Genomic DNA, 72,089 nt, shown 5'->3' with positions numbered 1-72,089 from the left:
ATATTTTTATAAAAATATAATCTTTCATTTCATATTAAAATAAAATAAAAATTATTTTTTCGTTAATTTAGATAAAATGTTTAATAATAGGACTTTTCTGTTTAAAAAAAATAAAAATTTACCAAAAGATTTCCTAAAATAATGAGATTTTTCTACATAAAACCCTATTAAGTATCGTCCATTTATTAAAACTCGTATAATATAATTACTATTTTGAAAATTAATAAGTGTCAGTCAATATTTTGCAAAAATCTGATTTTCGAAATCCAACTTCTAACGGAAATAAAACTATTTAGTAATGGATTGTTTGATATTTTTTTTATTTGGACGGTAAGAGAATAAGGTCTTGATTTGAATAATTTTTTCCCTATTAACATGAGAAATGGTACATACAATAACTTTTGGATGGACATGGCTTGGGTCTCTTCCTTTCATGCAAATACACCACTATTTTTTTTTTTATTATTATTTTATTTATTTGCTTTGGACATAAATAAAGATTGAATGATTTCAAACCGGTTGTATTAAGCTTATCGACCTCTAGTTTTGCATAGACAACCGAGAGGAGGTGTAGAGGGCACATTATGGGTTGAACCGGAGTGATTTGCGAAGTTTTGTGTTTACAAAGTCCAAAGTTCGCTTGTTTTGGTATATTGATTCTAATGTGTTTTCTCGATAACTTCACTTTGAGTTTATCTTGATAGTGGCACCTTGATTACCAGTGAAGTGTCAACTAGATGGAACAATTTTGTTCTCATCAAGTTGACCATTTGACTTTGGAGGTTGGCTCTAAACGAATCCCTACCTGCATTAAAATTTCGAAAAAATGTACAATTTAGACTCTATCTACTATTTGTCCTATTTGTGGTTCGGCTAAAGAGACCATGAACGACTTCTTTCTTTCTTGCTCGAACCTTATAGATATATGGATAGGGATGTCAACGGGGGCAAATGGGACGGGAATTGCATCCCCCGCCCCCGCCCCCGAAATCTCCATCCTTTCCACCCCTGCTCCTGCCTCAGAAATCTCCATCCTTTCAAATGGGGGTTAACCTTGCCCCCGCCCCCGTCCTCATCCCCGATTTTTTTCAACAAATGCCCCTATACGGGATGAGCCTCCCACAGGATCGGGGTCCTACGGGATTTTTTGACATCCCTATATATGGAGGCTTATCAAAAGATGGTGGGGTGTTGCATACCCCTCCATCTTGACCAAGTATAGTTGAATCTCTTGAGCGGATAACTTCAAGCTTAACGGTGGTTAAATGGAGTGTTTTGAGTGGTCATAATCACCACTATTTGAGTCCTTTGGAAATTTCACAATAATCTGGTGTTGGGGTGGGCGGTTAAGCCTAACTAGGGATGAACAAAAATCGAACCGAAAAACTAAAAAAAAACCGTTATAGTCGAAACCGAAAAACCGAAACCAAAGCAATAACCGACGGTTTATGTTTGAATTTTACGAAAACCAAAAAATAACGGTTTGGTTCGGTTTTGATATATAAAACCACCCACAAAAACCAAACCGACCCACATTTATCGCAACGTACTTTTACTGGGTTGGAACCCAAAAAATAGAAAAAAACAGGAGCTCATAAACCCAAGGTTTAAAACCGAAGACCCATAAACCCAACCCCGAAAACCAAAAAATCGAATCATGCAGAAACCGAACCTATATGGGTTTAAAAACCGAAAACCCAACTTTTTACAGTTTATTTTTGTTTTAACCAAAAACCAACGCAACCCATGCTCATCCCTAAACCTAACAAATCAACTATCTTTGATTACATTATCTCCTGTTCCTTTTTATTAGTAACAAAAGTAAAGAAAAAAAAAAGTAATTCCCTATATTGCATGACTTGTACTTTGCTTCTATGAGTTTATAACTTACAGCTACCTATCTACCTACTTGTTAGTTTATAATCCATTGTTTTTCTACATAAAAGCTTCTAGAAATGCTTGTTAGTTTATAATCCATTGTTTTTTTACATAAAAGCTTCTAGAGAAATCATTTCTAGGGAAATCAATAATTAGACAAATATTTCCTATTTAAAAATTTTGTTCTTATCATTTTCCATATTAGTGTCCTCGTATATTGGTATTTATTGTTTATTTATTATATAGGTTCACTACTAGAAAAAAATGTTTTTCTTGACAAACATTGTATGTTATAAATACATGACAGACAGATAAATGTATGTCAAGGAAAGTCATGTTATAAATGAAAATGATAGACATTTGGTCTATCATAAAATTTATGACGGACTTTGTATGCCGTAATTTGTAACATGTCTGTAATGCTCGACATACGTTTTACGACTTACCATTACGATATATTTTGTACACCATGAGTTTTGACATAATTTTACGATATATATATATATATATATATATATATATATATATATATATATATATATATATATATATATATATATATATATATATATATATCAAACGGAAATACACACTTAATGTCTCATAATACAAAATAAAATATCATACATATAGAAAAAAACAATCCATTACATAAATCATAGTGTTAAATGCATATATATATATATATATATATATATATATATATATATATATATATATATATATATATATTAATCAAACGAACATGTTTTTAATTTTTTCTTATTATAGCATTTTACTTTAACATTCCAAATTTATCATCGTACTTTTATATTCTAACTTTAAATTGTAATTGAACATGCTAGAAAAGACATGAATGTCCTTCATTGAGAAAGACCTACAAAGCTTATTTAGTCATGTCTGATTTTAGTTTATTATGATGGAATCAAGGTTAGAATGAAAAGGTTCATACATTTGATTTAAACAACGTTGTTTGGTTTGCTGGAATGGAATCAACTATTCTTAAAGGAATGTGATTCCTTTCATTTTGTTTAATTTCATTCCATAGTTTTGGGTTATTTCATTTCATTAACATGAAATGGATAGAAATGAAACATTGCAAAATGACTCATTATTCAACTTTTAATGGAATGAACCATTGCAAAAGAGTAAATTATGTTTTTCCCAAGTCAAATCTATAAAGTATGTTGCTATTTCATGCATTCTATAACCAAAAAAGGCCTAAATGCAAGAAATAACAACTTACTTATACTTATTTATGGAAAAGGAACCTTGAAAGCAAGAAATAGAAAAGCACATTGCTATTTCTTGCACTTGTGACAAAAATGGTTTGTGTAATAAAAAGAGTTATGCTTTTTTTTTCCTTAGTCAAATCAATTGACCTGAAAATCGAGATAATTTTAAAAAAATGAGAAAATCATTGAATTTTTACCTGTCGGGTTAAAATCAAGAGAAGATTCTGGTAGGTGGAACCACACTTGAAATGATGTTATAACCTATGCACTTAAGTATCAATTTGTAGAAAAAATCTTTTAAATGCTTAGTATTGTTTATGGCAACTTAAATATTAATTTTTTTAATGATTTTCTTATGCTGTTCCTTTTTAAATTATATTACTTGCATCTTATATTTTCATACTCCTTATCCCTAATGCAAATCTGATATCCACAACCACCATTTTCTATAAATTTAGGTTTTTTTGGTTGAATGGAGATAAAAAGGTGAATGAATGGAATGGAATGAGTCATTACATTCCATGATCACGTTTGTTTAGCACATATGAATGGAATGAATTCTTCATATTATATATAAAAATAATGTTTAACTCTATTTTATACAATGGAATGACTTATTCCATTCAATTCCTTGTTTAATTCCATCATACCAAACTGTACGTTTATTATCAATCAACATTAAGTGGGCCACCTGTAATTAACTCTAGCATTCGGAAATAAGAGGAGCAACTTTGGGTATAAATCTCCTTTTGAGGATTGAACACGGAGTGTTGGAGGCACCAACACTGCATGTCCAGATAAGAAGAGGCGCGAGTTTCATTTTGGGTAACACGGCGTGTTACCTCTTAGAACATGGCGTGTTGATGGCTGGAAATGAAACCATAATCTTCTTGGTTTTGCTCCCTATTTAAAAGAATATGAAGGCTCGAGTTTTCTCACCCTCAACCCCCATCAACCCATCAAGCCTTGAATGAAACCCTAATCATCTTTCCCTCCCATTTTTGAAGCTAATTTGGTGTTTTTGAAGCTAAAGAAGGAAGAAGGTGGAAGAAGGAAGCAAAGATCCAGCAAGGAAGCCCCATTCTTCAGTTTGACATTCTTTTGGACCTTTGTAATTGTCTAAGACTCGATTTTTATCATTCAAAGTTATTAGATCTTAGGTTTAGTCCCTTTTGCTTATTATTCTTGAATGTTGGAATGGTTAGATCTCATAAAGTTTGCAACTTTATGAAACTCCAGGTCAAGGTGATGTAGTTGTGTCGTGGATCTGGTCTTTAATCTAGTTTTGATGCCATGCATAGAGATTAGGTCATAAATCCTCATTTTGACATAATATGGGTTTAAGACATGCATTGGACATGTATGTCTAAAAAGCACCAACCTTTAGGGTGGTTTTGGTGTTAGAATTACTTCTGGAAAGAATGGATTTCAGACTTTAAGGATTAAGTGCTTATTGGTTAAGCCTTTGCATTTTTAAGCTTTATGGATTGGATGTTGGACCTTTTTGGGTAGTCCCAATAGATAAAGTGTAAGGCACCGATTCTCAGGTATTGATTTAAATAAGAATTCTTTTGTTTCCAAGGTCTACTTGAAGAGTTGGTTGCCCTACTCGTCGAGTAGAACCAACTCTTCGAGTAGCAGCGGGTTGGTTCGCGAATTTAGTAGCCTACTCGTCGAGTCCAAGAAGGGACTCAACGAGTATGAGCTGGCAGATGAAACCCTAAATCCCGGGGTTTTGCACCCTATTTAAAGAATCATATGCCCTATTTGGCCTCTTTACAGCACCTTGAGAGTACAGAGAACCCTAATCCGTGTGGTGATTCATTCTAGTGTGTTTTAAGCTTGGAAAGAGAATCCTTGGAAAGAAGAGATTGGAGGGCAAGAGGCTAGAAGCAAGGAAAGTGTGGGGGATCAGAAATCTACCTCTGTTAGCATCATTTAAATGTATCAAGTCGCCACCTTTACCTCATTTCTTTCTAGACCTCTTTTAGGTGAGACTTAGGGTTATTTTGACTTGGTTATGATGATATTGTGGCGTATGAGCTAGATCTGAAGTTGTAACTTCAAATCTGGACCATTCTTGGGTTTAAATTGTTGGGTTTTGAGCAATCTAACACTTCCTAAGTGTGCATGCAACCCTAATAAACCTTGGATCTATGTTTGTCTAAATACATGCAAAATAATAAATTTTTCAAGGTTTATAACCTATCTAACATGGCATGGGGAACATTTCAACATAAAAGAGTTAGAAGAGATTACATACCTTTTGGTGAGTTTGGTTCTAAGGAGTTTGAGGGCCAAGCACCAATAGTGTGAATGCCTCAAATGGAATCACAAAACACCACAAACTCTTGGAAAACTTTGAGAGAGTATACACACCCTTGTATTTTCGGCCACACACATGCACACACACACTAGTTCACTAGTTTTTCCTTAGGCTCCATTTCATGCTCCATAAGCATGCTTATATAGTGTGCATGGTTAGGGTGAAACCCTAATAACCCATGTCTTTTCCTTTCCAAGGATCCATGGGTTAAAAGCTCCATGGATCATCCATGGACTTCCACATAAGCCTAGCCCATTAACAAATGAGTATTAGCCCACACTATATAAAACAAATAGCCCATAATCTAATTAGTCTTCCTTTTAATCTCTAAATTAATTCATAATTAATTTAAGACTAAAACTAATTAAATAACGTAACTTCATATTAATATATTATAACTTATAATATATTAATAAACATATGTGTATAACTCTCATAAAATTATCCATAATAGTTTGGATGAGATGCAACCCAAATAGACCATGCCGGTCGGGTCAAGTATATACCAAATAAGTTATGGACTTAGACACCTTATCCAACAGACTCCCACTTGGATAAGTCTAATAATTGTATTTGCCTATAACATCAGGAACCAACCAACAATCGTAGCTCTCGAAAACTCCGTCGAACTATGAAGCGCCATTTTAAGACAAGTGATCACATAATCCTCTGTTCTCATGATATCAGCCGGACAAACACATGGAACTATGTCTTGCTTATTGTCTAGCAGTTGTTTCTCGATTTTCCGATTTGTTTGACGAAGAACTTCACTGAACACATCGGTTTAGTTCTGATCGGGCCCGGTACATGGGTCAACACAAAATCATCGATGGGCCCAGATATCGCTTCTATTTCTAGAAGGAACAGATAAACTTCGACTGATATGCTTGTTCTACTACTTATTGAATTGTGCACAAAGGCACGTTTTATAACATCAAGTTACTGATGCGTTTACGTGCAATCAATGCACAACCAACTCATAGGAAACAACTCATATCTCTAGGTTTGAAGATTTATATGATGTTATCGTCTCACGATCACTCGAGATAAATTCCATGAAGTGATACAAGTGAGCGTGGGTTTATACCAATACTCATAACTTATGAGTACTCATGAATGTTGCAGCAACCATTGCCATGTCTAAACACCTTTTAGCCATCTACAAACCCAATTCATGACAATCTTGATTCATACCTACTTCCGACGTATGATCGATTGTGGAGGTTTGAATAAATTAATTATTCTGGAAGTCAAAACATGCAAAACTGAAACTATAGTAAATAATTGACAATGATAGTAACACTTTACTCATAAATAAATCACAAATTTTATTCATCATCAAACGTCGATTACATTTTACAAGTTTCAGGAAAACTATCTAATCTGTAAAACTAATATCGTTCCTCAGCCCGATGCGTCTCGCATGCTGAAAATGCTTAACCCTCGTCAGTCCCTTCGTAAGGGGATCTGCAGGATTCTCATCCGACGATATCCTCCTTGCCACAAGGAGTCCTTCTTCAATCTTGTGTCTTATGAAGTGATATTTTCTGTCAATGTGTCGGGATCTGCCATGATCTCTTGGTTCTTGGCTAAGGCAACCGCACTATTGTTGTCACAGAAAATCTCCATAGGTTCCTTAATAGCTGGTACAACTCCAAGGTCTCCGATGAAGTTCTTTAGCCATATCGCCTCCTTCGCTGCTTCACTCGCTGCTATATACTCTGATTCACAAGTCGAATCAGCCACCGTCTCCTGCTTGGAACTCTTCCAAGAGATTGCCCCTCCATTTAAGGTAAAGATCCAGCCTGACTGAGAGCGTAAATTATCCCTATCAGTCTGAAAACTAGCATCACTATACCCTAATACTCTCAAGTCATCACTCCCACCAAGGGTAAGGACCCAATCCTTAGTCCTCCGCAGGTACTTGAGAATGTTCTTTACTGTAGTCCAATGAGCCTTGCCAGGGTTCCCTTGATACCTGCTGACCATGCTCAAAGCAAATGCCACATCAGGACGGGTACAAGTTATAGCATACATGATCGAGCCAACCGCGGAAGCATACGGTAATTGGCTCATCTCAGCTATCTCTGCCTCTGTACTCGGACTCTGAGTCTTACTCAGTTTGGTATTGCTTTGGATCGGTAAATCTTCTTTCTTGGAATTCTCCATGTTGAACCTTTTCAACACCTTATCCAAGTAGGTACTCTGACTAAGTCCAATTAGTCTTCTACTCCTTTCTCTTAATATCCTTATCCCTAGGATATAGGCAGCCTCCCCTAGGTCCTTCATAGCAAAGCACTTCCCAAGTCAGGACTTAACCTCCTGCAAGGTTGGGATGTCATTTCCTATAAGTAGTATGTCATCCACATACAGTACCAAGAAGCTAACTATACTCCCACTAGCTCTGACATACACGCAAGACTCATCTTCGCTTCTCGAGAAGCCAAACTCTTTTACCTTCTCATCAAAACAAAGATTCCAGCTGCGAGATGCTTGTTTTAATCCATAAATGGATTTCTCAAGCTTGCATACTCTATTGGGGTACTCTGCACTGACAAAACCCTCTGGCTGATTCATGTACACATCCTCAGCCAACTTTTCGTTAAGGAAAGCGGTTTTAACATCCATTTGCCATATTTCATAATCATGAAATGTTGCGATGGCTAGCATAACCTTAATAGACTTAATCTTTGCTACCGGCGAGAAGGTTTCATCATAATCAATACCTTGAGTTTGAGTAAAACCCTTCGCCACCAGTCGAGCCTTATAAGTATGAACTTGTCCTTCCATGTCTGTCTTCTTCTTGAAGATCCATTTGCACCCGACTGTTTTACGGCCTGGTACATGGTCAACCAAGTTCCAAACTTGATTGTCATACATGGACTGTATCTCGCTGTCCATAGCCTCCTTCCACTTAGCAGACTCTGGGCCTGCCATGGCTTCCTTAACACTGCTAGGTTCATCCAAATTTACCAATGTACTATCACTGATAAACGTATCACCTTCCGTAGTAATATGAAAGCCATAATAAAACGAATGTGTGTTCCTAACCCGTGTGGAACGCCTCGGAGGTACAGACTCGTCAGCTGGATCAACAGGAGTTTCCTCCTCAGGTTGATTACTAGTGTTTGAGGTTCCTTCACCAATTGATTCTTGAATTTCTTCAAGATCAATTTGCCTCCCACTGTCTCCTTGGCTTATAAACTCTTTCTCACGAAAGATCCCTCTTCGTGCTACAAAGACCACATTCTCACTAGGTCTGTAGAAGAGGTAACCGAAGGATTTCTGTGGGTAGCCGATGAAAATACACCTCTCACTTCGGGGTTCAAGCTTATCATGAGTTTCACGTCTCACGAAAGCCTCGCAACCCCAAATTTTGATGTGGTCCAAATTGGGAACCTTCCCAGTCCACATCTCATGAGGTGTTTTGGTAACCTTCTTTGTAGGGACTAGATTAAGGATATGGGCGGCAGTCTCTAAGGCATACCCCCAAAAAGAGATTGGTAACGAAACTCGACTCATCATAGAGCGAACCATGTCCAACAAAGTTCAATTACGCCTCTCAGCTACACCATTCAGTTGTGGTGTCCTGGGAGGAGTCAATTGTGAGACAATCCCACACTCCTTAAGATAGTCAAGGAACTTGATGCTAAGATACTCACCACCTCGATCGGATCGAAGCATCTTAATGTTCCTGCCCAATTGATTTTCTACTTTCTGTTTGAATTCCTTAAACCTTTCAAAGGTTTCTGACTTATGTTTGATTAAGTAGACATACCCATATCTACTAAAATCATCAATAAAAGTCACATAATACCGATTAGCATCCCTTGTGGCGGTTTTGAATGGCCCACATACATCAGTATGTATTAGGTCCAACAAACCCTCACCCCTCTCACAAGTTCCAGTGAAGGGTGATTTTGTCATTTTTCCAAGTAGACAAGATTCACAACTATCATCCGATTTAAGGTCAAATGATTCCAAGACTCCACTCTTTTGGAGTTGGCCTCTGCATTTCTTGTTTACATGTCCAAGACGACAATGCCACAATGATGCTTTATCTAGGCTAGTAGAAGAATCAATATACAACACATTATTTCCTAAGTTGTCTACAATCGACACAGTTTCATACACACCATCACAAGGTAATTCTTTAAAATAAAACACATTATTAAAGAAAGCATTAATACCACCACATTCATTATCAAACGAAAAGGTAAAACCTTGTTTGTACAAAGCATGAAAAGAAATAATATTCCTCGCCATTTCAGACGAGTACACACATTTATTCAAATCTAATTTTAACCCATTATTAAGCAACAAAGTATAAACTCCAATCTTGGAAACAGGTGAAGCCTTCCTATTCCCCATGATCAAGTTTATCTTCCCGTGCTCCACATTCTCACTTTTTCTTAGGCCCTGCAAATCAGAACATATGTGAATACCACATCTTGTATCAAGCACCCAAGAGTTAGAATATGTTGAGTAATTAGACAATATAGTGTAAATACATGCATGGGTGGGTTTCACTTTCCCATCCTTTAGATCCTGCAAGTACTTAGGGCAGTTTCACTTCTAGTGTGCCTTCTCATGGCAATAAAAGCATTCAACATCCTTGGGAATGGCAGAAGGAGCGACAGAACCGTTCTTGGTCTTCGATGAGGAGCCTTCAAGAGACTTTCCCTTGGTACCCTTCGAAGGGTGCTTCCTCTTCTTCCCTTTGCCTTGCCCAATAGCTAAAACAGGGGTAGATGTTGGAGTAGGAGTAGTAGAGGTAACAACCGCTTTACCCTTAAGACCGGATTCCGCGGTCTTCAAGAGTCCTTGAAGCTTGCTGAGGGTAACTTCCTCCTTGTTCATATGATATGTCATTCGAAAATGATCATAACAAGAAGGCAAGGAGTGCAAAATGATGTCAATTGCCAACTCCTCAGGGATGTTAACATTCAGCTTCAGCAAACGGTCCACATACCTTTGCATCTTTTGCATGTGGCCCGTGATGGATTCACCGTCCTTCATGCGGGTAGTTATTATGGAGGAGATTATTTCATACCGCTCCTGACGAGCACTCTGATGGTACCTTTCCATCAGGTCTTGGTGCATCCCAAAAGGGTAGAAATCTTCATATGACTTTTGGAGCTCGGCTGTCATCGTGGTCATCATGATACATGCCACCTTAGTAGCATCTCTCTCATGAGTCCTGAATTCAGCGATCTCCTCAGGAGTGGCAGTAGACTCATCAAGTTCTTTTAACTCCTTATCGAGGACATATTCTTTGTCCTCATAACGAGTAACCATCCTGATGTTCCTAATCCAATCCATGAAATTGGAACCATCAAAGATGACCCTCCCACAAAGATTCATGAGAGAGAAAGAACCAGTTGGGTTAGAGCCTGAAGCATTAGTGTTGGAAGACATCTGAAAGAAGAGAGTAGGTTTAGATTAGATATATAGGACCTTAATAAGACACCCAAATGTAATATTAAGGCTAGGATCCAATCACAATATATTACACTTAGAAGAGGGATGCCGTAATCTAAGTAATAATATATTTGAAAGGTAGGTGAATGATGATTCACCAATTTCCACCACGAAAATGAAATGATTTATTAGGTTTAATTGGATTTGAAATTCGTAGATTCTTTTGAGATTCATTGAACTTTTTCAATGGCATGTTTCAATCTCGATTGTGCCCTTCAAGTTTTGTGACTGGGATGCCGAGGATCACAAAACAAGGTGTGAATAACGATGCTAATTCACTTGGTACCCTTAATATTATCACCTAATCAATGTGCCGGTTAACCACACACGCTCCATTGATTTATGACAAACATTAAGTCACCCTTCGTGATCCTTACTAGTCCTAGTTAGTGTGCCGGTTAACCACACACGCTCCACCAACGACTTGGTAAGGTACAAAGTGTGAATTCCATGGACTAGCACCATGTTCACATTTTTCCAAAAATAACTAAGATTGGGAATTAAAAGAGTTTAGTTACTTTATAATATTCATTATACTTTTAATGAGGATTTAAAGTCATTGTTCTACCCGTTCGGCTAACGACCCTCCACCGATCAAGCAAGCGGTGGGTGAGAATAGACACCCATTAAGTCGCCATTTTATAGGCAACAACCTTATACCCACCTTATAGACCGGCTTCGTGAATGAGGCCTACTAATGGTAAAACGACTTATTCTTGTACATATATATATAATAATTAACCATTAATGTTATAAATAGTATAAGGGTTGAATTTTAACTATTAAAACTCTAAGGGTTGGAATTAAAGTTTATTAAAGTGTGTGAAACTTTACAAATTCCAAAACTCGAGGGAAAGTTTTGTAACTTTGCAAAACTCTTCATTTCATAACTTATGAATTAAAGGTTCATAAAAATGAAGACTCTTCATTTTCATGTAACTTATGTGTTTTAAGTGTGTGTTAAATAAAGGTGACCTTTGGAAATCCATAACTTGAGGACAAATTATGGACTCCATTAAAACACATAAATGATCAAGAATTAATCCTAAACAATTCAGCAAATAATTGCTATCATTTTCTAAATTCATAAGAACATGAACATGATCATCAAAAATTCAAGAATTATATGAACACATAAAATCATGGAATTTTGATATATGCTATTGTAAATGGATTAGAACAACCATTACACCAACTAAAATAAGTTTTATAACACCAAAACAGTTTAGGGTAATGTTTCTAGTCCATTTCCAGCAGCAAAAGTCGAAAAACTGCACTCTTTCGATCCTACTCGTCGAGTGCATGAACTTACTCGACGAGTAGGTTGAAGTTTGCCTTGGACTCGTCGAGTCCCCCCCATGGACTCGGCGAGTCCACCATGCAGACAGCAACGATTTCGACTTTTTTTTCACTATTTTGCATCAAGTATCAAACAAGCAAGCCTAGGCTCTGATACCACTGTTGGGTTTTGAGCAATCTAACACTTCCTAAGTGTGCATGCAACCCTAATAAACCTTGGATCTATGTTTGTCTAAATACATGCAAAATAATAAATTTTCCAAGGTTTATAACCTATCTAACATGGCATGGGGAACATTTCAACATAAAAGAGTTAGAAGAGATTACATACGTTTTGGTGAGTTTGGTTCTAAGGAGTTTGAGGGCCAAGCACTAATAGTGTGAATGCCTCAAATGGAATCACAAAACACCACAAACTCTTGGAAAACTTTGAGAGAGTATACACACCTTTGTATTTTCGGCCACACACATGCACACACACACTAGTTCACTAGTTTTTCCTTAGGCTCCATTTCATGCTCCATAAGCATGCTTATATAGTGTGCATGGTTAGGGTGAAACCATAATAACCCATGTCTTTTCCTTTCCAAGGATCCATGGGTTAAAAGCTCCATGGATCATCCATGGACTTCCACATAAGCCTAGCCCATTAACAAATGAGTATTAGCCCACACTATATAAAACAAATAACCCATAATCTAATTAGTCTTCCTTTTAATCTCTAAATTAATTCATAATTAATTTAAGACTAAAACTAATTAAATAACGTAACTTCATATTAATATATTATAACTTATAATATATTAATAAACATATGTGTATAACTCTCATAAAATTATCCATAATAGTTTGGATGAGATGCAACCCAAATGGACCATGCCGGTCGGGTCAAGTATATACCAAATAAGTTATGGACTTAGACACCTTATCCAACATTAAAGTCATAAAGTTCGAGCTTTGGTCATGAATGAAGCCTACCTTGAGTGTAACGTCCCTTTGTAAGCTTGGATGTGTCATTTAGAGCCTTTTTAGCCATGCATGCATGTAATGTTTGCAACTTTACGTGATAAGAAAGCCTAGGGAAGTTAGATCTGCGATTTGGGGCCTTGGCATGGTTCAAAAGGTGTCTGCATGGTTAAAGGACTGAAGGGACTCGACGAGTCGCATAGTCGACTCGGCGAGTCACATGAAGATAGACATAGAACTCGACGAGTTGGATGAACAACTCGGCGAGCCCAATGAAGATTTCCATAGACTCGACGAGTGGATGAAAAACTCGATGATTCGGTTAATGTTTCCCCAAATTGATAAATGCGTGTGAACCTGTCGACTTGCAAGAAAGAGAACCCGACGAGTGGCCTTAGTGCTTCGATCGCGAACCACAGAAACTCGACGAGTCACTCTGGGGACTCGACAAGTGGATGGGTATCTCGAGGAACTCGACGAGTAGCCAAGGGTACTTAACGAGTAAGGGTCGACGTTGACTGCTAACCTTGACTGTTGACTTTGACTTTGACCAGGGGGTTAACTAGGTGACTTATAGGGTACCTTGAAAGGTTGAGAACTTACGAGTATGGTTCTATTATGATAATAGGTGGTGGAGTTGCGGTCGTGATCTGAGAGTTGGATTTTAGTTACCGAGCCGACATTTTGTAAGGTGAGTTATCCTCACTATACTAAGGGGTCTAAGGCACCAAGGCCGGCCCATTGGAGTTGATATTCTAGCAGTTATTGATATGCTGAGTTGAGTTAGTGATGTATGCTGGTTTTGATGCTGGTCGGGTAGATCTGTAGGACTACTTGTGATACTATATGATTATATGTATGTGCATTAGTTATGATACATGTTGATATGTTATGTGGGATGGGTTGAGGCGAGATTGCTTCGTGCGGTAATCCAACAAACCCGGGAACATTCCAGTTATGGGCTAAGGGAGACTCATACTGTGGGCTCGATGGAAAGCCAGATGTGAGCTGTGGGCCGGAAGCATTCCAAACTCACACTGTGGGCCCAGAGGGTAATCCAGTCTGTAAATCTGTGGACCCATTTTATGTTGTTTCAGTTTGTTACGTTATGATGTTGCTGACATGATTATGTGGACTGTATGTGTATCGGTATTTTGGGGGAACTCACTAAGCTTTCGGGCTTACAGTTTCAGTTTATTGTTTCATGTACTTTAGGAGATCGGGGCAAGGCTAAGGCGTGATCGTACAACTCCTCACTTTTTATGATTTTGCTTTTGGGATACTCTGATACAATACATTTTGAAAACAAGTTGTAATGTTTAATGGATTCGAAACATTTTAAAAGTTTAATTTGGCTTGAATTTTTACGAGCGTTACAAGTTGGTATCAGAGCCTTGGTTAGAGTGAATTGGAGGAACATTCGTGTGAATCCTGTCTCAAATCAGGGAAAGGTTTTCAAAAGATTTTTAAAACAGTTTTCAAACTAAGTGAAGGAGGATGCAAGGTGTACGATCAGCCGGAGCCAGTAAGTAGATCCCAAAATACCATGCAACTATTTGATTATGTGATATGTTAGAGCAACATGCTAGTACTAGGCTAGGGATCTACAGGAGTTGCATGATAGAATTGCTAGATTACATGATGCCTGCTAGTTTAGGGTTTTCCATATATGAGATTGGCATCATTACGGTAGTTACTTGTGTATGCATCACGGCTGTATGTAATCAAGATCTTATAGCCTGAGAATGTTTAATTCGACCTTAGGGTTGGATCAGATATTCTAAAGTCGATAGGGTCCAACGTTATGTATGGCTAGCCTACATTAGTACTGCAGGGTTGATGGAAGTTTCATGGATGGGTGGGTCGTGAAAAGCCATGAGGGCAGTCTTGAGAAGGTTTAGCATTCCTCGAAGAATGAGGGTTGGGCACTAGCTATGTTATGTATATTTTTAGGGTGTTGTGGTGATACTTGAGACAAATATGGGTACGTGTGGAAGGTAGTATGGGCATGTACTACTGAAAGCACATGACTCATACGCGTAACAAGGAAGTCACAACCCTTATGGTTTAGTTAGGAGTTGGTCCCCTATTGTTATGTGATTATCTGATATCTGTTGGTGTGTTTTCTGTATGGTGATGATGAGACGTTTTGTGACTGCATCCGGATCGGGATCAGGATCGGGGGACGGAGGCCAGGAGGTGCCGATAGCACCTGAGCGTGTGGTACATCTGGGGACGGATGAGCTAGATGCCAGGATTCGAGAGGTCCTGCGTGATGAGGTTGCTGCCTTGTTCCGGGCGCAAATACCGGAGATGTTTGGGTCTATTAAGACCGCTATGATTGAGTACTTTGACAAGCGTTACGTAGCCCTTGCAGAGACGGCTGCCACCGCAACTGCATTAGCTGTAATAGCGGCAGGAGGAAGTGGAGCTGGATGGGGTTCCCAGTATCGAGACTTCGATAACATGAAGCCCCCAAAGTTTGATGGTACACAGGATGGGAATAGAGCTATGAGGTGGTTATCTAACGTGGAGGGTTGTTTCTTCACGTGTTCGTGCCCTACTGACTAGAAGGTCAGATGTGACCTAAACCTGCTAAGGCTAGGGGCCAAGGATTAGTGGAGACCGACGAATGGATTGTAGACTGATGATCAGAGAGTTGCTGTTACTTGGGAGCAGTTCAGGGAGATGTTCCGCACCCGCTATGTTCCACGGGTGGAGCGGGAGAGGTTGGCTCAGGAGTTTTTGAGTTTGAGATAGGATGGAGAGTCGGTGATGAAGATCACCCGTATGTTCACCGAGAGGGTGATGTTCTGCCCAGTGATTGCTTCCGAGCAGGCTCAGATGACTCATTATCTGAGCATGCTCAAGATTGACATCCGTCAGTTTGTGTCCACCCAACGATGTGATACTCTGTTGGAGTTATAGGAGGCCGCTAGGCGGCGTGAGTTGGTGATCGAACTGCAGTTGAGGGAGCAGCGTCCGGCCCCGACACAGTCCCATCCGGTACCGAAGCGGTCTAAGACCACTGATTCAAGGGTTGGGGGTTAGCAGAGCCGCACATGTGGGAAGTGCGGTAGGAGTCACTCTGGAGTGTGTAGAGCGGGTAGCGGGTGCCACAGGTGTGGCAAGGAGGGGCATTATGTGAAGGACTTCCGCCAAGTCTCCTCGGTTTTAGGTATGAGGTTATGCTACCACTATGATCAGGTTGGCCATGTGAAGGCTAACTGCCCATTGTTAGCCGCCAAGCTGATGCATGTTCCAGCGCCAGCTACTTTGAGGATCGCTGATGGGAGGCATGTTAAGGCCAAGCCGCCAAAGGCTCAGGGGTATGCTTTCCAGCTTACGGTAGAGGAGGCCAGAGCAGCACCAGATGTGGTTGTTGGTATGTCTCTTTCCTTTACCTCGTTTATTATATATGTGTTATGCTTATATGTGGTACCTGTGCTTAGGTACGTTTTTAGTAAACTCATTGCCTGCTTTGGTTTTATTTGACTCGGGGGCGAGTCGGTCTTTCGTTTCTTAGGCATTTAGTAGGGGTTTTGGTGTACCAGTTGATGAGCTAGAGTGTCCATTGTGAGTTTCCATCGCCAACGAACATGGAGTTTCTGCTTCTTCGGTCTACCGAGGATGTCAGTTGGAGATCTTCAGAGTGGTCTTTCCGATAGATTTCATTCCGATTCTCATGGGGGAAGTATGCGTGATTGTAGGTATGGATTGGCTTAGTCGTTTCGGTGCCATGATAGATTGCGAGGGCCAGAGAGTGGTAGTTCGAACCCCAAGTGGGGGAGAACTTATTGTATATGGCAAAGGCACCAGAGTGGGGTCAGGGTTCTGTTTAGCCGCCATAGCTCGGTAGTATATTTAGCACGGATCTGCGGGTTACTTAGCGTACGTGGTGGATACCTGAGTTGGAGACCAAAATTCAGTTTCAAAGGTTCCAGTGGTCAGGGATTTTGCAAACGTGTTTCCGGAGGAGTTGCCAGGGATACCACTGGAGAGGTAGGTAGGGTTTCGGATCGACCTGGTGCCGGGTGCGGCTCCTATTGCCAAAGCGCCGTACCGTTTGGCACCACCGGAGATGTAGGAGCTGTCTTCACAGCTACAGGAACTTTTGGGCCCTAGTAGTTCTCCATGGGGAGCACCGATCCTCTTCATCAGGAAGAAGGATGGATCACACCGGATGTGCATTAACTATAGGGAGTTGAAAAGGTTGATGGTGAAGAACCGTTATCCACTCCCGAGGATAAACGATCTATTCGACCAGTTACATGGTGCATATTGGTTTTCCAAGATTAACTTGAGATCGGGGTATCATCAGGTCCGGGTTAGAGAGGAGGACGTGGAGAAGACCGCGTTTCGGACGCGTTATGGGCACTACTAGATCATGGTGATGCCGTTTAGGCTCACTAATACACTGGTAATATTCATAGACTTGATGAATCGGGTCTACAGACCGATGCTTGATCGCTCGGTCATCGTGTTCATAGATGATATTTTGGTGTATTCCAAGACCCGAGAGCAGCACGAGGAGCACCTCAGGGAGCTGTTGGAGGTTCTGAGATGGGAACGACTGTATGCCAAGTTCTCAAAGTGCGGGTTTTGGTTACGAGAGGTCCAGTTCCTTGGGAACCTTGTTAACCAAGATGGGATTTTGGTCGATCCGGCCAAGATCGAGGCAGTTATGTAGTGGGAGGTGTCGAGGTCTCCTTCAGACATCAGGAGTTTTCTAGGACTGGCAGGGTATTACCGAAGATTTATTCGAGACTTCTCCAAGATTGCAGTACCCCTCACTCGCCTAACGAGGAAGGGGGTGGATTTCTGGTGGGGCCCGAAGCAGCAGAGGGTGTTTGAGACCCTCCGTCAGCGGTTGTGTGAGGTTCCAGTTTTGAGACTCCTGGAGGGAGTTGAGGATTTCGTGGTGTTTTAATATGCCTCCATCATAGGTGTAGGGGCAGTCCTCATGCATAGGGGACGGGTGATAGCTTACGCATCGCGGCAGTTGAAGCCGCATGAGATGAGATATCCTACACATGATCTGGAGCTGGGAGCGGTGGTTTTCGCTCTCAAGATTTAGAGACATTACCTATATGAGGTCCGTTGTACCATATACATAGATCACAAGAGTTTGAGACACATCATGGATCAGCCGAACCTGAATATGAGATAGCGTAGATGGTTAGATGTAGTTAAGGACTATGATTGTGAGATCCTTTACCACCCTGGTAAAGTGAATGTGGTTGAAGATGCGTTGAGCCGCAAGTCAGCTGGGTCTTCCACCGCAACAAACTGTATGAGGATAGTGGTGGATTCCCTGCTGGTGAGTTTGATCAGAGATGCCCAAGTCGAGGGCATACTGTAACAGCCCGAAATTCAGGTACAACCAATTAGCCCTTCATCTTTTAAATAATTACCATTTTGGCCTTTGTGTTGGGCCAGTACGCTGGGCGTACTCGCGTGCCTTATTGAACACGTTATCACCCGGGTACACTGGGCGTACCTAAGGTTACGCCGAGCGTAACCGGTCCAGACCCAAAACCCTAATTTGGCTTGATGGCTATAAAAGGAATGAGATGACTTTGTCCCTCAGCCACCATCCTTCAGAAAGAAACCCTAAGAGAGTTGTTCCTTCGTTTATAGCTTGGGTGTGAGTGTTCTAAGCTTCAAGGTGTTATTTCAAGGTAGCAAAAGAGAAGAGGAGTCCATTGTGGAGGCTAGAAGTTGGTGGACAAGTGTAGATCCGTGGATAACAAAGGTTGGAGCTTCTTCCTGAGGTAAAAAGTTCAGATCTTGCCTTGTAGTTCTTATGGTATGCTTCTTGGACCAATTTCTAGGGTTTTTGGTCCCAAAGATGGAGACTTTATGAGCAAGTAGTCTCCATTGGCTTAGATCTATCATATTCCAGGTCTATTTGAGTTGTATGCTCATAAAAATGTAATCTTGGATGTAAATATTTAGCCATGCATGAGATCAAGATCTTTGGAGGTGAAAAGAAAGGTATTAGAGGGTGTAGGAGCCTTTACAGCCATGCCAAGGCTTAAAGGTTCCGACTTTATGGGTTAGGAGACTTAAAGAGAGTCAGATCTAGAAGTTGAAGGAGTGACTTAACCATTTAAGACCAAAAAATATGGTACGGTTGAATCTGGGACTTACGCTGGGTGTAACTCTCAGTACGCGCAGCGTAAGGGGTTGAGACCCCCGATTGTGGTTCTTCGATGTACGCCCCGCGTACAGAAACTGGTACGCCCCGCGTACTGTTGTCTGTTGACTTTTTTTGACTTTTAGGGTTTTGGTCAACATGTGGAGTTTGAGTCAAGGAGGGGTGAAATGGTCTTTTACCCTCTGTGGGTTAATGAAAAGGGTGTAGCCTAGTCTTGGAAGCCTATATTAATTAGAATGATATTTCGTTGTGATTAGGCGGGGTTGGGTTTTCGTTTCGAGATTCGGAGATAGCGAGCACGTGAGATTCTAGACTTTCTACGAGGTGAGTCTTCTCACTATACTGTACCGGGAAGGGTATCTATGTGTGACCGGAAGGTCGGATATGTTATGAGCTGTATGCATTATATGTAATTAAGTTAACCGTTTGTATGTGTTATGTATGCTATGCTTGATATGGGCCAGAAGGCATTTATGTTATGGGCTGGAAGACATTGTGATGTGGACTGGAAGGTCGACGCGGGTAGGACCGGAAGGTTTACCGGGTCGGGACGGAAGTCCCCTGAGACACATGGACTGGAAGGTCATGGCCTGGAAAGGCGTATGTGTGCAAGTAGTATTTTGGGGAACTCACTAAGCATTTATGCTTATAGTTGTTGTGTTATGTGTTTCAGGTACTAGCGAGGACCGTGGGAAGGGGCCGACGTGATCTGTACACACTGACGAAGGATTTATTTTATGATCTTGGGATTTATATGTTTTGTATTATGATATGATACATTGGATTTTTATGACTTGATTTGGATAAAAACATGTTTTAAGAAATGAAAGTTTTGTTTTGAAAATTCACGTTGTTACAAGTTGGTATCAGAGCCTTGGTTTGAGGGATTCGGGTGCACCTTCGGGCGTAACTGAACTCCAATCGAGGATTTGAGAAAAAATTTCAATAATAAAAGCATAAAATTTTTATAAGAGATTTTGTGATAACAAAAGAAGAAGCAGTGTGTATGGTCAGCCAGCGCCCGAACGGTAGAATCCCCAAAATACCCTTACAATATGTGTTATGAGATCTGCTATGATATGTTATGCATGCTAGAGTAGACTAGGTATTCATATTAGGACTAGAGTGGCCTGATTTGTGATGCCTTCGTCTCGGGAAATCCTGCTGCTATGAGATGCCTTGAGAGCGAGTAGGTAGCCAATGCATAGCAAGAATAGAGTACTCGTGTTCCGGGGTCCAAGGAGGAGGACTTGGGGTGAATGCTGGTGCGGTGTAGTCAGTAGTATAGGGCCCATACTACTGAAAACACCAAATCAGTGGGCAACCCAAGTAAGAATCCTTTGGGTATCGGAGGCCGAGTAGGGTTGCGTTATCGAGTGCGAGTATGCTCGATTGAGTCTCTGACATTTTTATGTTGCATTTCAGAGGCATTATGGTTGGGACACGCCACAGACCTGGGACGAGCGGTGTAAGTGACGAGGAGCTTCGTCTGATGATCCACGATGAGGTGGCTACGGCAATCCTGGCCGAGATTCCGGAGATGTTTGGGTCTATCAAGACCATGCTGTTGGAGACTTATGATGAGCGGTACGTTGCGGTGAGTGAGGCTGCAGCTACAGCAGCTGTGGCTGCTGCCATATCTCAGGGAGGTGACTCGTTGTTGTTCCGAGAGTTCAGCAACACGAAGCCACCCGAGTTTGATGGGACGCAGGACCCGATCGCTGCGATGATATGGATTGCTAACATTGAGGGATGATTCTATACGTGTTCATGTCCAGAGCATGTAAGGGTACGGTTCGCTTTGAACCAGCTCTGCCTAGGAGCGAAGGATTGGTGGAAGTTCATGACGGCGAACTTCACTCTTGTAGAGATTTCAGCAGTGACTTGGGAGAGATTCACCACCATGTTTAGAGACGAGTATGTTCCCCCGGTGGAGAGGGAACGGTTGATTCAGGAGTTCTTGACCCTCAAGCAGGGTAATGATTCAGTTGTTGTGGTCCCCCCGAAAGTTTCATGAAAGGGAGATGTTTTGCCCTGAGTAGGTGTCTACTGAGCAGGCACGAATGAGCCGATATTCGGGTATTCTGAGGAGGGACATTCGGGAGTTCGTATCGAACTCGACATACCGGACATTTGCTAAGCTCCAGGCAAATGCCTGGAAGAGGGAGATCGAGTTGGAGACTCGGGCCAGGGAGGAGGTCGAGTCTCATAGGATGGATCGGCGGCCGACTCAGTCTCAGCCGGTAGCCAAGCGGACCAAGTCCGCCGATTCGAGGATGGGAGGCCAGAAGGGCCACACTTGCGGAAAGTGCGGCAAGGGTCATGAGGGGGCCTGTCGATCAGGTGCTTGCTACAAATGTGGCAAGGAGGGGCACATCGCCAGGGATTGCCCCAAGGGTTTTATGGTTTGCTTCCATTGCAACCAGACCGGCCATCGGAAGGCCGAGTGTCCTCAGCTTCACCAGGGATCAGCACAGGGATCTGCGCCTGCTGCTAGGGTTACTGAGACTCGAACGGCGAAGGCCGAGGCTCCGAAGGCTCATGGGAGAGCTTTTCAGTTGACTGCGGAGGAGGTCCGCGTGGTGCCCGATGTCGTGGATGGTATGTATTATTTCATGTATTTACTTTTATGCTGAGATATTGTGCTTATATTATGATATGCATAGGTACTTTTCTTGTGAATTCTGTACCTGCCTTGGTATTATTTGACTCGGGTGCGAGTCGGTCTTTTGTATCTTTGGCTTTTAGTCAGTGCATCGGTATTGATCGGGAGGTGATGAGTCGACCCCTGAGGGTTTCCATAGCTGATGAGAAAGCGGTATTTTCCACCGACGTGATTCGAGGATGTGTGCTCGAGATTTTTGGTGTCAAGTTCCCTATAGATCTAGTTCCGATCACGATGGGAGATGTATGTGTCATCGTAGGCATGGACTGGTTAAGTAAGTTTGGAGCCGTCATTGACTGCGAGAGACAGCTGGTTACCATACGAGACCGTAGTGGGGGAGTGCTTACTGTGTATGGCGAGGGGACCCGGTGTGGGTCAGCATTTTGTTCGGCTGCTAGGGCGAGACAGAGTTTGCAGTAGGGCTGCAGTGGATTCATAGCCTATGTGATGGACACACGAGTGACCGCGGGGAGGCCAAGTTCGGCTGACGAGGTTCCGGTAGTGTGTGAGTTTCCGGATGTTTTTCCCGAGGAACTACCGGGCGTGCCTCCGGAAAGACAAGTGGAGTTCCGTATTGATTTGGTTCCGGGAGAAGCACCTATCGCTAAGGCGCCTTATCGCCTCGCGCCGCCAGAGATGCAGGAATTATCCTCGCAGCTTCAGGAGCTATTGGGGAAGGGGTTTATTCGACCAAGTAGCTCACCTTGGGGAGCGCCGATCCTTTTTGTCAAGAAGAAGGATGGTTCACACTGGATGTGTATTGATTACCGGGAGTTGAAGAAGTTGACGGTTAATAACCGGTATTCGTTACCTAGGATCGATGATCTGTTCGATCAGTTGCCGGGGGCATCTTGGTTCTCCAAGATAGACTTGAGGTCGAGTTATCATCAGATGAGGGTTCGGGATGAAGATATCCAGAAGACTGCATTCAGAACTCGTTATGGACATTACGAGTTTGTGGTGATGCCTTTTGGGCTCACCAATGCCCCAACTGCGTTCATGGATCTCATGAACAGGGTGTGCAGGCTGATGCTGGATTGGTTGGTGATTGTATTCATTGATAATATTTTGGTATATTCGAGGTCTAGAGAGCAACATGAGGAGAATTTGAGGGAGATCCTTGGAGTTCTGAGATCGGAGAGACTGTATGCCAAATTCTCCAAGTGTGATTTCTGGTTACGAGGGGTCCAGTTCCTAGGGCATCTTGTTAACCAGAAAGGGATATTGGTCGATCCGGCCAAGATCGAGGCGGTGATGAGATGGGAGGTGCCGAGATCACCCAATGAGATCAGGAGCTTTCTGGGATTGGATGGCTATTATCGGAGGTTTATTAGGGATTTCTCCAAGATTGTCGTGCCACTTACCAAGATGACCCGGAAGGGTGTTGCATTTTCATGGGGTCCGGAGCAGCAGTCCTCATTTGAGACACTTCACAACTAGTTGTGCGAACCCCCGGTGCTCGCACTCCCGGAGGGGATGGATGATTTTGTGGTATATTGTGATGCATCAATATCGGGGTTAGGGGCAGTGCTTATGTAGAGGGGGCACGTTATAGCGTATGCATCGAGGCAGCTGAAGCCTCATGAGTCGAGATACCCCACCCACGATATGGAGTTGGGGGCTATGGTGTTTGCCCTCAAGATCTGGCGGCACTATCTATATGGGGTTCGGTGTACCATATACACGGACCACAAGTGTCTGAAGTACTTGATGGATCAACCAAACCTGAATATGCGCCAGAGGAGATGGTTGGATGTGGTGAAGGATTATGGTTGTGAGATCCTGTACCACCCGGGCAAGGTTAATGTCGTAGCTGATGCTTTGAGCCGTAGGACGGAGAGCGCCCCGATCCGAGATGTTTGTATGAGATTGACGGTGATGACTCTGGTATTGGACACCATCCGAGGGGCCTAGGCTGAGGCTGCGAGACCAGAAAACCGAAGGAGGGAGCGGGTTGTCGGACAGGTATCGAAGTTCGTTACCGATAGTCAGGGACTTATGACATTTCAATTTCGGATTTGGGCATCGTTTGTGGGCGGGACGCGTACCATTTTGATGGAAGAGGCACATCGATCGAAGTTCTCGATCCATCCCGGGGCTACTAAGATGTATTTGGACCTAAAGAAGGAGTATTGGTGGCCCTGTATGAAGAGGGATGTTGCATGGTTCGTCGAGAGATGCCTAACTTGTTGCCAGGTTAAGGCCGAGCACCAGCGTCTGCATGGTAAGTTGCAGCCACTGGAGATTCCTAAGTGGAAGTGGGAACAGATTACCATGGATTTTATCACCAAATTGCCAAGGACTGCAAGAGGAGTCGATGCAATTTGGGTGATTGTGGATAGGTTGACGAAGAGCGATCTTTTTCTTGCTATCAGTGAGAGCTCTTCTGCTGAGAGGTTGGCAGAGTTCTATGCGAGGGAGGTGGTATTGCGGCATGGGGTCCCGATGTCAATTGTTTCAGATTTTTAAAGAAGTTTCATGAGGAGTTGGGAACGAGACTGCATTTCAGTACCGCATATCACCCCCAGATGGACGGGCAGAGTGAACGGACGATTCAGACGCTCGAGGATATGCTCCGAGCATGTGTATTGGATTTTGGAGGGAGTTGGGACACCTATTTACCCTTGGCAGAGTTTTCGTACAACAACAACCATCATTCGAGCATTAGTATGCCACCCTTTGAGCTGTTGTGTGGGAGGAGGTGTCGGACCCCCATCTGTTGGGGAGAGGTGGGGCAATGGGTAATGGGTAGTACAGAGATTGTGCTTCAGACGACAGACCAGATACAGCAGGTCAGGCAGAGATTTTTGACCACTCAGAGTCGCCACATGAGTTATGCGGACAGACGTCGGTCCGAGCTCGAGTTTCAGGTTGGTGACCTTTTACTCTTAAAGGTCTCTCCTTGGAAAGGAGTGATTCGATTCAGGAAGAGGGGCAAGTTGGGACCTCGATATATTGGACCTTTCAGGGTAATCGCGAGGGTAGGCAGGGTAGCCTACCATTTGGATCTACCTGCGGAGCTGGGTCAGATTCACGACACCTTTCACGTGTCACAGTTGAGGAAGTATATTTCCGACGAGTCGGCAGTAGTACCATTAGAGGATATTCAGGTGGATGCAGGCTTAAACTATGTTGAGAGACCGGTGGCAATTAGGGATCGAAAGGTTAAGGTTATGAGGAACAAGGAAGTGCCCTTGGTGCAAGTGCAGTGGCAACATCGGAAGGGGTCCGAGCTGACGTGGGAGTCCGAGTCGGAGATGCAGGAGCAGCATCCGGAATTGTTTTCAGTATAAGACTTCGGGGACGAAGTCTGGTTCTAGTGGGGGAGAATTGTAACAGACCGAGATTCAGATACAACCAATTAGCCCTTCATCTTTTAAATAATTGCCATTTTGGCCTTTGTGTTGGGCGAGTACGCTGTGCGTACAAAGGGTACGTTGCACGTACTCACACGCCTTATTGAACGCGTTATCACCCGGGTATGCTGGGCGTACCCAAGGTTACGACGGGCGTAACTGGTCCAGACCCAAAACCCTAATTTGGCTTGATGGCTATAAAAGGAATGAGATGGCTTTGTCCCTCAGCCACCATCCTTCAGAAAGAAACCCTAAGAGAGTTGTTCCTTCGTTTATAGCTTGGGTGTGAGTGTTCTAAGCTTCAAGGTGTTATTTCAAGGTAGAAAAAGAGAAGAGGAATCCATTGCGGAGGCTAGAAGTTGGTGGACAAGTGTAGATCCGTGGATAACAAAGGTTGGAGCTTCTTCCTGAGGTAAAAAGTTCAGATCTTGCCTTGTAGTTCTTATGGTATGCTTCTTGGACCAATTTCTAGGGTTTTTGGTCCCAAAGATGGAGACTTTATGAGCAAGTAGTCTCCATTGGCTTAGATTTGTCATATTCCAGGTCTATTTGAGTTGTATGTTCATAAAAATGTAATCTTGGACGTAAATATTTAGCCATGCATGAGATCTAGATCTTTGGAGGTGAAAAGAAAGGTATTAGAGGGTGTAGGAGCCTTTACAGCCATGCCAAGGCTTAAAGGTTCCGACTTTATGGGTTAGGAGACTTAAAGAGAGTCAGATCTAGAAGTTGATGGAGTGTCTTAACCATTTAAGACCAAAAAATATGGTATGAATGAATCTGGGACTTACGCTGGGCGTAACTCTCAGTACGCGCAACGTAAGGGGTTGAGACCCCCGATTGTGGTTCTTCGATGTACGCCCCACGTACAGAAACTCGTACGCCCCACGTATTGTTGTCTGTTGACTTTTATTGACTTTTAGTGTTTTGTTCAACATGTGGACTTTGAGTCAAGGAGGGGTGAAATGGTCTTTTACCCCTCTGTGGGTTAATGAAAAGGGTGTAGCCTAGTCTTGGAAGCCTATATTAATTAGAATGATATTTCGTTGTGATTAGGTGGGGTTGGGTTTTCGTTTCGAGATTCAGAGATAGCGAGCACGTGAGATTCTAGACTTTCTACGAGGTGGGTCTTCTCACTATACTGTACCTGGAAGGGTAACTATGTGTGACCGGAAGGTCGGATATGTTATGAGCTGTATGCATTATATGTAACTAAGTTAACCGTTTGTATGTGCTATGTATGCTATGCTTGATATGGGCCGGAAGGCATTGTGTTATGGGTCGGGAGGCATTTATGTTATGGGCTGGAAGGCATTGTGATGTGGACCGGAAGGTCGACGCAGGTAGGACCGGAAGGTTTACCGGGTCGGGACGGAAGTCCCCTGAGACACATGGACTGGAAGGTCATGGCCTGGAAAGGCGTATGTGCGTAAGTAGTATTTTGGGGAACTCACTAAGCATTTATGCTTACAGTTGTTGTGTTATGTGTTTCAGGTATTAGTGAGGACCGTGGGAAGGCGCCGGCGTGATCTGTACACACTGACGGAGGATTTATTTTATGATCTTGGGATTTATATGTTTTGTATTATGATATGATATATTGGATTTATATGACTTGATTTGGATGAAAACATGTTTTAAGAAATGAAAATTTTGTTTTGAAAATTCACGTTGTTACACATACGACCAGAGAACTGGAAAGTGGAAAGGATCAAGGGCGAAAGCGCTCGGTTTGTTCAGGATAACCGGGGGTTATTGACCCATTGTGGTTGATTTTAGGTTCCGATGACTGGTGGGGTCAGACAGATAGTGATGGAGGAGGCTCATAAGTCTCATTTTTCCATACACCTGGGGGCCACCAAGATGTACCGAGATCTGAGTTTGAGTTACCGGTGGCCATGTATGAAGCGATAAATCACTTGGTATGTAGAGAGGTGCTTAACCTGTAGGTTGGTCAAGGCCGAGCATCAGAGGCCGCATGGTAAGCTGCATGTAACGCCCGTAGATTAGGGCTAGTCAATTTAAGGACAATAAGCGTCAAAAATGACTTTTTTTATGGAGGATTATTTTTAAGTAATAATCTTAACTAAGTTTTAGTATATGTTACAAGGATTACGTACATATAAAGAACGCTGAAATCCGAGTTATAACGAAGAAGTTATGACCTGTCGAAGTTTCGCGACATAAATAGTGAATTTACAATAGAGTGAGATTTGGCCTTAGTGATCTAAACGAAAGTCATAGAATACGTTAAACCAAGAACGTGCATAAAAAGAAAGTCCAAATCTGACTTCGTATGAGGAAGTTATGATTTTTCTAAGTTTCAGCTTAACAGTATGCAACCCGAAACTTGAATTTGAGATCGAGTGATTTTTGGTCGAAGCAATTTAAACAAGAATCGAAGATCTTGTTATTAGTAGTGCAATGATAAAAAGACAGACGAAAACGGACGTCGGATGAAGAAGTTATGAATTTATAACAGAGATTTCCTGTCCCGGCCTACTAAAAATAAATAATAAAAATAAATTCAAAATTAGCCGACAGAGTCTAAACGAAAGTTGTAGAGCGTAGTCTCACCTACGCGGGGATATAAAGAACGTCGAAAACGGAGCTCGTATGAGAAAGATACAAAATTTTGAAGTTTATTAAATAAGTAAAATATTTAATTTAATATAAAATCTGATATTATCCGAAGGAGGGGGGGAGGGGGGGGGGGGGGGAGGGCGGAGTCATCGGACTTATCTGAGTTACCCCCAGTGTAACTGGAGAATTACGCCCAACATAATCCCAGTTTCAGCCCCTATAAATACCTTGCGAGGGCAGCCGAGTTTCTATGCTAATTTCTCTTCCCTCTCACCCATTTTGCCTCGATTTTCATGCAAGAAATACCCAGAAGCCCCGGTATCATTCCCGAGCCCCGAAGCAAGTAACGAAGCCCCGAAGATCCCGAGAAGTGACATTTATGAGCCGAAGCTCTACCCACGAGAAGCCCGATTTTTGTGAAGATCTCCCGATTTCACTGAAGAATACTACTTCTACAAGCTATAGCGCTGTCCGATCATCTTCTGATCAAGTGAGTGTGTGGTTATTTTCTTCTAACACATAAATATGAAGTATTTGCTTTGAAATACATGTTATGTGCATATATATTGTTGTTTATTTGAAGTGAGTGTATAGTCCCCTTCATAAACACAATTTTAATACAAGTATTGTCTGAATGTATTAAGTATATGTTTTGGGTGAGTGTGTAGTCACTCTCTTCTAGCACATAAATATGAAGTATTTGCTATGAAGTACATGCTATGTGCTTATATATATTGTTGTTTATTTAAGATGAGTGTGGAATGGATGTTTTATATAGTTTTTAAATGAGTTAAATTGTATATGTATTTTATATCTACAAATATGTTGGGTAGAACATGGGTAGATGAGATAGTTGGTATGTGATAAAAAGGTGAGGTAAATGATGAGGTATGAAAGATGATTAAGAATAATATTGGTAGATGCACCAAATAGAGAATGTCATAATACTAGCAGACACGCTTAAGAATAATATTGGTAGATGCACCAAATAGAGAATGCCATAATACTAGCAGATGCGCTTATAGGATAATGTCGACATATGTGCCAAAAAGAGAATGTCATTAACCTAGCAGTCGCGTCTCATAGTGTATCCTGGCAGAGGCGCTTAAAGGATGATGTTGGTAGATGCGCCTTATGTAGCAATGGATTTTGTGCCAATTCCTTAGGTCAATCCTTAGGAATGAATGAATAAACGATAGTTGAATTCTTAGGGTAAAACCTTGAGAAATAAAGAAGATAATGGGGATGGGTAATTGGGTTGATTATTTGATGGTTAAATATAATAATTATGTTATTGTGGGTCGAAAACCCTATATGCTCACCAGGATCCCAAGCCTGACCCACCCAGTTTTCTTTGTATCACATGTATCAATACGAAGACATATTTCACTGAGAGATTAAAGGAGATGTAAATCATTAGTGTAAATAAATGTAAGTTCTGTTTATGCTTATGTATCTGTATCGAAACATGACATCCCGAGATTTTGTTATATAATGAAAATACATTCTTTTTGAGAAACGTTTTGATAAATTCTTATCATATTTTGTTTTGGGAACAAATTCCGCAACAATTTTCTTTAAACGATTACTCTGATTATAAAAACAAAGCATAAACAAATTGGTCTTTTCTGGCCGAGAAATTGGGGATGTCACACTGCAGCCTCTGGAGATCCCCATGTGGAAGTGGGAACAGATCACGATGGATTTCATCACGAAACTGCCAAGGATGGCGAAAGGGTTCGACGCTATATGGGTCATCGTGAATCGATTGACCAAGAGTGCTCATTCTTGGCGATACGGGAGAGTTCTTCGGCTGAGAGGTTGGCCGACATTTATGTGCGCGAGATCGTTGCTCGCCACGGGATTCTGATCTCCATTGTCTTAGACCAAGATTTCAGATTTACCTCCCGTTTCCGGCAGAAGCTCCACGAGGAACTAGGCACACGCTTGCACTTTAACACAAAGTTTCATCCGTAGACATACGGTCAGAGTGAGCGGACCATTTAGACCATCTAGGACATGTTAAGTGCGTGTTCCATTGATTTCAGTGGGAGTTGGGATTCCCACCTACCTCTTGCAGAGTTTGCATACACCAATAGCTGCCATTCCAGTATTGGTGCCCTATCGTTTGAGTTACCATATGGGCGCAGATGTCGTACCCTGGTTTGTTGGGTGAGGTTGGGCACCAAGTGATGGGGCGGACGGAGGTAGTCCTGCAAACTACCGAGAAGATTCAAAAGATTAGGTAGCAACTGCAGATCGCCTAGAGTCGGCAGCAGAGTTACGCTGATAGGCGCCGATCCGAGTTAGAGTTTCAGGTGGATGATATGGTGCTCATGAAGGTCTCGCCCTGGAAGAGTGTGATTCACTTCAGGAAGCGGGGGAAATTGGGTCCCCGATACATTGGGCCATTCAGGGTCACTACCAGGGTTGGCAAAGTGGCATAAAAGTTAGAGCTTAGTCGGATCCACAACACTTTCCATGTTTCATAGTTGTGTAATTGCATTGTAGATCAGGAGGCAGTGGTGCCATTTGATGTTATTTAGGTTGATAAGCATCAAAATTATCTGGAGAGGCCTGTGGCAATACTTGAGAGGAAGGCGAAAGTTTTGTGAAATAAGGAGATACCTTTGATGAAGGTACAGTAGGAGCATCGGATGGGATCCGAGTGGACATGGCAGTCGGAGGTAGATATGCAGGAGCATTACCCGACATTGTTCATCGTACCGGACTTCGGGGGCGAAGTCTAATTCAAGTGGGGGAGAGTTGTAGCGCCCTGATTCTCAGGTATTGATTTAAATAAGAATTCTTTTGTTTCCAAGGTCTACTTGATGAGTTGGTTGCCCTACTCGTCGAGTAGCAGCGGGTTGGTTCGCGAATTTAGTAGCCTACTCGCCGAGTCCAAGAAGGGACTCGACGAGTAGGAGCTGGTAGATGAAACCCTAAATCTTAGGGTTTTGCACCCTATTTAAAGAATCATACGCCCCCTTTGGCCTCTTTACATCCCATTGAGAGTACAGAGAACCCTAATCAATGTAGTGATTCATTCTAGTGTGTTTTAAGCTTGGAAAGAGAATCCTTGGAAAGAAGAGCTTGGAGGGCAAGAGGCTAGAAGGAAGGAAAGTGCGGGGGATCAGAAATCTACCTATGTTAGTATCATTTAAAGGTATCAAGTTGCCACCTTTACCTAATTTCTTTCTAGACCTCTTTTAGGTGAGATTTAGGGTTATTTTGGCTTGATTATGACAATATTGTGGTGTATGAGCTAGATCTGAAGTTCATTCTTGGGTTTTTGATTCATAAATTTCAGGATTTGGGCATGAATGAAGCCTCCCTTTAGTGTAAAGTCCCTTTGTAAGCTTGGATGTTTCATTTAGAGCCTTTTTAGCCATGCATGCACGTAAAGTTTGCAACTTTACTTGATAAGAAAGCCTAGGGAAGTTAGATCTGTGATTTGGGGCCTTGGCATTGTTCAAAATGTGTCTGCATGGTTAAAGGACTGAAGGGACTCGACGAGTCTCATAGTCGACTCGGCGAGTCACATGAAGATAGACATAGAACTCAACGAGTTGGATGAACAACTCGGCGAGCCCAATGAAGATTGCCATAGACTCGACGAGTGGATAAAAAATCAGTGATTCGGTTAATGTTTCCCCAAATTGATGAATGCGTGTGAACCTGTCGACTTGCAAGAAGGAGAACCCGACGAGTGGCCTTAGTGCTTCAATCGCGAACCATAGAAACTCAACGAGTCACTCCGGGGACTCGACAAGTGGACGAGTATCTCGAGGTTGAGTCACCCCGGGGACTCGACAAGTGGACGAGTATCTCGAGGAACTCGACAAGTAGCCGAGGGTACTCAACGAGTAAGGGTCGACCTTGACTGCTGACCTTGACTGTTGACTTTGATTTTGACCAGGGGGTTAACTAGGTGACTTATAGGGTACCTTGAAAGGTTGAGAACTTATGAGTATGGTTCTATTATGATAATAGGTGGTGGAGTTGCGGTCGTGATCTAAGAGTTGGACTTTAGTTACCGAGTCGACATTTTTCAAGGTGAGTTATCCTCACTATACTAAGGGGTCTAAGGCACCAAGGCCGGCCCATTGGAGTTGATATTCTAGCAGTTATTGATATGCTGAGTTGAGTTAGTGATGTATTCCGGTTTTTTTGTTGGTCAGGTAGATCTATAGGACTACCTGCGATACTGTATGATTATCTGTATGTGCATTAGTTATGATACATGTTGATATGTTATGTGCGATGGGTTGAGGCGAGATTGCTTCGTGCGGTAATCCAACAAACCCGGGAGCATTCCAGTTACAGGCTAAGGGAGGCTCGTACTGTGGGCTCGATGGCAAGCTAGATGTGAGTTGTGGGTCGGAAGCATTCCAGACTCACACTGTGGGCCCAGAGGATAATCCAGTCTGTAAAGCTGTGGACCCATTTTATGTTGTTTCAGTTTGTTACGTTATGATGTTGCTGACATGATTATGTGGATTGTATGTGTATCAGTGTTTGGGGGGAACTCACTAAGCTTTCGGGCTTACATTTTCAGTTTATTGTTTCAGGTACTTTAGGAGATCGGGGAAAGGCTAAGGTGTGATCGTACAGCTCCTTACTTTTTATGATTTTGTTTCTGGGATACTCTGATACAATACATTTTGAAAACAAGTTGTAATGTTTAATGGATTCGAAACATTTTAAAAGTTTAATTTGGCTTGAATTTTTATGAGTGTTACATAAAGTTGGAAACTTTATCCTTATGGATCACATTTCGGACTAGATCTGAGCTTTGGAGCTCTTGGAATCAAGCAAAACGGCTGAACGTATTCAGTTGTTGCATCTTCGGCAAACACGGCGTGTTGGTCGAGGATTTCCCGATTATTTGGGTGCATAAGAAACACGACGTGTTTCTAAGTCAACATGGCGTGTTAGGTCAACATGGACTGTTGACCTTGATCTTTGAATTTGACCAAGATGGACCTTGATGGAATTGGTCTCTTGGTGAAAACAAGTATCGATTAGAGAGCTGAGATTCAGAGTCGGTCCTCATGAGTTGTGTTCAGTGTGCGAGGTAAGTTTTCCTCACTGTACTTACGGGTTGACGGCACCAACTCCGGCCCTTTGGTTTGATAACTTGATATTTTCTGATATGCTGAGTACGGGATAAATATGCATTATTATTCTAGTTTTTGATATGCTAGTCTGGTAGATCGGTAGGACTACCTATGATTCTGTCTGGATGATTATGTGTATATGTTGTTATTTGTAGACATGTTGTGTTGGGTTGAGGTTGTACTGCTTCGTGTTGTAGCTAAAAACACCTGAAGCATTTCAGATATGAGTTAAGGGCTAGGTGGAGCATGCCAGATTCATACTGAGGGCTCAGATGCGTTCCAGATACGAGTTAAGAACCGAGTGGTATGCCATACTCTTATTGAGGGCTTACAAGTATTGGAGCTTTCCAGATATGAGCTAAGGGCTGGGTGGGGCATGCCAGACTCATACTGAGGGATCAGTAGCATTCTTTATACGAGCTGAGGACCGGTTGGTATGCCAGACTCGTACTGAGGGTCGAACATTTGTATTCTAATCTAATTACTGATTGGACTAGGGAGCAAGCCATACATAAGTTGTGGGCCTCAAGGGCAAGCCATACTTATGTTGTGGGCTCAGGAGCAAGCCAGATAGGCAAGCTAGACTCATACTGTGGGCTCAGGGGTAATCCAGTCTTTTAGCTACAGACCCAATTCATGTTTTTATTTGAATATGTTAATTGTTCGTGTGTTGGTATTTTGGGGGAACTCACTAAACTTTGTGCTTACAATTTTGGTTTATGGATTCAGGTACTTCAGTGAAGTGTGGCAAGGAGAATGTGTGACCATACATATCCTTGGTTTTACAACTAATTGGATATTGGGACTTGGGAGACTTTGATTTTAAATAATGTTTTGAAACAATGGTTTTGTACTACTTCTATTAGACAAAAAGCGTTGTTTTGAAAAGTTTTAAGTTTAAATGTTACGTTTACACAATGAGGATTCACAAATGAGATTATGGTTATCAAACAAAAGAACATAAAACAAGGGCATTTCCATAATTAGCCATTACACAACACACTTTCTACGGAATGGCATCGTACAACTTATGCTTCTCAATAAAGTCAAACAGATCTGGGCTTCATAAGCTAAAAAGTAGAAGTTGATAAATTAAGAAATCAACTCTATTAGTTGTCTTATAAAGCAATCAATTTATAAAAAAATCAAATTCATAAACATAAAAAAGTCTCATAAAGATCTCTTTAAAAACTTACCCTTCATCCAATTCTGACACAAACTCTTGGATTCTTGATTTTCTATTCACAAGTTTAAAAAATTGGGAACACTTAGGATATAATCAACATTAAGAATCCATATGCATCTTGAATGTCCATTTAGAGCAGCTAAGTGGAGTGCAGTTCCTCCATTTAGATAATCGGCTTTGTGGATATGAATTTAATGATAATTTGCTAGCTTAAAAATTGAAATACTTTTTTCAGGAAATATTACACATATAATGTGTTACCCTAATGCATACATTTGCTTTGTAAAGAATCAGAGTTAACACAACCTCCCAAATGACTATATTGACAAGCTTGCATCAAAGTAGTCTGTTAAACAAGAAACATATGATCTGATATAATGATATAATCTGCATAGTATTATATATATATATATATATATATATATATATATATATATAATTATTAATATGATCTTTGTAAAGATGATTAATAGATTAATCCTAATCTGTCCACGATAATTCTAAGATTGATATCAACCCTAGATTTAACCAAGAGAGAAACAATCTAAAACCAAAGAAACGGAAAATTAATCCATGTACATAATTGAATATGTTTTTTTATAAGATTGAAGAAGATAGAAAGAAATTGATACCTCATGGTGGCATTGGGCTGTAGAGTAATGAAAGGGGGGGGGGGGATTCCATGAATTTAATTATAAAATTAATTTAAAGATAATTATAAATCCATGATAGGTTTAAATTGATTAATTAACTATATGATTAATTTGGATAATTAATATTTAAACCTTGTATTTTAAATTTTTTAAAATACACCCTATACATATATAAAATGTTTATTACTATATGTATAACTAAAGTCAGTTGAATAAATAGTAGGCCTCATTCACGAAGTCATGCTATAAGAGGGGTATAAGGAAACAACGTATAAAATGACTGTTGAATGTCTTTCCTTTTCATCCATCGCTCCATTGTATGGTGGAGGGTCGTTAGCCGAACTGGTTTGATAAGACATAAAAGATTAAAAGTATAATATATAAAGTACTAGAATATTTTTTTAAAATCTCACTCTAGTTACTTTAGGAAAAATATGAAATGTATTCTTATCCATGAAAACGCACATGTGTCATTAATGGAGTGTGTGTGGTTAACTGACACACTAATGTGTGAACATAAAGATGAAATGATGAAACAAATCATGTTTATAATTGTTGATGGAGTGTGTGTGGTTAAACAACACATCAATGTGAGATTATAAATGGATCGGGGGCGTTTGAGCGGGTTTGCATGGTTATTTACATCTTAGTTGTGATCCTCGCATCCCAATCACAATTGGTAAGAACATAATCCGAGATTAAATATGTCATTGATGTCTTAATGAAAATTTCTAAAGATCTAGGAGTTTTATATGATTGAAATTGGTAAAATGTTTATACCTACCTAAAATAGTTTCGTGATATGACTACACCATCCATCTTCATATTACGAAATGAAAATATGGATCCTAGACTTAATTTAAATTTGGGTTAATAATTAAGGACTAAAATCAACTAACTTAAATTGCATTTTCTCCCACTTTTAGATGTATTATGAAGATAAAAATGGTCTTCCTCGTTCTTATGGAAATGGTTTTCCTCACTCTTCTGGAGATGGTTTTCTACATTCAAGTCAAGGTGAATTTGTCTTCCCATCATTAGAAAATGGTGGAATTGGACATCGTCCTTCTTCATCTCTTCCATCTCCTCCTCTTGTAACTCTCCCAATGTCACGTTTTTTTTTTTTTTTTTTTTTTTTTAAATTTGAAAGATATGAAACTACTCAAGCCCTATTGGCATGTAAACATCATGATGAAAATTATGTGTGTGCACATGTTATGAAAATGAAATTGTACACTGAAAAATTAGAAAGAATGGGTGTCGTATTCCTAAAGGAGCAAGCCAATGATTTGGTTCTTCTTTTTCTTCCTAAGTCATATGGTCGGTTCGTTGAGAACTTTCATATGAAGAACCTTGATGTGAACCTATTGATCGGAACCATATGTTGATAGGTGTTGAAGCAGAAATACTTAAGAACACAACTGAAGCGGAAATGCTTATAGGGTCTGATCCTAAGGTTTCCATGACCATTGACAATGGTAAAATTTATGATCAATAAAAGGTTTGTCTTCCCAATCAAAAGGGATTGGCCAAGGTCAAAGCGTTTGATCATATGGTAAAGATAAAGGTTAATTCTAAGATCATTACCAATGTTGACCCCAATGAGTCCATTTGTTTCTACTGCCATTTGAATGGACATTAGAAGCAAAAGCTGCCCTAAATAGCTAAAGGATCTTGAAGATGATTTGTGTGAATCTACTTCAGGTAAATCCATTATCTAACTCCATTATAAGTTCCTATTCATAGACTCTTAATACATGATGTGATGATCACATTTTGATGGTATTGCAGGATCTAAAGAAAGAAGGAAGCTTGAGTAAATTGAGATAAATTTGATCGTGGAAAATAGACTTTGGTCACATAGTTCGATGGTCAGAATTTAGAGTAACTATGTAACATCCCAAAAATACAGTCTGAAAATTTCATTTTAAACCATTAGTAAAACCATAAATATCCTCATCATATAAAAATCGTAAGTCATGTATCAAAGTCACATTTCAAAATATATCAGAGTATAAACATCCAAGACTAAACAAATGATGTGTGCACTACAATCTTCCTGAGCTCCTTTTTTGAAAACTGAGTACCTGGAACCAAATATGAAAACTGTAAGCACGAAGCTTAGTGAGTCCCCGAACTACCACATACAATACACATAATCACATAACTTGGTCCCGGCCCACTGCATCGGGCCCTACCCGACATCGGACCGTAATCCGGTACATATATAAACATATCCATAATGTATATAACATAAACACATAACATAAATATAACTCTGAGACTAATCCCAACTACATCAGGACGAATCCCGGAATCAGACTCCTTCCCGACATCGGGCTCACCCCGGCATCCGACCGCATCCGGCATCGAGCTCACCCCGGGATCGGGCTTACCCCGACACATACACAACATAGCATATATCACATAACATAATCACATTATCTGCATCAGGCTTGCCCCGACATCAGACTGAAGCTCGGAACATATAACATATAACATATAACATATAAACTAGCATACATTGGGCTTGGCCCGGAACACATAACACATGGCATTATAACTAACATACATTGGGATTTCCCCGACATCGGGCTTACCCCAGAACACATAACACACAACATGTAAATTAACATACATTGGGCTTGCCCCGACATCGGACCGAAGTTCGGAACACATAACATATATCATATAACCTGCATGAATCACAAAGACATCACACATACTTAACTACTTCTCGGGACCGCCCCAGCATCGGACCGAAGTTTGGAAACATATAAATTGCATCGGGCTTACCCCGGAATACTACAACTACTTATTGTGGCCTTAGACCCGTTCCTACTGGAAGAGGACTCACCTCACATTTCTGAAGTCTTGCTGACAAAACCATAGCTGTTGGATGACAGATTCTCGATCTGTCAATATCAAAATAACACCCAATTAATAATTGGGATCCAAATCATATCCATAAGTCCATACTTTGGGTAAAAGACTACTTTACCCCTATCTTAGTTTGACTCAAGCCCAAGGCCCAATCCAAAGGCCCAAAAGTCTAATAATGGACCAAGGCCCAACTATGGCCCAATTTTCCAAATTGGGCCCAATCTCTACATGGTCTTGCCTTAAGGCCCAATCATTCATTCTTCGTTCAACATCTGACATTCTCATGATCCAACATCTCATAGTCATCAAGGCCCAAACTACGGCCTTTCTATGTCCCAATTTTCCAAATTGAGCCCAAACCCTCACCTGGGCCTTACCCTAAAGCCCATTAAATTACTATAGTCCATTTGATTGTTCTTGGATGACCTAATTCCAAACACCACAACCCAATAGAAAGGCCCAACACAAAGCCCAAGTGAAATTAGGGTTTCATCTAAAATAATAATTAGAGGTAAGTTTTTCTCACTTAACCCATCAAGGACTTAATCCATTAAGTCCTTCACTCTCCTAGATAAGTGATATGGAATAATTAGGCTTAATACACAATCCAATCCCAATGGCTCAAAAGTGGGTCCAAATATGTCCAAGGCCCAAATACTCACAATTAGGGTTTTCCACCCAAACATGGCTCAATAGGCCCAAAACTAATCTCTAATCCCATTAGGATTCGCTACTGGGGCACCACCCACTACCACCTTGGGTAGTGGTGGTTAATGACGGCACACGGCGGCCACCACCTTATGGTGGTGGTTTGATTTTCTTTTCATTATTCTTTTGGCAATTACAATTACAATGCTTAATCCAAAGATAAACACACACACACACACACACACTAACTAACTAACATACACATCCACTCTAGTGGTGGTCGGTGGTGGTAGAGGGTGGCAGAAAAGCTATAACCAGCAACAACCACCATGGTGGTGCACCAGCTTTCCAGTGACACGAACATTCCCAAGCACACACACGTCGCACACCAACAATGGAAATATGAGTACATACACATGCTCCTGTTCCAAAAGAACCCAACCACCCTCTTGGTGGCGTATGGCGGGTCGGCAGCGATATCAGTGCGTGAAATCGCAGATGGAGCTCGATGGCGTCACAGAAGTGGTTAATGGCGGCAGTGGCGCACACTACATCGTTTCCCGACTCACACATGGCTTTCTTCTCCAATCCGACGACTCTCCGATTTCACACAATGTCTCCAGCAACACGTTGCGGTGGCGGAACTTCGATGGCAAGGTGGCCACTAGGAGGCTTGGTCTGATCGGAACAACGACATGGATGGCAGTGGCAGGAAAGGCTTCTAAGGTAGCGGCTGAAACAGGAGAGGAAGAGCAATGACGGATGTCACAAACCTTGTTGCCAGCTTGGTTGCCTTTGGCAAGGGAGATGTAGCTATTGCAGCGGCGGCTAGGGAGGGAACGGCGGTGGAGAGGCAAGGGTGGAGAGGTGGCGCTGGGGAGGGAGGAATAAGGGTGGGGGAAGTGGCGGCTGTGCTCTCATGCTAGGGTTAGGGTTTACCGAGAGCTATATACCCAGCACCCACTCAAACTTCACCCCATAATGTCATGAATGGTCCCTCCCCATAGGATTCTTTTCACAAAAAGTCCACAATTTACACTTCCCACCCCTACTCACATATTTTCTTTCAATCTAAGTCCATAGTTTACCTTTTTAACCCCATCTTCTGCAATCTTTACAAATGAAATATGGAATTTACCAATTAGCCCCTTAACCTCTAAAATCTTTTCAAGAGAAGTCCCATAAATTAACATTTAGTCCACGCCTTCATAAATATTTACAAAACTAATCTGGAACTTACACTTTTAACCCCGAACTTCTAAAATTCTTCACAATTTAATCCGGGACTTACATTTATTAATTTATTTAAATAAACGGGGAGTTACATCTCACCCCCACTTAAATTAGATGTTGTACTCGAAATCGTTTCTTACCATTCCTTACACACCAAACCACTCAAATTACATGGTCAAAATCATGTGCACACCCTAGTCTTCCCCAGGGTAACCGTGACCATCCTTTGCAAGGCCCTAAATTCTGCAGATGAACTAATTCCTGGCAACAAGATCACATCTATCCCGTCTGAAATCTATTGTCTCGAGATGGTCTGAATCCTCGACAAACCACTCATACAAACTCATTATAGATGAACCCTGCGGTAGTGACTTAGCATCACTCAAGCTATCTGTGACTCTAACCAAACATGAAATTTCGTAGATACCATTACTGCTGGAGACCCAAAATTGTATGAAACACTGATCTGCCTGAAAATACTGAACTACCTGAAACACTGACTGCCTGAAACACTGATCTGCCTGAAAACACTAAACTGCCTGAAACACTGAACTGCCTGAACACTGAAGTGCCTGAAACAATAAACTGCCTGAAACACTGAACTGCCTGAACACTGAAGTGCCTGAAACAATAAACTGCCTGAAGTTGTGTGCTGCCACATGGTTGCTTTCCAACATCTACCGAGATCTAACTGGTCTCAATTTTTTTCACCAATCATCTGAAATACCAGGTTCCGTCCTGGCTGTGGAGTTAAAGGACTCCCACTTAGTCGCCTCACACGACTTCTGAACGAAATCCTTCTCTGGAACTAGTTGCAACTAGCTAGCATGCCACTGTGACTCTAACAACTTTCTGATCTAACCGATTGGGTCCATGTGTCGAATCCTTTCGTCATCAAATCCAAGACTAAAAGCGATTTCTACATGACCAAAGGTAGCCTTAAATTACAAACGACCTCACATGGTCCATTGCTTTTCTAATCCCATAACTATAGTGGCACTCCTACAGTCTTATCACTAGCTTAAATAGGTCTAATCCGTCTGGGAAATTCCGAAATCCAATCCGTGGATTTCCATATCCCCACTGCTACACCCAAACGGGTGGGTACTATTGTTCCTTCTGCATCCTAACAACGTACTCATACTATCTACCAGCTAAGTCTTACAACACTCTAGCACTACCGGACTGCTAGTGAATGCTACAGCTACACCCACAGACTTAGAACACTCTAACACTATCCGACAACTAGTGAATGCTATGACTACACCCGCAGACTTACAACACTTTCTCACACTATCTGGCTGCTAGTGGATGCTACGGCTACACTTGCAGACTTACAACACTCTAACACTATCTGACTGCTAGTGAATGCTACAGCTACACCCGCAGACTTACAACACTCTAACACTATATCATTTGCTGGTTACTAATCCGAACACATCCGAGGTCGAGCATACACACGACCTAACATCGAAAACTGAACCCATGTTCTGACTAGAATCCCCCACCTGATTCCCTAAGGCTTGCTAGCAAACATTCTGAGAACACAATCTCATCATTAGCAAGTTTCTTTTTTTTTCGAACTTCTATTTCACATTATCCTCAAACTATACAGCCACTTGGGCTGTCTTCCTTCCTGACAAGGATGCGAAGCTTATCCCAGTTTCAAAACTGCTCCCACTTCTGAATCCCTATACGATTCTCCCCCACCTTGATTCAGCTAATGCCTTAAAACACATAGAACTGGAAGAATTCTTAATCCTCCATACCCTCCCATGATCAATTTGCTATAACTCACGCTTACCCTTGCTAGTGATTTAATGTTATCACTTCTAGAAGGTTACACAACTTCTAAGAACTCGATAAGCACCTTCACAATTAAGGAAATGACCTTCCACTACCCACTACTAATTCTGGGTATGCAATTGGCATATGGCATCTCTTGAAAATATAATTCAAACACAACAGAGGATAACACATGGTTATACTCACTAAAACCCTTGGAACAAAAAGCTCCATTGTGCAGTTTCCCTCAAGTACGGCACCAAATCTGGCCCTGTTGGCCTCTCAAAAATGATCTGAAATCTTGGGTCTCCTCCTAAGATCCTTCACTATAAGCAACTGATCTGGTTCCCTCTTACCAATATGCTCCAAGTCCCTATCCCGTTCTCGGCTCTAGGAGTCATATCATTCAGGATCTCACACCCTAAGATACTCACGGTCTCCTTGCTATAATACCTTACCTCATTCACTTCCCCGTCTGTTGCATACTATGGAACCAACTAAACTCTCTCCTAAGACTTGGCAGTGGTCTTCCACAGTCTCAATAGTCTGGCGAAGATCTAACAACTCCTGCTCCAACTATTTCACCTCAATCACATGGGCACACTCTACCCAGAATTTGGTCTAAAAGTCGTATCATGACATAGCATCAACTGCATCAACACTCAACTCACTACCAACCTCTTCTTATCAATCGTGTGCTCTGTACTTCAAGAGACAGGAAGTAAATCGAATATTGTCACCTTTTCGAGTCAACAGCTGATACTGAAAGCGTTGGAAACATATGTCAACCATTTGTTGCTATAAATGGGGTTCCTAACCCCACCTGACAATCTGAAGCTTCATAAACTCTGAATTCCCGAAACATCAACATACGGGTCCCTATCATGACTGTTATCTTAGTGCAGAATGTACTTGGCCTCTCATCATAATCTTTATAATGCCCTCCTTGATCATACTCAGGATCACAGGAGTCTGGTCAATGATACTGCACGTAACCTCAGATGGAATGAACTCCCTCATCTGATTATCGAGCTGCCCGGCTGCAGAGTCTAAGCCTGATCCCTCGTCGACACAAGAACTGCCATCTGGTCTACCTCTAAGCGTCACTATACATTGGAAATATACCATCACGATCAACATAATACTCATCGTACTCAAGCGATCTCACACACTACAAGTTCCCTGGTTTGGTCTCAGCCTTCCATGATTCGAGTACGGATCCTCTGCTTTCAGTAGTACGGGCCCATACTACCTTCCACATATGTAAGTACTTTCCTCAAGAACTGCCTTGACTCCACCAAGTCCCCTCTTTTACTACTGTTTTCTCATGCTAACCTCATTCTAGGCTTGCCCTAGGGTATCTTCCAACTAACTTCATCTTCAACCGCTGAAGGACTTCCCAGTAATGTCAATTAGCTACCTTATGAACATAGCCACATGCAACAGAGAACAGATAATCCTTCGAGTAAAAGACTCATCCCTAGAATGGTTAGACTCAAAGAAGAGCTACGTAATAGGTTGAAATCCATCACTCTGAGATTATGGAGTCTGTGCCACATGTGACTTAGCACATTCACTTAATAGCTAGCTCACATTACTAAGAGTCCCACAACGCACAAAGAAAGCAACATTCAAACAATGGGAAAAACTAACCACATAATCAAGCATATCACATTCAATCCATCACTAACTAATCTGTACTAGCATATGGTTCATAAAACTGGGTTACACATAACAGACATATAATGTATCCTCCCTAGATCCTTAGCCCAAACTAGCATGCATTTCTCATAAAGATGAAACATATCATAGGCAAATAAGGCATCCTCCCTAGATCCTTAGTCCTAATGTAGCATGTAGTTCTCATAAAGCTGATACACGTATCATAACATAACTTGTATGTGTAATTTGGGAGTACTTACTTGAGCTCGGCTGATTGCATGCACCACACCCTTTTCTCTTTTCAAAATTCTTTTCTTTCTAAAATTTCTTTTTTTTTTCTTTTTCTAAAACTCTTTTCTTTCCTCAAAATCCTTCTTACAAAAATTGATTTTCCTTTTGAAAATTTCTATACCAATCCCTTAATTTGTGTAGTCAATTTAGAGACAATAAGCATCAAAAATAAGTTTCTGATGAAAGATTATTTAGAAGGAATAATCTTAACCAAATATTAGTATATGATACAAGAGTTCCGTACATATAAAGAATGCCTAAATCCGAGTTATAACAAAAAAGTTATGACCCATCAAAGTTTTACGGCAAAAACCGGCATGGCACCGGGAAGCGTAAAATAGTGAATTTATGATAGATGAATTTTTGGCATTAGAGATCTAAACAAAATTCATATTATATGTTAAACCAAGAGCGTCCATGAAAAGAATGCCCAAATCTGACTTCGTATGAGGAAGTTATGATTTTTCGAAGTTTCGGTTTAGCAGTGCACAGCCCGAAACTCGAATTTTAGTTTGAGCGGTTTTGGGCCTACGCAACCTAAATGAGAGTTGAATATCTCATTAATAGGAACTCAACGATAAAAAGACAGACGAAAACGGAGTTCGTATGAAGGAGTTACGAATTCTTAGCGGTAATTTAACAGTCTAATCTTCTCCTACAATTAAATTTAAGATTGGTCGAGAATTAGCCGATGGAGTCAAAATGAAAGTTGTAGATCTTATTTTTGCCTAGGCGTGGATATAAAGAACGTAAAAAACGGAGCTCGTATGCGAAAGTTATGAATTTTTGAAAATCGGTTGATTTCCACCCTATGTACGATGCCATGTGTAAGCACCAGACGAAACCTGTTAGATTAGTGTCTAAGTCCATAACTATTTTGGTATGTACCTGACCCGATTATGAGCATGGTCCTTTTGGGTTGCCTTCACCATAGCAATATGTAGGGTGAATTAAGGAGAGAAAGGTTTAATTATGATTTATTAATATACTATAAGAATAATATATTATAGGAGAAATCATAATGTTTAATTAATATTAGTCAAGAATTATTTAAGAATTAATTTTGTGGCTAAAATAGATTAATTAAACTTAAGGGACTAAAATTGTAATTATAATATAATTACAAGAGTGGGCTAATGGACTCCATAAAGTGGAGTGGACGAAATTTATGGGGAAGCCCATAAGATTTCGTCCATGACTCTAAAGAAAGGGATCCATGGGTTGCTTAGGGCCTAAGCAGTCAAATTAGGGTTTCCTAGTTGAAAACCCTAATAGCCTAAATGTATATTAAGGACCCTTAAGCCCCCAAAACGTGGATAAGTCTTCCTCTAGGGTTTCTAGATGTTTTGGACAGCCTCCTCTTTTCTCCTCTTCATCCAAGTTACTTAGTGGTGTTTGTGACTCCATTAGAGGTGCAACACTTGAGGTACTAAGCTTTCTAAAGCTAAGGATTAATTGTAATTGCTATATAACAATCTAAGGTAATATCTAAACCCTAGTTTTATGTTATATGATTAATTGTATGCTAGATCTAGGGTTTATAAGTCTTGGAAGTTTATTGCATGTTCAAAGTAGAAAAACTAGATCCAAGCGATTAGGGTTGCATGAAAACCACGGGATCGTTGTTATGCTCAAATCCCCTCAGTGGTATCAGAGCATGGTTCGTTTTTCTATTGAATTGATGCATAATTGAACTGAAAAAGACCCGAAAATCGAAATTTCTTGATGTCTGCCTGATGAACTCGCCGAGTTGTTCTTAGAACTCGACGAGTAGCTTGAACTCGACGAGTTCCAAAGAGGACTCGATGAGTTGGCTGTTCAGTTGTCAGGTTTTCGATTTTTTGGTCAGATTTTGATGTGGATAATTACCAAAACTCGTTTTTATTACCTTAAATCGATTTTTTATGTTTGGAATGTTTATCCTTATCAAAATTGATGGATTTGGTTAAATATGGATAATATATGATTATTATTAGATAAATATTTGACCTAGTAAGTTTGAAAAGTTTCAAGTTGCACCCTTTAGGTTTTATAGTTTAAATTTGAACTTAAAAGTTTTGTTTTGAAATTTAAATAAGTTAAACCCTAATGTTTTGAAATGTTTCAAAACTTTCCCTCAAGTTTTGAAGTTTAAAAGTTGATTAAAAGTTAAATTTTGAAATATTAAATTCTAAAAACCCTAGTAATTTGAATAGTTCAAATCGCACTCTTATGGTTTTATTAATTAATTAAAGTTTATAATTAAAGGTGATTTAATAAACCCATAAAGTTTTGGTTTACATTTTATTAAAAGTATAATTTACTAAATTGAACCACCAAGTATTTTAAAAGTGTAAAATACACCATATACTATATATAACATTAAAAATCTAATATTAGATATATATATATGAGTAAACAGTCAGTCTTACCATTAGTAGGCCTCATTCACGAAGCTGGTCTATAAGGGGTGTTTAAGGAAATTGCCTATAAAATGACGATTGAATGGGTTTTCACTCTTACCCACCGCACTCTTGACTAGTGGAGGGTCGTTAGCTGAACATGTAAGATAGGACAAAAAGCTTCCATTATAAGTATAATGAAGTACAAAGTAACTATATGCTTTTATAAATTCCAAATTCATAGTTACTTTAGGCAAAATGTGAAATTGTATGCTAATCCATGGAATTACACTTCATACCCTTATCAAACGTTAGTGGAGCGTGTGTGGTTAACAGGCACACTAATTTGGCAATAACATTGGTAGCTGATATGTGCATTAATTAGTCATATATTTAGCATACATTTTTATTTATTTTTAGCTAATTATGTATATAATGTGGACAAAAGGTACTTAATAATGCTTAAATTTTGTTTTTAGTCCAAAAGACATGCTTGGAAGTGAAAGGGAACAAGGGGAAGCAATTAGAGACCAAAGAATGAAGAATGAGGGACAAAAGCTTAGCTACTCGACGAGTTCTCGAGGCTACTCGGTGAGTACCCAAGAATATTCCAGAAGATAAGTCAAGACTCCTGGTATAAGACGGATTTCGTGCATCTACTCAGCGAGTTGGGTCTGCTACTCGCCGAGTACACCCTATTTTGTGATAATTATAAATATTGAACCATTATCCGAATGGAAAAGACTTTTGGCAATTTTGAGAGCTGAATCTGCAAAAAAGAACCCTTTGAGGAGCTGAGGAACCCTAACCTTCAATCCTTTGAAGAATCAAGGCAGTTTAGGTTATTCATTCCATTTAGCTTTAGGAATTAAGTATGTTTAGCTTAGTTGAATTTGTTTTTGAGTTTGTTTTTGCTATGACTATGAACTAAATTCGTTTTGTTTCTGTTGGGGAAGACCAAGTTACTCCTATGGTTTAGTTATACTCTTTGATTGATTGTTATTTGGTGATTTTATTAAATTAAGTTTGTTAAAGAACCTTATGCATTAATGACAACTATTTTCTGTTAATTGGAAGGTAATTAAGGTGCATGAACATCTCTTAATTATTAACCTCATATGTTATGTGAACACTTTATCATATGCCTAGGAATAATGAATATGAAACTAGGATTAATTAGAGAATGGGTAAATTAATGTGTGAGCTTGTTTGAGAAACCAACAAACAAGAGGTTAACTGAAACACCAACTTGATTAACCAATTACAAATCTTGTTTAATCCAAACAATTGAACTAGGGAATTAATTAGTTTAAACAATTGGCCACTGCTTGAATTGATTAATTGTCTAAGGGTTAGGAGTAATGAACATGAACCTAACCACTATAGTTGGTAACCAATAATAATTGATTTATCATTTAAATAACCATAGGAGTGAATTGGTTGAACCTAAACAGAAACCCTTTATTAAATTTGGTGAATTTGTCATTTGCTTTAATTGTTTAGTTACTTAAGTGCTTAAGTGCTTTGTTTAAGTTTCTAGTCTTGTAAAACTAGAGAAAAAACCTTTTACTTTTATTAGTTGCTTAGTTAAAATTAGTTATTAGATTAATTTCCGTTCCCTGAGTTCGACACCCTACTTACCTAACTATACCACTAAAAGACAGGTTCACTGCCTTTGTGTGCTTAATTTATTAACTAAAAGTAGGATTAAAACTAGCTCGTTTCACACACATCAAGTTTTTGGCGCCGTTGTCGGGGAGCGGTTCTAAATAATTTATCTAATTCCTAATTTTTTCGATCCTTTGTGTGAGTTTACTGGCACAAAGTTAATTTATTGCAATTTAATAATTACTAGTTAGATTTTAGCATCTATTTTAGTTTTTATATTAAGTTTAGTTTTCTTTCAAAAATACATTGCTACTCGTCTAGTGCATTCGCACCTACTCGACGAGTATAGCAGTATTTTGCCTTTAATTTTTGTTTTTTTTAGTTGCATTTTTTTCTTTTTACGTTTTTATCTTGTTATATTTCAAGACTTTCATGACCAGAGGATCAAACACTCCGCTGGTACCCCCGTTTGAAGATCCCGAATCCACATTGAGATGGAACAGAGGAAAGGATGTGGAGAGCTCGAATACACATAAGAAGTCACCTTTGTCTAACTTGAAGACTGTTTTTGGGAAGAAAAAGAGCAGCAAAGCAGGTGCATCCAACACATTTTTAGAAAGCGAAGACCCGATCAAGGAAGACACCGAGGAGGAAGAAGAACCTACATACGGGCACGACTCCGATTCCAACGACGAGTTAGCTCATACCATGGCTAACATTGATGGAATCCCCATGGGAGAGTGGAATAAAAGGATCCGCGATGACACCGTCCTGGGAGTTGTGCAACCCGCAATTCCCGCTACTGCTACGTTCGAGCTAAAGGGCCACATACTCGCCCAGCTAAAGGAAATTCCTTTCTATGGAAAAGACCACGAGGATGCCTACAAGCATTTGGATGAAGTCAATGATGTAACTGATTACTTTAATGTTCCAAATGTGCCTCGCGAGACTCATCTACTACGCATGCTTCCAGTGACATTCAAAGGTGCTGCAAAAGACCGGCTCAAGTCACTTCTGTTGGGGTTGCAAAGTTATTCATTCATGACTTTGTAAATGTTTGACTTTTGTAAAACCCACTTGCATGTGGTGCTTTAGCCTTTAGACCCATTTGTTAGTTAGAGTGAGAGAGACACAGGTAAACACCTCTATAAATAGTGGGTTCATACCACTTGTAGAGATGTGCTTGAGAGATGTAGAAGTGAGTGTGTAAGTGTGTGTTAATTATGTAGTCTAGATCTAGATCCTTTTTGTAACACCATATACATTCAATATATCTCTTAAACACCCAAATCACCATGTTCAATTGTGCAAGCTTTAATTCTGCATGCTAAACCATGTTCTTATGTCACTACAATTGGTATCAGAGCTTGGTTTTCACGATCAACGTGACTTTTGAAGAACGATTCTCGGTTTGGCAAATTTCGTTGCAATTTGATCAATTTTGGTGAGTCTCTCTCTATGATCTCTCGTAATATTTGGATTCGTGCTTTGCATTCTTGATTCATGATCGTTTGACTCGTTGGATCAAATTTTTCTTGAAAAACCCCATTGATGATCCAACAATTTTTTTTTGATCAATTCTCACTAAAAACGATATCAAATTTGTGTTTACTGTTCATTGATCTAAAATTCATTTGATCCTTATCGTGAGCAAAATTCAAAGATTTGTTACTGTTCATGTTCAATCATAGAGCCCAAGAACTTTTGTATATCAATTAATATTCAATTAAATCATTTGAGCCCAGATCCAATTCGTAAATCCAAATCACAAATCAGTTACTGTTCATTGATAAATCATTTAAGCCCAATTGTTCTGCACATATTGTATTCAGATGTCCGATTCGATGCTTAATACTTCATCGTCCTATGCTTAGACGAGTTGTACGTCTAGATCATCCAAGCAACTCATCTGTTGCTTTCTTGTTCTTGATTCTTGTTCGTTTTTTTTATAATCGATCATGTTAATCGACTTTACTTTGCTTGTGACTCGATTTGTTTTATTACAAATTGATTATGATCAAGGCAAATTTGAGAAACATTAAATTGTATCACTGATTTTAGTCAAATCGATCAAGAACACTTGAAGGAGATGAAAAACATAGTTTGAATAATGTGTTTGATCTGAAATCTGACTCCAGATTCATTGATTTTGTGTTTATGATTGGTTGACTTTAAAAAGTCAAACTGTGAAATATTCAAAATCGATTTTGGAGGTTGTTATAATCGATTGGAAATGTGGAATCGAAATTGGAACTATGGTTGTAATAACGATTTCGAAGATCTATATTGGGTTCGCATAATGATGTTAGTTCGCATATTGATTTTGTTCATCATACGAGTTTAGTGATTTTGGAGTTGGGGCGAATGTTCGAACATTTGGAGTCGATTGCTGGGTTTATTTTTTATACAGTCGAAATTGATGGTGTGAAGAACGAACTGTGTCAAAACTGGGATTCGCAAGAAAATTATTTTGCCTCAAAACTTTGTGAACATTTGGAGTCGATATTGAGCTTTTAAGACTGGTTTCACATGGTTGAAGAATTGGACAATAGTGTTATTAAGATTCGCATTTGGTGAATCAGTTTAAAGATCCGGATTGGGTTCGCACTTTTGATTTTGGATTCGCATTTGGTATGATTTGTTTGAAATCAAGAATTGATTGTTCGTATGAAAGGATTTATGGGAATCGATGTTGATGGTTTGGTTTCGCACGTTTAGAGTCAAAGATCAGTATTGTGTTCGTATATGGGTTTTAGTTTGTATATCAAAATTAGATTCGCAATTGTGATGGTTATTCGCATTATGTTTTGATTTGGAGAAATTCGCATTTGTTTAATGTGAAGGGATGCGAAGGGTGAATATGCGAAGCATGTGAAAGCTTTTACAGTAAAATGCGAATTAGGGAAGAAAGCCAAAAGTTTCGCATTTGGTCCCTGTTCTTTTCAAGAAATAACTCAAGTAGCCCAACTTCGCAAGTTTGAAGAACATGCAGAAATTGTAAAAACGAATACCTGTAGTTTCGCATTTTTGACAGTTTATACCCAACTTCGCAAATGGGGTCATAAAATGATGAAATTGCAGATTTTTCAAATCTGATCCCTGCAGTTTGTGCGAATTTACACATTTTACCCAGTTTCGCAAATGGGAGTGTGTTTTGCATATTTGGTTGTTTTTGGCGCAACGGGTCACTGCAGAATTTTGAAATTGACAATTTCTACCCATTTTTGAGAAATTTTGTCAAAGGCGATCCGTGAACGGCAATAAAAATTGATTATTTTTTGGGTTTTCCGGATTGAAGCACAAAGTTTATGCCACATGTTAAGGGGGAGTTTTGACATGAAAAATTTCGAATAGAGCACGTTCTTTTTCCTTGGAGTTTTATAATCAAATTTCGATTATAAAAAGGGGGAGAAGTTTTATATGGAAATTCGAACTTGAATTTTTCATATTACGTGGATTTGAAGACCGAAGTGATCTTGAAGTTTTGAAGTCTACGAGATGATGCAATTGGAAGTTCGGAAGTGATGTGTTCGAAACGGGTTTGGAATTATTGAAGATTTTTGGGGTGTGTTTTTATGCGCAACTTTGGGTGATTATTTGGAGTTTGGAATACTCTTGATCATTCGTTGCTGCTTGGATTGTATGGTCTCACATCCTAGAGCCCAAATTGAAGAGTCATGGAAGAATTGAAGATTGAAGTTCGTTTCGACATGTGTCACCTTTGAGGCTCGAACCGCGTAGTGCTTGATTTTGGAAGATTTGAAGTGGGTCATTCATTCCTAACTTTGAGGGGGAGAATGTTGGGGTTGCAAAGTTATTCATTCATGACTTTGTAAATGTTTGACTTTTGTAAAACCCACTTGCATGTGGTGCTTTAGCCTTTAGACCCATTTGTTAGTTAGAGTGAGAGAGAGACATGTAAACACCTCTATAAATAGTGGGTTCATACCACTTGTAGAGGTGTGCTTGAGAGATGTAGAAGTGAGTGTGTAAGTGTGTGTTAATTATGTAGTCTAGATCTAGATCCTTTTTGTAACACCATATACATTCAATATATCTCTTAAGCACTCAAATCACCATGTTCAATTGTGCAAGCTTTAATTCCGCATGCTAAACCATATTCTTATGTCACTACAACTTCTCCCCGGATCAGTCACCACATGGGCCAAGATGAAAGAAGAATTCATTGATCACTTTTTCCCACCTTCCAAGATAGCCAAGTTGAAGAAGGCCATTGCTAACTTTGAACAACAAGCTAGAGAGTCGCTATATGAAGCTTGGGAGAGGTACAAGAGCTTGCTAAGAAACTGCCCACACCATGACCTTAATAGCCAGCAAGAGGTCTCCATTTTCTATGATGGAGTCAATGTCACAACCAGACAGTTACTTGAATCGCAAGGCCCACTCACAAAGAAGCCACCCCCGGTGATCAAGGAATTGATTGAAGAATTCTCTAAGCACTCTAGAGAATACCACAACCTAGGAAATGATGTTACTAGGGGAGCTGCATATGCAGCTACTGAAGACTTCTCCGCGGTCATGGCTTTGCTAAAAACCATGGATAGGAGGATGGATAAAATGGATCAAACGATCCATGCTATTCGGGTGGGTTGTGAAAATTGTAATGGACCTCATCTTACTAGAGACTGCGACTTGGATGAAAATGGCAACAAAAAGGTTCAAATATGTTACTCAAGTGGGGACCGATATGATGAAGACTGGCGAAAACCAAAGAAAGAGTGGCTCCCATATGAAGAGTACAAGAAGGCTAAGGAGGAGAAGTACAAGCAGAAAGGAAGAGGTTTTTACCAAAAGGAGGAGCTGAGACAAGAAAGAAAACCAAGTTTGGAAGAGATGGTTACCAAATTTGTAGCTGCTTCAGAAAAGAGACATAGTGATCATGATGTTGCAATTCAAGAAACAAGAACTATCCGTAGAAACTAGCAAGCATCTATCCACAACATAGAAATGCAGCTAGGGCAACCTGCTCAACAAATAAACCAAAGATCACCGGGCGAACTTCCTAGTAAAACTGAAAATAACCCACGAGGCGCGCACATAAACATAGTTACAACAAGAAGTGGGAAAATAATCACTCATTTGGCCCTTATTCAGAATGAAGCACCAAAAGAATCACAGAAGGAGGAAGTAGAAAATCAAGACCAAAATCAAAATCTTCAAGGTTCAGAGCCTACTCACCGAGTACAGAATATGGACTCAGCGAGTCCATTGCCAAAACCGAAGGAGCAGATCCCTGAAAAGCTTTACCAGCCTCCATTGCCATATCTAGCCCGAGCTAAGAAAGAGAAGCAGGAAGAGGAGTACCAGAAGTTTCTAGATCATATCAAAGCTCTTCAAATCAACATACCCTTCATCGAAGCTGTCGTACAAATGCCCAAATATGCAAAGTTCCTTAAAGAACTTCTCAGTAATAAAAGGAAGATGGAGGAAGTGAAGAAGGTAGTCCTCAATGAAAACTGCTCAGCCGCTATGCTAAATAAGCTACCAAAGAAGAAGGGTGACCCGGGGAGCTTAACTTTACCTTGCCAATTTGGCAACTTGGCCACCATTCATGCTTTGGCCGATTCGGGAGCAAGTGTAAACCTCATGCCATATTCATTCTTCAAGAAGCTGGATCTCCCGGAACCAAGACCAATTCGCATGGCGATTCACTTAGCAAACAAAACAGTCACTTTTCCAAGAGGCATATGTGAAGACTTACTGGTCAAGGTGGACAAATTCGTATTTCCCGCTGATTTCATAATTCTAGATATGGAGGCGGATCCTCAAGTCCCGATCATCCTCAGAAGACCCTTCCTCAACACTGCGAGTGCTATAGTAGACATGAGGGATTTGAAGCTTACTTTGCAGGTAGGTGAAGATTCAGTAACTTTTGGGGTTGATCAAGCCATGAAGTATGCAAAAAACAACGATGACACGACATTCTCAATTAACATGCTTGATGAATTATTGGAGGAATACATAAGTGAAGATTCCAGCAAGTCCACAATTTTTGATGAAGAATTTGATGCAGAAAAAGACTTAATGGAGATCGAGAGGCTGCTGGAAGAAGCTGAGTTTAAAGAACTGGTGAAGCAATCTGACATCTCTACTTGCCGAGTAGGGCCGAGCTACTTGCCGAGTTCATCCTTAGAAAAATCAGAATTCGTAAATGCAGCTACCAACTCGCCGAGTCCCTTACCTGCTCTCGGCGAGTACAACATGCAGAACCCAAAAACTGAGCTAAAAAAAGTTACCAGAACATTTGGAGTATGCTTTCCTTGAAGATGGCAATCAAAAGCCGGTAATCATAGCCTCTGACCTATCCAAATCTGAAAAGGAAGAGCTAGTGAAAGTCTTGGTGGGGAGCTGCGACAATGCAGCATGGCTGAATTTTCATGGAGGCTTGGGATTTATTAGCAAAGCACTATGTTGACTGAGGACTTTGAATCTTTCTTGGAGAATTGCCACAAAGATCTCCCTGAGGCAGTGGTTGCTTCTACCTGGTGGAATACTATTGCTAACTGAGTGTACATCCCGTCTACTGCACAGGAGGGTCACATTCATTCGCCGATCCACCGTCTCATTCATTGTTTCATGGCCAGCACGATTAATATGCGGAAGGACTGGGACAAGGTTCCAACCCTTGACATCTTCTATCTCTGGAGTATTATTACTCCCGATGTTTTTTGCAATCTCCCCTACTGCATAGCCAAGTATCTTGCGGGAGGGGTTGTTAAGGAGAAGGTGAACTCCAAGATTAATGGAGGGATGTTTGTGACAAGGCTTGCAAGGTCATTTGGGATATTAGATTTGCAAGAGGCAAGGGCGCTGGCAGTCATTTATCCCCCTTCGTTCGACACTGCATTATATAGGAGGGCAAGGATCGTGGAGAAGTTTGGAGATTCTTTTTCTATTCCTCATGCGGATGAGTCGGCAATCCCCGAGGAGTCGGGATGGCGAGTGAGGAAACGAAGTGACCGGGTACGAGAAAACCCACCGGTTATTCCAGTGGAGGAAGATACTGATGGATGGAATCAAGTGGAGTACCGATGCTATTTGGATGATATTGGAAGAGGGGTCAATTATAACAATCAATCATTTGAATACCTCTTCGAGCAAATGAACATCGCACCGAGACCCGGTCCGGGATATCCCTACATTATGAGTTGGGAGGAAAGAATGATGAGGGGTAATGAAGGAGGAGGAAGCGGAGCCGGATGAGCTGACATCGAGGAAGAGGATTGAAGACTTTATGTTTTATGTTTTGTGTTTTTATTTATGGTGTTTGAACAAATGTTAAACTTGGATGATTTTTTTAGGACTTTTATTGCTTTCACTTTTGGTTGCTTATTTTTCAGGAATGGAAGGTTAGGAATCATAATAAAGTGTTAAGGGTCAAGTAAGGAAGTGAGGGATGTTCCAGAAAGAGTGAGAAGTTTTGTCCTTAGGATTAAGTTTGTTAGAGTTAAGAGTGGTGGAGGGTGTTGCTGCTGAAAGGTTTAGAGAAAGGGTCAATGAATTATTCAAATTCAAAACCTGAGTCAAGAAGAACACAAGCTGGATCAATTTTGGCAATACAGCGCCTACTCGGCGAGTACATGGGTTATTACACGTAATAATTGCAAGTTAAGAGCTACTCGTCGAGTACACGACACTACTCGCTGAGTAGATTGACAATTTTCGAGTTCCAGAGCTGTTTTGAGCACTTTCATTGCAGTACTTGTCCATTTTTCGTGAAGAGTTATTACTAGAGATTTTTAAGAAGATTTTTCCTTGATATTTTCGAGCTGTCAACCACACGAGACGAATGATACCCAAGACATGGATGAGTTGTTCCCATGTCCAAAGTCAATTGAATATGGAGCTGAAGAGAAGAGTTATCAACCTAGCGATTGCTACCCCAGGGGAGTTTGTTCCAATTCTCTCTATAGTTTGCATTTTTATTTTTGCATGATATGCAATGAGGGCATTGCATAAAATAAGTGTGGGGTAGGGGTTGGTCACATATTAGTAAATTTAGAATCTTAATTTAGGCTAATTTTAAAAAAATTGTTGTACCAAAAATATTACTTAGGAATTAATTTAGAAAATTTTGGTAAAAAGCAATTAGGATTCTATGTTAGAATTGTGTTGATAATTGCATGAAAACCCAAATGTTTAGTTGAGCCTATATACATTATAGTGCATTTGTGGCTTCCTTATTAAAGTGAAATCATGGGACAAAAACACGACCTCGCTCAGCCTGAGGGATGCAATATGTTTAGCATCGTGTACCAGAAATGTATCCAGGAAAATTATTATCGTTAACCAATAAAGGTTGAAGTTGAGCGCCCCTGCTTAAGCATGTAGGGTTTTGAGTGAAAAAAGTGAAGTACATGTAAAAAAAGAGAGAAAATTACAAGAAAAGTTAGAAGAATTTTTGGAGCATCAAAGTCAAATATGAAATTAGAAGATCAAAAATTCCAAAGAAATTCAAAAAGTTGAAGATACCAAAAACCAAACAACAAGGTGGTGAATTCAAAGAGATCAAAGATCAAATGTCAAAGAAATAGAGAATTCCAAAGAGCTCCAATGCGGTATCATAAATTGTAATTATCTAGATTATGTATGCTTGGGTTGCTCAACCAAAAATACCTTGAGGTTAAGAGGTTTTCTGAGGATGGATTCGGAGGGATGCATAAAATGAGCATAGTTCAGGGTGAGTGGGCGAATGTTTATGAGGATTGTGAGTATTTGGAGTATGGGGGGTATTTAGGACAATTTTAGACAAAAATGCATGCGTTTCGGTCTTGGCATAATGGTTGGGTTAGATTGGAGTTATCATATGTGGTTATAATATGTTAAAATTCAGTTTTGCTTGGGGGCAAGCAAAAGACAAGTGTGGGGTATTTTGATATGTGCATAACTAGTCATATATTTAGCATACCTTTTTATTTATTTTTAGCTAATTATGTATATAATGTGGACAAAAGGTACTTAATAATGCTTAAATTTTGTTTTAAGTCCAAAAGACATGCTTGGAAGTGACAGGGAACAAGGGGAAGCAATTAGAGACCAAAGAATGAAGAATGAGGGACAAAAGCTTAGCTACTCGGCGAGTTCTCGAGGCTACTTGGCGAGTACCCAAGAATATTTCAGAAGATAAGTCAACACTCCTGGTATAAGACGGATTTCTTGCATCTACTCGGCGAGTTGGTTCTGCTACTCACCGAGTACACCCTGTTTTGTGATAATTATAAATATTGAACCATTATCCGAATGGAAAAGACTTTTGGCAATTTTGAGAGATAAACCTGCAAAAAAGAACCCTTTGCGGAGCTGAGGAACCCTAACCTTCAATCCTTTGAAGAATCAAGGTAATTTAGGTTATTCATTCCACTTAGCTTTAGGAATTAGGTATGTTTAGCTTAGTTGAATTTGTTTTTGAGTTTGTTTTTGCTATGACTATGAACTAAATTCGTTTTGTTTATGTTGGGGAAGACCAAGTTACTCCTATGGTTTAATTATACTTTTTGATTGATTGTTATTTGGTGATTTTATTAAATTAAGTTTGTTAAAGAACCTTATGCATTAATGATAGCTATTTTCTGTTAATTGGAAGGTAATTAAGGTGCATGAACATCTCTTAATTATTAACCTCATATGTTATGTGAACACTTTATCATATGCTTAGGAATAATGAATATGAAACTAGGATTAATTAGAGAATGGGTAAATTAATGTGTGAGCTTGTTTGAGAAACCAACAAACAAGAGGTTAATTGAAACACCAACTTGATTAACCAATTACAAATCTTGTTTAATCCAAACAATTGAACTAGGGAATTAATTAGTTTAAACAATTGGCCACTGCTTGAATTGATTAATTGTCTAAGGGTTAGGAGTAATGAACATGAACCTAACCACTATAGTTGGTAACCAATAATAATTGATTTATCATTTAAATAACCATAGGAGTGAATTGGTTGAACCTAAACAGAAACCCTTTATTAAATTTGGTGAATTTGTCATTTGCTTTAATTGTTTAGTTACTTAAGTGCTTAAGTGCTTTGTTTAAGTTTCTAGTCTTGTAAAACTAGAGAAAAAACCTTTTACTTTTATTAGTTGCTTAGTTAAAATTAGTTATTAGATTAATTTCCGTTCCCTGAGTTCGACACCCTACTTACCTAACTATACCACTAAAAGACAGGTTCACTGCCTTTGTGTGCTTAATTTATTAACTAAAAGTAGGATTAAAACTAGCTTGTTTCACACACATCAGTAGCGAAGGGTGACTCGATGTTTGTCATAGATCAATGGAGCATGAGTGGCTAACCGGCACATTGATTGGGTGACAATAGCATTGAGTGCACCACGTAGATTCGTATGGTTATTCACACCTTGTTTGTGATCCTCGGCATCCCATTCACAAACATGAAGGGTATAATCGAGATTAAAAATGCCATTGAAAAGTTCAATGAATCTCATAAGATCTAGGAGTTTCAATTCATTTAAAACTTAAATTTCTTTTTCGTTTTTCATGGTGGAAATTGGTAAATCGTCATTTACCTACCTTCAAATATTCTACAAATAGATTACGACATCCCTCTTCTAGGTTGTATAGTATTGTGTTGGATCATAGCCTTAATAACTCATTTGGGTGTTTTATTAAGGACTCAATCAACTTAACTTGAATTTTCTCCCATTTTGTAGATGTCTGAATCTTACAATGGTCTTCCCAAATCCTTTGGAATAAGCTTTCCAAATGAAGATGACGTTCCGAGATACGATCAAGGAAATGAGAGTTATGCTTCACTTCCTCCACCTCCTCCAATTGTTCTCCCTGACCCACAAGTTCAAAGGCTTAAAAAGTTCAAGCTCACTCAAGCCCTTTTGGCAAGTAAACACGAAGATGGGAAACCTGTGTGTACACACGTCTTCGAGATGAAGTCACACATTGATAGGTTAAGCATGTTGGGTGTCAAGATTTCAAGTGAGTTGGCTGTTGACTGGGTTCTTCAGTCACTTATTGAATCATATAATGAGTTCGTTAGAGAGTACTATATGATGGACTACGACGTGACTCTCATTGATCTCACTTATTTGCTTATAGCTGCTGAATCAGCAATGATTTGGCATGCTGTTCAAGCAAATTTGTCTGGTGAATCAAACTCTCAAACTTCAATGGACATTGAAAATGATGACATTGGAGATCCAGAAAAGGTAAACCCTGAGATAGTTCCTTGTTTCATTCCAAAAGAGTCCATTTTCTTTTATTGCCAAAAGAAGAGGCATTGGAGACGAAGCTGTCCTGTTTACCTGAGAGATCTAAGAGATGGGAGAGTCAAGACGTATGGCTCTACTTCAGGTAAAATCCATTAACTAAATCTGTAAGTTCCTATTTTTGATTCTTAATACATGATGTGATCAGATTACATTTTGATGTTTTGAATGATCGAAGAAAAGAAAGGAATCTGAAGAAAGAAACTGCTGAATCTGGTCACAAAGAAATGGATTTCGATCGCATGGATTCAAAGATCGGATTTTTGAGCTGCTACTTTAGAGTTAGGGTAAATTGCTAAGAAATATGTAATAGCATAGTTTTTCAGTTGAATTGCATTGTAAGGACAAGTTTTTACGCAATAAAATAAATTTTGATTTTATCTTATTTATTTATCCTTGCAATGGCATGTATGAAAAATTGATGTTTGAAGGTTTCTATTATTAGCAATAATGGATTTGATTCTTAATTATGTTATTTGTGGAAATGTCGAGAATTTGCCAAATAAGGAGAGTTTCTCATCGCCCAAGTTTCAATTGGATAGAAACTTGGAATCATACAACTTGGATGTGTGATGAATGATAAACTTTATAATTGGAAATTCAAGATTAATTCATTGACAAAGAGTCAAGTGAAGGACTAGGAGATCGAGTTCACAATGTTGTGTATCGATCAAGTCCACCACAAAAGTGATAAAGATATTCGTCATGATTTACTAAAGTTTAGTAAATATGATTATACTTATAAAATTAAGTGTAACTCTGAGTTAATTGAAAAGGTTTCAATGAATGGCAGAACGAATAAGAAGAATCAAGAAGGCAGGAAGATAAAAGTCTCTATTCTAAGAAGAAGGGAAAATAACTTTTATTGTGTTTTATGATAGGTCTTAATGATTAAGAACCATGTCTCAGTTGATCCTCTGAGTGAGTCTTAGTACAATTGCATGTCTTAGAAGAGGAATCAGAATTGTAGAAAAGGTTAAATCAAGAAGTCAATCATACTTAATTCCAATATCAAGTCTTAGAGTCAAGATTGTGACTTGAGTGAAACGTCTTAAGTAGGTTTATAACACTCATCAAATGTGGAATTTGGAAAGGTTTTCTAATTCTTGCACATTTGAAATTGGAAAGTTGTGATGTCTTGGATAAGACAAAGACCAATTAGGACCAATTTTGTGAAGTGTTTTGTCTTGATAAAAGCTACACCAACTCTTGAATATTTGTTTATCAAGAAAAGTTTCTTGACAAGAGAATATTATATGTCAAGGAGTAAGTGGGAGCCTTAATGGTCTTGAAAGGTTTCAAGAACAAATTTGAGAATAAACCTAGTTAATCATCGCTAGCACATGACTTGAGGTTTACAACCTATCATGTTGACATTATTTTGTTTTTGTGCCATTCCAATTGAGTTAATTATGTATGTGAGTTCTATGAGTTCTCATCTGAATGCATAAAGACAAAGGGCCTTTATCCATGTAAAGTACATTGATATGTAAGGATAAGTTGCTAAACTACTTGGAAGACATGGTGGGTACTCGTGTTACCATAAGGCTAGAAATCAAGAAAGTTCAATCCATATGAGTTTGGATTTGTCGCAAACTTGGTTTTGGCAAATTCACATGGATAGGAACACATACACCATAAAATCTAAGTTTCATAAGATTCCATCCTTCATGAAAATGACTCTGAGGAAATGCTTTCACTAAGAGAGATTTTAAGAAGATAGCAATTGTGAAAATTGTATTCTCAAGTTCGATTATGGTTACGACATCCCTTTCCATAGTTTGAATTGTGAGATTTGGCGATTAGTCTAACATTTGGGACTTATTGATATAAGTTATGAATTGTTTAGACACACATATGAGTTATCTAAGGAAAAGGTGTATAAGTTTAAGAAGCTTAGATAAAGGCTTATCGAAGCATCTGGTATTAGAAATATGAACTTCAGAAATTCAATAGGCATTGTTTACTGGAAATCTAGTTGTTTTCTGAATACATGTCAAAGCTAGTGGGAGCATTAAGGAGAAAGAGAGAATATTATGGTTTATTAAGAATAATATATTAAAGGAGAAATCATACTTATTTAATTAGTATTGGTCATAAATTAATTAGGAATTAATTTGGTGACTAAAAGAGATTAATTAAATAAAGGGGTATAAACTGTCAAATGTATGATAGTTAAGTTTTGGGCTAAGGAAGCCTTATGGACTTAAGGGGGAACGAAATTATGATGGGGATCCATCATATTTTCATCCAAGGCCTTATTCCAGAAGGTTCCTTGGGCTGCTTGGTGGTTAAGCTGTCCATTAGGGTTTAGATTGAAACCCTAGCAGCCTGCAAGTATAAATAAGACCCCTAGGCTGTAGAGATTGGCTACACATGCTTCTAAGAGAGCCCTATGGCCGATTTTAGCACCTCTCCCCCTCTCTCATATTGCCTTCTTGCTTGTGGGGTTTGTGAACCATTAAAGGAGTTACAATTGTGACTCTAAGCTCAAGATCAAGAAGATTACAAGGATTTCAAGCTACTTGAAAGAGGTAAAACACTTGGATCTGTTTTTCTTTATGATAATTTCGAATTATATATGATAGATCTAGATTTGTAAGTCTTGGATTCAAAACATGTACAATAGAGAAACCTAGATCCAAGCATTAGGGTTTATATGAGCACATAGGATTGTTTCTTATGCATAAAACCCATCAGTGGTATCAGAGCCTTGATTGGTTTCAATTGTATGTGATGCTTAACTGTTTTGCTTACTGAAAATTGAGTTTTTTTTTGCGTTTGCCCGACTCAACTCGGCGAGTAAATATTTGGACTCGGCAAGTTGGCCCCTACTCGGCGAGTCCAGAGCTGACTCGGCGAGTTCGTGCGTCAGACAGAGGGTATTTCGGGATTTAGTTGCTGTTTTGACTTGGATCTGATGCCTAAATCGTTTTTTGAAGTTAAAATCCGAATTTTATCTAAATTAAATGATTATCCTTGCCAAAACAATAGATAATTTCAAATCTTTTGAATATTGGTTGTTATATATATATATATATATATATATATATATATATATATATATATATATATATATATATATATATATATATATATATTAAAATTATAGAATGATTTTAACAGATTCAAAGCTAATATAATAACTTTTTTGATTATTAACCAATAATAAACTATGATTTTCTGGAGCTTAAATAATATATTAAAGTCATGGTTGCATGTTCAGCCTCACGTTTTCTCTAATCATGTCCCATGTGTCCCATAAACTCTTATGCTTATATTAGAAACCGTAAACAAATCGAGGCAATTACAACAATCGTCATCCACTTTCATTTAATATGTAAAGATTAGTCCTTTGTCCTTTGATTATTTTCATTTTAGTCTACATGTTAACAGTTTTACGCCAATTAGATCCATCATATTGCCTTTCTCAAATGATTTGGGATCAAGTTGGGATTTGTTTTTTTTTTGTTAGTAAATATTTAAAGTGATTTCTTTTTTGGAGTTCGTTTGTTGTCAATGAGGATTGTTGAATATGAAGACTGAAGTTTACTGAGAACAACAAACCCTCTATTAAATAAGCCTGCCTGAAACAAGCAACCATATATATGCAACCATATATATGAATTGCTAAATAATACCACGTTGGTTACAATCTCACAAAAGGTTATATTATATATAATATGAGTAGAAATACGAATATATCATATATTTTTAGTTACAATATCTCACAAAAAATACCACTATATATCATATATTTTTAGTTACAATCTCACAAAGGGTTATTTTATATACAATATATAATCATAATCACAAAAGTCGTGATCATGTTTTGTTTTTTTAACGGGCTTATCTTGTTTAACATACATATATCTATATCTATAACTATATTTATATATACTTATAAATGAAACATTTTTCCTTTCACCACGTTCATTTGAAACTACCATGTATTTTTCTTTCACCATGACACCACATTCATTTGAAACTCTTATGACTTTTCAATTTCTTTCTAATAATAATTATAATTTGGTTAATTAGGTTAAATAAATATCAAATCTAAAGTGTAATTATATATAAACTAAATTTCAGTATTAAAATAATATTTTTATTTCTACTTATAAAACTATGTTTTTTTTAGCTTTTAACATATTATACTTAATTTATTAGTTTTAATATATTCTTGGATGTAAATCATTATCATTTTAAAGATTCAATTTTGGAACAATTTGTATAAAATACTTAAATTATTAATTTAGATATAACATTACAGGGTCAAGTTAAATATAAATGTTAGTTTAATTTAAACAACCAAAATAATATTTTGTAAATAGTTAAAAGTAATAAATGGTATCGTCTTTCTAATAATCATTATAAGTTGATTAATAAGGTTAAATAAATATCAAACGTAAAGTGTAATCATAAATAAACTAAATTTCAATTTTAAAAGGATATCTTTACTTCTACTTATAAAGTTATGTTTTTAACTTTTAACGTATTATACTTAATTTATTAGATTTAATATGTTATTGTATGTAAACCATTATTAGTTTAAAGTTACAACTTTTGAACAATTTGGATAAAATACTTAAATTGTTAATTTAAATATAACATTACCATGTTGACTTAAATATAAATTTCAGTTCCACTTATAAAAGCAAAAAATGTTTTGTAAATAGTTAAAAGTGATAAACTGTAGTGATAAATACAAAAACTAAATCGTAATATCAGTTTAACTAAAACATTTCATAAATATATTTTTATAATCGTTAAAAGTTTTCAAATAAATAGTTTAAAATAACTTACAATAACAATAGTTAAAAATAAATCTATATAAATGATTATATTGTTACATTTAAAAATAAAAAAGAAGTGTTTGTTGTTTTAATAATTATAATAATAGAAATTAAAACATTAAGTAAATAAATTTTTAAAAATTAATTAATAATAACAACAACTATAAATAATATTAAACCATATATTATATTTAATTTTATTCATGTGTAACTCACGGGTAGAAGTCATTCAAACGATTGAGACTATACAGTTATAATAGATGTATATATTATCATAATTCAAATAATCAATATATTATATTAAATTAGTATAAGAATTACTTATATCAAATTTAACAACAACATTATCGTTATATTTAAAAAAACATATATTTGTAAAAACTTCAGCTATACAGATGTTTCTATGCAACATGCGGACATTCACCTAGTAAACATTATAAACCTAGCACATTCATATTCTTATTTTTTTGGATTTACACGTTTAATATTAGGGTGCACCATATCCCTAACCACGTCTCTCTTTTACATCAACATTACTCTCTCCTCCTTTTAAATCCCTCAACCATATTTCAACTATGGAAATGTATAAAATTTAAATTCCAACTAAAAATAAAATCTAATTAAATTCCAACTAAAAGAATGTATAAAATTTAAAACTTTAAATAAAAAACACACAACTAAACGGTGTAACTTAACTTTATTGTTGATTTGTTGTAGTTTTTTAAATCTTCATAATTTTGTATTATTTTTATAGGTTTTGGTATATCATTATTCAATAATTCAAGTCGTAGATATATAATGTTTGATATTATGTAAAAAATCAAATGATCAAACCAAACTTCTCTCCACCTTGTTGGTTAATTGTGTTCTTTTTATGTGTTCATTTAATAATTATAATAATTATATCGTTACATAACAACTGATATAACAAACATGTTTGACAAGACTATTGAGAGTTTCTAGTTTTTAGTTGTCATGTTTAATTGATTGTTTCTCTACATAATCAAAGATAAAATTCTTCATTAAAGGACCTTTTTTTGTGAAGGACAAAACTATTGAATGAAGAATAGTAGAGGGACCATTTCGGATAATTGAGTCAAAGGAACAAAATATAAAAAAGATCATGACCCAACGCAGATCCCATTCCCATTGTCTCTTTCCAACAAAACAGGGTTCTCTTTCTCTCTTTCTCTCTATCTCTCTCCACCAACTTCAGGGAGTTCCATAAATTTAGGGTTCTTCATATTTTTCTGATCATTACAAAAGATTTATATTTATCAGACCCTTATCGGTATTTAACCTCCATTCAGATAATATATCAATAGCGAATAGCTCAATCTTCCAAACGCAGCTCCCCCCTCGCAGACTTCAATTCAATTATCTGTGTTTCACTTTTCGAAAGCCTATCCACCCGAATTCAGGTTTGTTTTCGGTTTCTTTAGCTTTTGATTCTCGCACGCATCAATAGTTTCATTTCCAGGAATCATATGATATTTCCATTGGTCGGATTTCTCGAAAGTCAACAATAGAACAAACGTTTGACCTTTTCCGATTCTTATATGGTTTTAATGTATCACACCTTTTTTCTTCGAGATTTTGTCAGCTTGATGATAGTTATTTTCAGATTTACGTAAAAACTTCAAATTTTGGTTTTCCTAACTAACTTTTAAGCCGGGTTCTCATGCAAACAATGACCAAGTCAAAATAATTTAATTAATTGTGGTTAAATGTTAATCAATTTGACCACTACAAGTCATGAATGAGCTCCAATTTTATGTTTTATCATCGAATATATTCCTTATTCCTAATTATCTCTGTAATTTTATTACCAATTGTTCTGTCGTTCAGGATTCTTGAGACCCTCCCCTGAAGTTTACCTTCATTGGGAGTGGTCATCTATTTAAATCGACATCAAAGAACTTGAGTGAAGAAGATGAAGAGAGCTTTTGTTAAATCTTTTTCACCAATTCGATCTGCTTTTCTACATCATGGAGAGAAAATATCAACCGGAGTTGCACAAAGATCATATATAAATAACGGGAATTTCACTACATCATCTTACAATATCTGTAAATGTGGACTACCTTCTTCTTATATGTTTTCAAGAACAATTTCTTCCGATGCTGCTGAAGTAACCTACAAAGGTTCCAAAATTATAATTCAAAAGCTTAATTTAGTCATTTTGTTATTGTTAAAAGTTGAAAATTTTATTATGTTGTGTTTATAACAGAAGCGAAAAGATCAGGGCCTCTTGTGGAATACGAGAGAAGAATCAAAGCTGGTGATCTTGAAGATGGTGATAATAGTCAGGTAATTTAGAAAACGTTTAGACTATTTTTGAAATTCCAAAAACACCCTTTAGGTTTTAAAAAATTAAGGGAATATACAGATAGGCACCTTAAGAGAAATTCAAAGACTTTATGATGAGCTTGTTGAGTCAGTTGATACCTGTCGTTTGGATCGTGATTCTGATTCTGGAAAAAAAGAGAGGTAAATTATTATTATTATCATTTATCAATTATCAAATATCAAGAAATCAAAAAGTTTCAATTTTTATATTTATAATTTGCGTATATTTTGTTAAAATTTCAGGAGTAGGTGGCTATGGTCACGTCTCATGCCTCAATCTTTAGTTTCACCAGTGAAAGGACTTTATCTTTATGGAGGAGTTGGAACTGGAAAAACCATGTTAATGGATTTATTTTATGATCAATTGTAAGCATTATTTATTTATTTATTTTGACTAATACTGAAGTCAATGGGACAAAAAAAATGGACTTGTTTGTTGTTCCACTTAATATAAGGTGGGATAAAGACTTGCTCTTGAATCTGATCTCTTGTTTGTGCAAAAGACGTAAATGCCCTTATCGTGGAAAAGGATTCAACATTTGGTTTACCTTTTTTATATGTAATTTTGAATTTATTAGGCCTAGCAATTGGAGGAAAAATAGGATCCATTTTCATGACTTCATGTTGACCGTACACAGTCGCTTGCAGGTAAAGTTGCTTCCTTTATGTCTGTCAGAATAGCTGGTAGCTGATAAGCTAGCTGTACTGTCTGATAAAGTAATAATGTTTTGTAAAAAGTAGATGACATAAAAGGACATTTCGATATATATAATTTAAAAGCTAACATGTAAGGGTATATTTGGAAACTTGTGGAAAAAATCCCAAGGTTGTGTTTGTTAGAATAGCTGGTAACTGATAAGCTAGCTGTACTATCTGATAAAGTAATAATGTTTGGCAAAAAGTAGATGAAAAATGTAAAACTAACATAAAAGGGCATTTAGATATATAATTTAAAAACTAACATGTAAGGGTATATTTGGAAACTTGTGGAAAAAATCCCAAAGTTGTGTTTGTTAGAATAGCTGGTAACTGATAAGCTAGTTGTACTATCTGATAAAGTAATAATGTTTGGTAAAAAGTAGATGATAAATGTAAAACTAACATGAAAGGATATTTAGATATATAATTTAAAAACTAACATGTAAGGGTATATTTGGAAAAGTCACTTTATTTCTATTATATTTAAAAAAAAAAAATTCATAATTGCAGAGGCATAAAGGTGTTGCTGATCCCCTTGAAGTTGTTGCAGGAGAAATATCTCATGAATCCATTTTATTATGCTTAGATGAGTTTATGGTATGTAATATGTTACCAAAAAAAAAAAAAAAAAAAAAAATCCTTTTGAAATTTATTATAATGATGATATTACAGGTGAATGATGTGGCGGATGCTTTAATACTAAATCGATTATTTGGTCATCTTTTTAGTAATGGTGCTGTAAGTGATAGAAAATCTATAAAATTTTGAATATCTTTTAAGAATTAAATCCTCTTCAATATTAATAAATCTAAATAATAATAATTTTTTTTTTTTTTTTAAATTTTGTAATGGAAGTATAGATACTTGTTGCTACATCAAACCGAGCTCCAGATAATCTTTATGAACGTGGACTACAAAGAGATCTTTTTCTACCCTTCATTGCCACATTAAAGGTAAACTCAATTTTTCAATATTCCATTTTTACCCTTTTTCATTGGTAATTACCAATTTACCATTTTTGTCCATGGATGCAGGAAAGATGCATTATACATGAAATCGGTTCTTCAATAGATTATAGGAAGAGGACATCGGTAAATGCTAAACTCTTTTTAACTTTTTAATAATTACAAATCTGCCCTCATTCATTCAATTTCCTCAAGTGTGTTATATAACTTATTTGATTTCCGAAATATTTTATAATTTTTTATTTTTAATTTTTTTGAAATGAAGGCTGAAGAAGGTTTCTACTTCATAAAAAATGATGACTCATCCGATTTCCTTCTCCAAAAGTTTCAAGAATTGGCTGGGGAAAATACAGCTCGTCCCCAGGTGGCAGAAGTTGTTATGGGTAGAAAACTACAGGTACATGTACAAGGGTAAAAATGTCATTTCATATGTTTTCAGCAGCAATCACCCTCTTTCTTTCTTTCTTTCTCTTTAAATAAAGTGATGTTTGGATAAATGATTTCTAAAAAATATACGAGAAAATAGAAGAAACAACACCTAAGATGACTAATTTGTTTTTTTTTTTTCTTTTACAATATATGAATTAAACATATTATTTTGTAGTAATTTTTTTTTTTTTTTTGAGTAGGTACCATTGGGTGCAAATGGATGTGCATATTTTCCTTTTGAGGAACTATGTGACAAACCACTTGGTGCTGCTGACTATTTTGGATTATGTAGTAAGTGAATTTATTAAATTTGAAATTTTATAATCAATTAATTTAATTTGTCAAAACAATGTGGGTCCCATTTTTAGTTTTTAACAAATGAATTTTTTTAATTACAGAAAAGTTTCATACATTGGCTTTGGATGGTGTGCCGATTTTTGGGCTCCACAACAGGACCGCAGCCTATCGGTTTGTCACTCTCGTTGATGTGAGATTCTTTTTTTTTTTTTTTTTTTTTTTTTTGAGTTTGTGCAAAAGACGTAAATACCCTCATCATTGAAAATAATTATTACAGGTGATGTACGAGAATAAGGCGAGGTTGATGTGTAGAGCCGAAGGGACTCCTTTTGACCTTTTTGAAAGGATTGTGACCATTTCGGATGCTCAAAGTAGGGCACCTAGAACCTCATCAAGGTCGAGGAAAAATGACGATTATGACCTTTGTGTTGATAATGAACTCGGGTTTGCAAAAGATCGTACTATTAGTAGGTATGTCAATTCATTTTCTCATGTAAAATTACATACTTCTCCTTGCACATATGTTCATCTACTTGAAATTTTAATTAATTATGGAATTTTGCAATGAAAACAGGTTGACAGAAATGAACAGCAGTGAGTATCTGGAGCAACATGCAGAAATGATATCAGAAAAACAAAGGAATGAAGATAATAATAATGCTGTTCATGCTCATGCTCATGTAGTACAAAGTCGATAGGAGGAGAATCATTCAGCTTTCATCAACAATTCTTTTTTCATATTTTATGGGGACATAAAGTTGGTGGATTACACTCACTGAAAAGGCCATGTTTTTGGTGTAATAACATTTTTAGTTGGAACTTGTAAACATGACGTATTTCTTTTTGTTGTACTTTTGTAATAATGTGGTTTATCATGGAATCAATCCATATGGAGACTATGTAGCTTAATTTAAACTTCAGAAAAAGCCAATTTCACAGCAAATACTGATTGTGTCGAGCAAGTGGCAACTATTGTTGTAAATGTGAAATCAGTTAACAGCTGATCGTGTTGTAACAATATTAGAAAGTTTAGCAATTAAGAACAACTAAATCGTTAAATAATGTATAAAGTAGAAAATGAATCAATAACTAAATCAATATGCAAAATAATGTTTCATACCAAACACATGTCTGAAATTAATAAGAACCAAATGAAAATTAAAATATATAATGTCCATTGGTTTTTTATATCATATGCTTCTCCATCTTAATACCAAAAAGATAGTGTAAAGGGAGTAGGGTATGTATGCACATGCACAACTATTATCTTTATGTTCCTTCAAATGACACATCTTTCTGTCTGTCTGTTTTTCAGTCTGCCAGTCTGTTTGTCTTCAACGTTGAAAAGAGATGGAATAAGAGCCGGTATTTGGATCTTTTACCGCTTTAAAATTGTCCACACTCATCCCAAATTTCCCTAAAATTGTGTTCCCCATATCTTTCAACTTCCCTACAATATACATATTCAAACACATATTTCAATATTTTTATAATTTTTTTTTAAAATTAAAGTTAACTATTATTATTATTACCAAGCATCTCTTCCTTCATCTTTTCACGTTTTTCTACAGCCAATGGTTCTAAACGGATAATTGTCCTCTTAGCTTGCTTATTTGAAGGATCTAATTCCAAGATTTTCTTCATACCTAAAAAGTACAACAATGTTAATAAAACAAATTTCAAAAAAAAGAAATGATTAATCAAAATGTTAATTATTTAACTTAATTACCAGCAATAGCATCTTCATAATTTTCAAGCTTCTCATGTGCTTCTGCTTTTCTAACAAGAGCTTTCATGTAAGTAGGGTTTAGTTCCAGTGCTTTTGTGCACTCTTTTATAGACTCCTCATACTTCCCCTGTCATATATATAACTCCATAGATATATAGCATAAGCACATGAAGATTAAGACTTTAAATCTAATTACAAAATTTAATTGATAAGGTAAGATGAGAACTCACAAGTTTAAAGAAACATGTTGCACGATTGTTGTGACAAATTGACCTTATTTCTGAAAGTGAGGAGATTTCGGGTGCAAGTTGTATGGCATAATCATACTTCAATAAAGCCTCTTCATATAAACCATCTCCAAATAACTTGTTGCCTTCAACTTTTGCCTCATTCATTTCTGCTAAAAGTTTCTGCATCTCCAAGATAATAAGTGAGCAACATTGAATTCAACTTTTTTTCAAGCAACTATTCTTTTGTCTCATGGTGGAACTTATACATGATCCTAAATGGAGATTTTTTAGAATTCGGATTCAATCCCAAGCCCTAGGATTAGACTAGTTACCGCAAGAATATCCTAGTATAGCCTTCATACACTTTACATTGTTCATATGGAGAGTGGAAGAAAAAAGTAGAATCCAGCTATATCAAGAACTCAAGAAGCATATTACCAGTGATAAGAGTATCATGTATTAGACGTTTTGAACACCATGAGTGATGCGAATCATGTGTTAAAAACCATCTAAAAGCAAAATCAACATAGAGCTAGCAAGCAAAATCAATCCGAAGATTCCAATCAGCAGCTAATTGGCAAGATGATATTGTAAAATGCTTCAAAACACAAATTCTAGGTATGACACCATTGCACAAAATCAAAAACTCAACGCAGATGCCAGAGGCTTTAACTAAATGTCAAAACCTAAACACCGCAGAGTATATGAATTATAACCTCGAAAGCGAGAAAGAGTGAACCTGCTTGAGTTCGTCTTCGTCGAGCGTATCTTCAAAGCACTGATCCTTTGACGCCACAGACAGTTCTTCCGGTTGGTGTTGTTTATGTTCAATGGCGTCATTTGAATTGTTATTATCATCAGATACAGTCTGATCATCGCCAACTTCGGTCTCGCTTGCGGTTTCGAAACCATCGGACGCGTATCCGTCGCCGGTTACTCTGTCGTCACTTTTATTATCTACTCCGGCGGCGTTTGCTTGATCGCCACTACTTGAATCTACGCTGCCGGGGGCAACGGTGGTTGATTTTGACCTTTTTGGTTCGTCATCAGTCGACGGAATCGGCTCAAGCACTACCATTTTCAACGTTTCTCACAGAAACACACACCCACACACACATAAATCTTAAAAATCGCAATCGACGGCAAGAGGTGTCTTTTCGTTGCAGAACTCGACGACGATTCTAGAAACAAATTGGGTTTTACGTTTTCCACGACTTCCGTAAATTTCATTTCAACCACATGTAGATTCGAAAACGCACTTTTAGTCCTTTTTTAACTCCTACAAATAACCCCATTATAATCTTTGTAAGGTAAGGGTTGGCCTGTCCAAGGTTAAAAAAAAAAAAAAAAAAAAAAAAAAAAAAAAAAAAAAGCTTTTAAACACCTAATTAATTTATGAGATTTCTCCACAAAAGTTATAATATGTTTGAGAATTCTTTTAACAAAGTCATAAATTTTATTTTTTAAATCGAAAAATCTAAAATTTTAATTTTTTGAATAGAAAAGCTTAAAGAACCGATTAATTTATTCATTTTAGTCCAGTTTTGACATGTTCAACGGATCATAAGATAAAATCGTTAATTTTTTCGAAATAATATGATTTTACTGCAGATTTCATGAAAACTTATATATATTGTATAAACGTAGTTTTAGGTATTTATATTTATTTTTACATATTTCTATAATTTTTTAAAGTTTTATATGTATATATTTACGTATTTTTATGTATTTTAAATATACAAACATATATATATATATATATATATATATATATATATATATATATATATATATATATATATTAGTATTTTACATTTTTTATGTATTTTTATGTTTTATTTTTTATGTATTACATTTTTATATATCTATTTTTATGTATTTACATATTTTTGTAAGTTTTTATATGTATATGTTTGCATTTGTTTTTTTTTT

General features: G+C 38.3%; 2 protein-coding genes and 1 non-coding gene across 3 annotated transcripts; 1 reads left to right on the top strand and 2 right to left on the bottom strand.

Annotated features, from left to right (window-relative positions):
* Positions 1-51,617: 51,617 nt before the first annotated feature.
* On the bottom strand, positions 51,618-51,724 carry LOC144999113 (small nucleolar RNA R71). Its single transcript, XR_013660635.1, has one exon. It is a non-coding gene; the product is annotated as a small nucleolar RNA R71 (small nucleolar RNA).
* A 12,888-nt stretch (positions 51,725-64,612) lies between these two features.
* Positions 64,613-69,141, top strand: LOC144997671 (uncharacterized). Its single transcript, XM_078957547.1, has 15 exons — positions 64,613-64,880; positions 65,308-65,603; positions 65,690-65,769; positions 65,849-65,949; positions 66,052-66,174; positions 66,387-66,456; positions 67,018-67,104; positions 67,180-67,245; positions 67,368-67,460; positions 67,542-67,598; positions 67,738-67,869; positions 68,102-68,192; positions 68,300-68,388; positions 68,476-68,669; positions 68,773-69,141. The coding sequence occupies exons 2-15, from the start codon at positions 65,393-65,395 to the stop codon at positions 68,894-68,896; spliced, it is 1,518 nt and encodes a 505-aa protein (XP_078813673.1). The 5' UTR covers positions 64,613-64,880; positions 65,308-65,392; the 3' UTR covers positions 68,897-69,141.
* Positions 69,142-69,264: 123 nt separating this feature from the next.
* On the bottom strand, positions 69,265-71,371 carry LOC144997672 (uncharacterized). The gene is made up of 5 exons (XM_078957548.1): positions 70,897-71,371; positions 70,158-70,337; positions 69,928-70,054; positions 69,731-69,844; positions 69,265-69,648 (listed from the first exon to the last, which is right to left on the bottom strand). Exons 1-5 carry the CDS (start codon positions 71,233-71,235, stop codon positions 69,533-69,535), a joined length of 876 nt encoding a protein of 291 aa, XP_078813674.1. The 5' UTR covers positions 71,236-71,371; the 3' UTR covers positions 69,265-69,532.
* Between the last annotated feature and the right edge of the window lie 718 nt (positions 71,372-72,089).

This window comes from Lactuca saligna, chromosome 5 (assembly GCF_052625555.1).
Source record: "Lactuca saligna cultivar CGN05327 chromosome 5, ASM5262555v1, whole genome shotgun sequence".
Lineage (NCBI taxonomy): Eukaryota > Viridiplantae > Streptophyta > Magnoliopsida > Asterales > Asteraceae > Lactuca > Lactuca saligna.
The sequence above is the reverse complement of the archived record's forward strand: the minus strand, read 5'-3'. Positions and strand labels throughout refer to the sequence as shown.

Excerpts from the sequence above, each read along its gene's own strand:
- LOC144997671 (XM_078957547.1), top strand. The coding sequence starts at position 65,393 with ATGAAGAGAGCTTTTGTTAAATCTTTTTCACCAATTCGATCTGCTTTT. Across the intron at positions 66,175-66,386 it reads GATTTATTTTATGATCAATT|GCCTAGCAATTGGAGGAAAA; the intron begins GTAAGCATTATT and ends TGAATTTATTAG. Across the intron at positions 67,105-67,179 it reads TATGCTTAGATGAGTTTATG|GTGAATGATGTGGCGGATGC; the intron begins GTATGTAATATG and ends ATGATATTACAG.
- LOC144997672 (XM_078957548.1), bottom strand. The coding sequence starts at position 71,235 with ATGGTAGTGCTTGAGCCGATTCCGTCGACTGATGACGAACCAAAAAGG. Across the intron at positions 70,055-70,157 it reads CAACATGTTTCTTTAAACTT|GGGAAGTATGAGGAGTCTAT; the intron begins GTGAGTTCTCAT and ends TATATATGACAG. Across the intron at positions 69,845-69,927 it reads TTATGAAGATGCTATTGCTG|GTATGAAGAAAATCTTGGAA; the intron begins GTAATTAAGTTA and ends TGTACTTTTTAG.